Raw genomic sequence first — 63,732 nt, 5'->3', positions numbered from 1 at the left:
AGAATCAGAGAAAAAGTGATAGAACTTTTTAGATTATTTTCTGTTATGTAACCATTTGGACTTACAAAAACAAATCACGCTTACTAACTTACACTATTTGGGTATTTATATCAATTCTCTATCCTACACCTTAGTTACAGATGATAAATATCTCTTAACTAATTTTAGAACCACTTGCATGCTAGCTCTATTAACTCTATGCTTACACTAATAACTAATTACTAGTAACTAATTATACTGTTAACTATCTTTTATGTTATGTAATAATTATCCTAATGACTAATTATTTTGCTAAAAAATTATGTAAAAATAAGATATATAAATATATGGTGATTATTTTTACTATTTATAAAATATTTTTTATTCTCTGATATTTATTATTGAATAAGTCAATAAAATTGTGGTGATCATTAAGTAAGTGAATAAATTTTTAAAGTTGAAGTTCAAGTTGGATTTTGAATCAAAGACTTGAAAACAACCAAAGATTAGGACTTTTCATGAATCCAATATGTAAGTAACTATAAGGATAATAATTATCTATAAATGTAATAAAATATTATATATTTATCATCCTAAGAAATTGTAAAAAATGGGTTATATATCAGTATATATTAGTTTTAAGACATTTTTTTTCTTCTAAAATCTTATTTTCTTTCATTTGTTCTTTTCCTCTTTTATGGGATTCCAAATTCGCTGGATGTCTGAATCTTTTTGGAATGACCTTGTCAAAATTTTTTATGGAGAATGGGTATGACCCTCTTTCTTTTCATGTGAGATTTTTCAAGTGGTTCTACTAGACATTCAAGTGACGTCTGATTTGGTACAAAAATGTCCTAGGAGTTTATTTTAGGTTGTGTGGCGAGAATATTATTGCCTTTTAGCAATAGTCAATATTGTAAAAAATCACGGCTTTTTTCTCTTCTTTCTACACTGCCAACATTGCTTACTTTCTATTTTTCTACTATCCTTTGAGAGTTTTTGCTTAAATATCATTCGGCACTTTTAGAGGAAAGTGCGTGTGATGATGAGCTCTTCCAGCCAACAATCTTCTCTCTAGCTACCCTTTTATTGGATATTTTTTATACGAAATGTGTCTTTCTCTCATGCCTTATGTAATGTCTGATATTAGATTCTTAGGATTGTTAGTCATTGTGATGATTACGTGAAGTGAGTTGTCTCTGCAGATTTGCCAAGTGAAACTCTCCACAAATAGTATCAATGTTCAACAATAATTACCTAGGTTTAATCTTCTAAGAATTGAGACTTCTAGCAGTTTATAATAATCTTTTGAATCGAATGAAAGTGGTACTTATAAGGGATACTGACAATCAAGTCAGTCAAAATTCAAGAGGTTAAAAAAGAACAGAGTTAAACCCTAAAATGGTCCCTGAGATTGACGTTTTGCACTAAAATTGTCCTTGAGATTCTAATGCACCAAATTACGTCCCTGAGATTGAAAAAAATGCACCATATTAGTCTCTAACTATTTTTCATTAACGACGTTGATGACATGGGATGATGACATGGACTGTAAGTGACACGTGTTACTTCATGATTTGTCCACGTGTAATGGTATGATGATGTGGTGACCAGTGACACGTGGCATGCTGACGTGGATGTTGTGCCATGTGTCACAATGTTATTTGGCCACGTGTCCGGTTGTGTCACGGTGTCGCAACAGTATTCGTCCACGTGTCATCCATTATGCCATCGATGTATATGCACCAAATTAGTCCTTACTTTGCATTAAGTACTCATTTAGTCCCTAAAATTGAATGTCGGTGCACCAAATTAGTCCCTTCACCAGTTTTTTCTCATTTTTTTTATAAATTCAAAATTCTCAATATTTTTGAATGCATTAATCAATTCTATTTTTTCACAGTTTTTCAAATAAAAGTGTTTTTATAAAATATTTTTTTCTCTTGCGAATACTTCTAATCGCCGACTTGGAGTTGACGTGAAGGCTTTTCAAACACATTCACTACCATCTCTGACCTCTTTCAGTTACTTTTATAAAATATTTTTTTTTCTTACGATATCTCTAATAGCCGCCGTCTTGGAGTTGACGTGAAGCATTTCAAACTTTCCTCATTACCATCTCCGACCTCTTTCGTCTAGATTGCAAAGGTCAAAGGTGCTAGTGAGTGCTTGAAATTCCTTCAATCTATCCATTTATACATAACGAAAACGTGTATTTCATAAGAAAAATGTTTATTTTAATTATTAATTTCTTGTTAAAAACACATGTTTTTTATGAAAAAAATGTGTCTAATCAATCATATAATTATTTTTATAAAACATACTTATATATTCAAAATTTACCAATGTTAAATTATTAAAAAAATTATATAATTAAAACTAAAATCTTAAAAATTTATAAAAGCACTTGATTTAAACGATAATGAAAAAATAGAATTGAAATTAGTGTATCCAGGATATTAAAATTTAAATTTAAAAAATGAGAAAAATTGTGAATGACTAGTTGGGCACAACATTCAATTTCAGGGACTAAAATGAGCACTTAATGCAAAGTGAGGACTAATTGTGCATATAAAACGATGCATAATGGATGACACGTGAACGAATACTGTTGCGACACGTGGCACAACAGACAATGGCCAAATAAATTGCGACACGTGCACAACCATCCACCTCAGCATGCCACGTGTCATTAGCCACCACATCATCATACAATTATACGTGGCCAAATCATGAAGTGACACGTGTCACTTATAGTCCACGTCATTATGACATGTCATTACGTCGTTAATGAAAAATAGGCCAGGGACTAATATAGTGCATTTTTTTCAATCTTAGAGACGTAATTAGTATAATTAAAATCTCAGAGATGATTTTAGTGCAAAACGCCAATCTCAGAGACCATTTTTGGGTTTAACTAAAAAAAATAAGGTAAGATAACGTATCTCAAGATGGATGATAATTCACCTAGTATTTATATCCCTCGTGGATTTAAGAGGATTTATACTAGATTTTAGTCAAATTTAATAGAATATTATTTTAATTTAGGCATCTTGTGGCTTAGTTATGTTCTAAAAAAATATTTTGTATTGAACCGATAAAATATCTTAAGTCCAGTTGAAGATACTAAATTGTAATAAGGACCAATGAATTAAAAGAAAAATAATTTTTAGTGTTTTAAACTAGAATTTGACTAATTTTAAAATGACATAACAAAAAAAAAATAACACATGTCATTATATTAATATATATCATCTAAAGAAATATTATTAATTTTCATATCTGGTATACAAGAAACCACGTACAATTCTACTAAAGTTTTATTTATGCTTCGTGCATGGATACTTCAGAGGCATCCTACTAACAATATTTTAACGTGATGATGAGAAGTTTAGTATGAAGAATCATTGTATAAGAAGTCATTCTAATCAAAGAGGCTTAATTGGATATAATTAGGCAAAACATCAAAGAAAGCATTGTATTTGGCCCTTTAAATTAAAGAATATTTTTTCCTCGTATATTTCTTTTGAGAATCTTACTCAAGCATCTAACACAAATTAAACACTAGAAGAATCTCCTTTTCATTTTATATATTAAGGAAAAAAAAAAGGAAGGGGGAACTTTTTTCATGAAAAAAAATAATAATAAAAGCGCAAAGGAATCGCAGCAGCGCCTATATATTATTCAAGTTGCATTGAAAATAATGAATAATATGAATAATGATAAAGTGAATGACAAATGTACCAACTGTAACAGCTATCCTAGCAGCTATTTGGTAGTGTGTGTTCGTTTGTTCAATGATTGGTTGGTGGTTGATCACATTGTATATGCAGAACCCTTTTAACTAAATAAAAATAAATAAATAATGCTTCTTATAAAATTAGTTGAACTTGAAGTCTTGAACCATGTCTCCAGCACTTATTTCCTGGCTTAATTGCAAAATGACACCCTTTCATTTGTTATATACATGGATGAAGTGAGTACGCAATATTTCAGTTTAACAAGGATGAGATCGAATTAGAAATTAAAAATGACCAATAATAATGCTACGAGAGCGAGGGTTCTTAACCTTTTTTTTTTTAAATTCCACTACTTAAATTAAACCTATTTAATTTGTTCTTTGTTCAAATATATGTATTTAATCACATACTTTTGAGTGGTACAACTTGTTTTCCTTTTAAAAGTGTCAGGTTTTGTCTGTGTGCAGAGTAGATAAGAACGTGTTTTGACATTATCCAATTCTATTTTGTTCTATTTTAGTTTATCCTAACTTAAAACTTGTCTTATATACTTTTATTTGTGAATATTAAAAATTTGTATCACAATTTTATTCTTTGGGTAGGATTTACCCACTTATAAGATAATTGAACATATTATATATAATAATAATTTGTAAGAAACTGATGAAAACATAGATTAACATTATAACTAGATAAATAAAATAAAATAATTAAAGAAATGAACTTATAAAATATACAAATAAATTTATAAAATTAATTTAAAACTATAAATTTATAAACGAAAGAAATGAGTACCTAGAGCTATGTTTTAATTTCACAAATTCAGTATAAAATAGATACTGAGAGTAAAAGCTGCAAGAGATCACTTAGAAAAAAGATAACTCCAACCTTCAAATATGGGAAAAATAAACTTCCAAACCTCAATTTTTTTTCAAAAAAAAAAGTTGAAAAAGAAAGTCTTTTTTTTTCCCCAAAGTTGAAAAAGAAAGTCTTGGTGCATGGAACGATGGAAAACAATATCATGGAGGGCCGGGGCATTGTTAATTTTTGTTTTCTAGAAAGAAAAAAATCTTATTTAAAAAAAATATGTTAGAAGATTAATAAAATATATTTTTATTAGTAGTTAATTAATAATATTTAAAAATATAGACTAAAATATACTATTAAATTACTAAATTAAAAAAATTAAATTTATGACTAAATACTAACAAAATTTTTTTTCTTGTCTTTAAATTTATTTATTTATTTGCGGGTGGCCATTACTTCAAATCTAATAAAAACAATCCTCAGTTGATTGCATGTAAATACGCGCTTTTACCAATTCTTGAAAAGTGAAGGAAGTTTTGAAACTGAATTCGAAAAGAAATATGAGAAAATGAAATAAAAAGATGAAGAAGAAGAATTAGAGGAGGAGGAAGAAGATTAGTTTTGAATTAAGCAGAATTTATTAATACAAAAATATCAAAAATTCTTAAACAATACACATAAATATCTTAGTTTTATATTGAAATTGGCTGGAAATACACAAAAAATTTCTTAAATGCTGCATCTTTTTTTTTCTTCTTTTTTTTCTTATTTCTTTCTTTCTTTTAGTTGAATGAATATAAGTTCATCCTCTTCCAAATAATTTTACACTATTATGTGTTTTTCTTCCTTTTTGTTTGATTTTTTTGTTTTATTCTTGTTAAGAGAGTAAAACAAGAAGAAACTTGAGAAAGTAACACAAGAAAAAAAAGATGAATAAGAAAAAAAAAGAAGAAGGTGATGATGATGAAAAAAAGGAAGAAGAAGCAGCAGAAGATGAGAAAGAGGAAGAGTTTTGAATTATGCAGAACTTATTAGTATAAAAACATCGAAAATTTTTAAACGATACACATAATTATTTTAGTTTTACACTGAAATTTATTGCAAATACACAAAAATCTTTCATTTAATGCTGCATTTTTTCTTCTTCTTTTCCTTATTTTTTTTATTTCTTATTTTAGTTGAATGAATGTAATAAATTCATTCTCTTTCAAGTAATTTTGCAGCATTATGTGTTTTTTCTTCTTCTTTATTTGATTTTTTGTTTTTCTTCTTGTTAAAAGAGTTAAACAAGAAGAAACTTGAGAAGATAAAACAAGAAGAAAAAAATGAAGAAAAAGAAGGTGATGATGATAAAAAAAAAGAAACAGCAGAAGATGAGAAGGAGGAAGAAAAAGAGTTTTGAATTATGCAGAACTTATCAGTACAAAAATACCGAAATTCTTAAATAATACACATAAATATCTTAGTTTTACACCAAAATTTGCTGCAAATATACAAAAATATTTTCTTTAATGCTGCATTTTTCCTTCTTTTTTTCTTATTTCTTTCTTTCTTTTAGTTGAATAAATGTCGGTTCATCCTCTTTCAAGTAATTTTGTAGCATTATGTGTTTCTTCTTCTTCTTTATTTGATTTTTTGTTTTTATTCTTATTAAAAAAATGTAAAATAAGAAGAAACATGAGAACGTAGAACAAGAATGAAAAGATGAATAAGAAAAAAAGAAGAAGAAGATGGTGATGATGATAATGAAAAAAAAAGAAGCAGCAGAAGATGAGGAGGGAGAAGAAGAGTTTTGAATTATACAGAATTATCAGTAAACATACACCAAAAATTCTTAAACGATACACATAAATATCTTAGTTTTATACCGAAATTTATTGCAAATACACACAAATATTTTTTTAATGCAGAACTCCTACATTATATTCAATTCAAACCATCAACAATAAACAATAATTTTCACAAACAAAAACAACGTTATTCACCTACAAAATCATAAACTACTAATGAAAACATTAACTAGAATCGAATCGTACCTCAGCCACTTGATTGGATTCAAAACAATAATTCACTTCGCTCTAATTCAATTGACAATCTGAATTTGAATCATTCATTATATTCAACAATGAGATAACTGTTCAAAACTGATTTCAGAGCTTGCTTTCAAAAACGTAGAGAACGAAGGAAATCATAAAAAACGAAGAAAGAGAACGCAGAGAATGAATGAAGAGAAATGTAGAGAACGCAGAGATGGAAGAGAATGTAAATCGAAAATACTGAAAAAATTTGAAAACAGAAACGAAATTCTTTAGAAAAAGGCAGTTATATATTCGCACGTTGATTGAAAAATTAATTAGACAATGACACATAGGGTGAATTAGGTTAAAAAGACTCGTATGAACTTGTATCAAAAAATAATTTATATGTGGAGAATATTTGTTATTAAATATTTAGAATTATAAAAATTTTAGTGTTTATAAGTTTAAAAATTATATTTTTTTGTCTTTACAAATTATAAGTTTATTGCCATGTATGTGAATTATATATTCTTTTAATATTAATAATTAAAAAACAGAAAACAAAAATTGGCAGGCAATAACAAGATAGAGTAGAAATTTGGAATTTGTATGATGAACAAATTTATTAAAAGAAAATAATTTTATTGTAATATATATATATATATATATATATATATATATATATATATATATATATATATATATATATATATTCTTCTGTTAAATTTCTTTCGAAAATAATAAATTATCAAATTTAGAGAATTTAGTCATAAAAATTTATACATCCTAAATAGATAAAACACGTATAAATAACTATATATTTAATAGTTGAAGTTTGAAAGTTTTCGCTAATTATTTTTGATATGTTCGTTACAGTTGTGTAATACGTATAAATGAAGTTTTGGGTGTGTAATGCCTAATTATGGGACTCATAATTGGTTTTAAAAAAATCGTTAGTGTCGATTTGTTTAAAATCGTTACCAACGATTTGAGTGAAGAGGAACAATAATTAGAAAGTTTTGGATCAACAATCAATAGCTAGAATCAACTTAAAAAATGAGAGTAACGATTTTATGGTTGTAGAAATTCTGAAAAAAAAAATTTATCTTACTTAAAATCGTTAATTTTATTTTCACAATTTTTTTTGTCTCTTTCTAAAATCGTAAGTCACGATTTCTTATAACATTAAAAACTACCATATCAGTGCATTACATCAAATTAATGTAATATTAATGTATTACACTCTTTCGGTTGTAATATCCAAAAAAATTAGTCAAAAATTTTAAACTACTGCACTATTGTCTTATTTTCAAGGTTAAAAAATAAAATTATAAAAATAAAATAAAAATGAAATTATCCTTTTGAGGGCGGAATAACTTAATTGCAAGGTTAAAAAAAATACTCCCGTAAATAATGGTTTGTTTGTTGATTACAAAATTAATATGAAATTTCGTCACTGCTTACTGCTTATGGCCATTACTCTTCAGAATAGGCACATGCGAGAATGTTGATTGAGACCCAAGGAAAGCAATATTTCTTGGTGTATGAAGCTGTCCTGTGTTGTAATTTGTAGCATGCCAAAATCTAAGTCAAATTACGCTAACACAAATTTTTAAGATTATTTATTTATTTTTTTTCAATAATTTAATTTATCCTCATAAGTAAAGTAATAATAATATTTGTGCAGAGATTAATTAGAAGGTGGTTATTCTGGTAAAGCATGCCAATTAAATGCCACAGATATGGTGACTCGTGAATGTCAATGCTTCTAGAGGGTAGCAGACATCCACTATTTATAATAAACATATAATAAGGTAATTATTCAGAATTTTTAAATTAGAACTAAATTATTAGGATAAACATTCAAAATTGATTATGAAAGGATTTCGGATAACAACTTTGTTTTTTTTTTAAAAAAACTTTTATTTATATTTTAGAAGTACTCAAAATTTTCAATTTTTTGTACGTTATCTAACATAATTTTTATATCTCTTAAATTATTTAACCATATTTAATTATTTATTTATAAATATAAAATATTAAAATATAAACATAAAAACATAAAATTATATTTAGTTGATGAAACATAAATAAAAATATTATATACTAAATTAATAAATTTATGTAAAAAAAATAACATAAATTAAAATTTTTATTATTTATTCTATTTTATAGTTAATTTATCATAAAAATATAAAATATTAATTTTTATATTTTGTTTTATGTATTTTATTTTTAATATTGTGTCTCATTTCATTCAAAAAATTAAACACAGCCTATTAACTTGAGTATTAAAATCTCTTGCAGATATCTCTACCTCCATTTCAATGCTTTTTTCACCTTCGCTTTACTCTGAACAGGAGCGCTAGTGGGCAGTGGGCACGGGAAGGGAGCAGGCGTGCCATTCATAATGGAACACCATCCATTCAAAGTTCATCATCTTCCTCTCACGAGCTAACCTATCTCAAGATCCAAGTTACCTAATGTCAACAATTATTAATTTCTTTATTTTATAAAATAATATACATTTTCATAATTAACTCCGCCTATGTTACACTTGCGGTACATAGCCGGTCTTAAGCCCGGATAAAGGAGGAGGGTTGTATTAAGTCTTCGGCAACCAACATAAAAGTATAGCCGAACCCCCATGACATAAATCAAAGACATTATTGCGCTAAAGCTAGGTCGTTGCCCGGAAACAACGCGCCGTATGGCTCGAGTACAGTGTCAAAGCAAGAGCCGCTGCATCGGTGCCCGGATGTAGTGTTAAATGAGCAAGGGTTCTCATGTTTTCGTGAACGGACGAGGGTAAATAAGCTAGTTCACAAAGTAAAAGGTAAAGGTCAAAGCGACACAAGGTTGAGATTTGGGACATGGAACATAGGCACTCTAACAGGAAAGTCCATGGAGGTGGTGGACACCATGACAAGGAGGAAGATTAACATTGTGTTCCTACAAGAAACGAAATGGGTTGGTGCAAAGGCTAGAGAGTTGGATACTTCTGTTTTCAAACTTTGGTATACAGGAAAGGTGAAGAATAGGAATGGGGTTGGAATAATTGCGGATAAGCAGTGGAAGAAGGACGTAGTGGATGTCAAGAGGGTGGGAGATCGGATCATCTCTATCAAACTTGTGGTGGAGGGAGGTGCTTTCCATGTGATTAGCGCCTATGCACCACAAGTGGGTTCGGACGAACAACACAAGATAAGGTTTTGGGAGGATCTAGAGAGTTTGGTTCAAGGCATACCTTTGGGAGATAAGATTTTCTTAGGAGGAGATTTAAATGGCCATGTTGGAAGAGAAGTGACTAGATATGGGAGTATTCACGGAGGCCATGGTTTTGGGGTGATCAAAGCCGAGGGTAAAACTATTTTGGACTTTTCCCCAACCTTTGATCTTCTCATCGCAAATACATATTTTAAAAAGAGAGACGAGCATCTTATAACCTATAAGAGTGGCATGACAAGCTCTCAAATCGACTTCTTCTTGTTGAGGAGAGTCGACCGAAAATTTTGCATTAACTGTAAAATTATCCCGGGAGAGAGTTTGACAATGCAACATAGGGTGCTCGTCATGGATTTTCGCGTTGAGCAAAAGTTGAGGAAAAGACATCATACGAAGAACCCAAGGACGAGGTGGTGACGGATGAAAGGTGAGGAACAAAGAAGCTTCCTAAAATGGGTAGGAGAAGAGGCAAAGTGGGATGGGAATGGAAGCGCAGAAGAGATGTGGAGGGAGATGGCAAAAGTTATTAGAAGAACAGCAAAAGAAAGTTTTGGTGAATCTAAAGGAATAGGACCAAGAGACAAAGAGTCTTGGTGGTGGAATGCGAGTATACAAGAAAAGATAAAGATAAAAAGGGAATGCTTTAAAGAGTGGTCTTTATGCTGCAATGCAGATAACTGGGAAAAATATAAGGCGACTAAGAAAGAGACAAAAGTGGCTGTAAGTGAAGGAAGAACAAGAGCATATGAGGGTCTCTACCAGTCTTTGGGCACGAAAGAAGGAAAAAAAGGTATATATAGAATCGCAAAGAGCCGAGAAAAAAGAACGAGAGATTTGGATCATGTAAGTGCATAAAAGATAAGGATGGAGAGGTGTTGGCTCAAGAGGAGAAGATTAATGAAAGGTGGAAGAGCTACTTCTACGAGTTATTTAATGAGGGACAGAAGACTCTTCCGAGCCTTGGTCGATTATGCACAAGGAAAGAAGATCAAAACTTTGACTACTGTTGAATGATTCGAGACTTCGAGGTAAAAGAGGCTCTAAAGCAGATGAAAAATGGCAGGACAGTAGGACCTGATAATATCCCGATTGAGGTTTGGAAGGGTCTTGGAGAAAAATGTATCAACTGGTTAACCAAGTTTTTTAATGAGATTTTAAGGTCAACGAAGATGCCTGATGAGTGGAGAAAGAGCACCTTGGTACCTATCTACAAGAATAAGGGGGATATACAAAGTTGTGGAAACTATAGAGGGATTAAGCTTATGAGTCATACTATGAAGTTATGGGAAAGGGTGATAGAACGGAGGTTGAGAAAAGAGACACAAGTAACAGAGAACCAATTTGAATTTATGCCAAACATATCTACCACTGAAGCGATATACCTATTAAGAAGGATGATGGAGAGGTATCGTAGTAATAAAAGGGATCCACATATGGTGTTTATTGATTTGGAAAAAGCATATGATAGGGTACCAAGGGAGGTCTTATGGAAGGTTTTAGAAAAGAGGAGAGTAAGGATCGCATATATTCGGGCAATTAAAGACATGTATGATGGGGCTACAACTAGTGTGAAGATTCAAGGTGGTGTGACAGAGGAATCCCCTATTGGTATAGGATTCCACCAGGGATCATCCTTAAGTCCATACCTTTTCACATTAGTCTTGGAAGTACTCACAGAGCACATCCAAGAGCCTGTGCCATGGTGCATGCTTTTTGCTGATGATATCGTCCTTATGGGAGAGTCAAGGAAAAACCTAAATAAGAAGTTGAAGTTATGGAGATAAGCTTTAGAAGTGTATGGTCTGCGCATAAGCCGTAGCAAGACAGAATATATGGAATGTAAGTTCAGTCTGAGAAGGGAAAACCCCAATATAGAGGTGAAGATTGGAGAAAACATTCTACGAAAAGTTAAAAGTTTTAAGTATCTTGGGTGCATCATACAGGATAATGGAGAAATTGAACAGGATGTAAATCATAGGATCCAAGCAGGTTGGTCAAAATGGCGGAGTGCATCTGGTTTTATATGCGACAAAAAAGTGCCTCTAAAACTTAAAGGTAAATTATATCGCACCGCTATAAGATCGGCTATGCTGTATGGTACGGAGTGTTGGGTGGCTAAAGGGGAGTACGAACATAAGCTGAGTGTGGCAGAGATGAAGATGTTAAGATGGATGAGTGGTCATACGCGATTGGATAAAATAAGGAATGAATATATAAGGGAGAGAGTTGGAGTAGCACCCATTGTGGAAAAGATGGTTGAATCGCATCTCAGGTGGTTTGGACATGTGAGAAGAAGACCGATAGAACATCCAGTCAGGAGGGTGGATGAGATGGAAGATGGACAAAGGGCGAAAGGCAGAGGAAGACCTAAGAAGACCATCCATGAGGTGGTCAAACGAGATCTACATGTAAACGGTCTCTCTGTAGACATGATATATGACAGAGCACAATGGCGTCGTTTGATTCATGTAGCCGACCCCACTTAGTGGGACAAGGCTTTGTTGTTGTTGTTGTTGTTTGTATACATTTTGATAATTAAAATCTTTATTTTTTAAGTATCTCTATTATTTGAATAAATAAATATTTTTTACCATTAAAAATTAAAGCGTTGATAAAATTGACCATAAATAGTTTAAACAAAAATTATAATCTTCAATATTTATTACCGCCTAACATTTTTAACAAAACATTATTTTGGTGAGAAACGCCGTTAGTTCATAACTTCATATCCTATGTGATGATGAGCTCTCATAAGTGGCAAATAGTATTAGTAATGACATTTAAACTTTTTTTTTCTTTGAATATTTTCATTCTTCTTCTAATTTTATTCGTCAAATCTCTAAATTCCAATTGATGAAGGAGAAAATATAAATAGTTTCTAAGAGAGAATGTTAAGTTGCTTGCTTTAGTCCTCATCATCCTCTATTTTACTGGTGTCCATATTTTCTTCAAAAGGATGGTTTGTCATGTACAACAATTACTGGTCTAGAGAAAATCTACTCAAGAATTTATCAATAAAAATCAGAATTATTGACACAAGATTTAAATTCATTGTTACCTCTCATTTATTAATGACACAAGATTATTGATATCTTTAACAAGAGATCCAAACTGGGAAGCCAAAAAGAATAAAAAAAAATTTAGGGTATTACTATACATCCAAGTATTTTGTCATCCAAGTTTATCCAAGTAGGTCCAACACCAATAAAAATCACTCTCATTAAAAGAGCGTCGTTACACGCGCTTTTCTTCTTCTTCTCCCTCATGCTTCTTCTTCTTCTTCTTCTTCTTCTTCTTCTTCTTCTTCTAAATACACGCATACGTCCTCTTCTTCTTCTTCTTTCAAATTCACGCATACCTCCTCCTCCTCTTCTTTTTCTTCTTCTCCTCTTTTGTTATCGTCATTACCAACAACACCAACATTTTGCTAATAGATTATTTTTTTTTTCAATCAAATTGAATGGAATGCAATTGCTAAATTGAATTGAATTGAATGGGCACAGGTGTTCTGAATTGAATTGAATTGATAATCTTTAAATTGTAGACATGGGTGTTTTGAATTTGATTTTATATAATGGATAATGTTCTGTTCATTTAGTACTATACAATTGTTTCACCTTAATGACGTGTTCAGTTCATTATTCAGAAAGCTGTTTTGAATTTGATTTTATATAATAGATAATGTTCCGTTCATTTAGTACTATACAATTGTTTTATTTTAATAACATGTTCGGTTCATTATGCAGAAAGCTGTTTTGAATTTGATTTTATATAATGGATAATATTCTGTTCATATAGTACTATACAATTGTTTCACCTTAATAATGTGTTCGGTTCATTATGTAGAAAGCTGTTTTGAATTTGATTTTATATAATGAATAATGTTCCGTTCATTTAGTACTATACAATTGTTTCACCGTAATAACGTGTTCGATTCATTATGCAGAAAACTGTTATGAATTTTATTTTCTATAATGGATAATGTTCCATTCATTTAGTACTATATAATTGTTTCACCTTAATAACATGTTCGGTTTATTATGAATTGAATTGAATTGTTTTGAATTAAATGGACACAAGTGTTCTGAATTGAATTGAATTGATAATCTCTAAGAGGAAGAGAAGAAAAACCTGCGCGTGCAAATTTGAAAGAGAAGAAGAAGAAGAAGAAGAAGAAGAAGAAGAAGAAGAAGAAGAAGAAGGGAAAAAGAAGAATCTGCGCGAATTTGGAAGAAGAAGAAGAAATACGAGGAAGAGGAGAAGGAGAAAGAAATGGAGAATGAGAAAGAGAAGAACACGTAATTTGAAAAGTTGTTATAACAACTTGGATAGACTTGGATAAGAATTTTGCTTGGATATAGAGTTTTATTCAAAACTTTATTCAATTCAATAACGAAGAATAAGTTGTTACAAAGTCTATGACATACTCGCCGCATCGCATCGGCCTTTCTCCTTAAATTCCCCTCCTTCCTCACTCTCCGCTCCCTCTCAGAGCTCCATTTTCCAATGGAAGTTGAAGTGAAGTTTCGCCTCCCAACACCGACTCGCACAAAAAAATCATTGCCTTGCTCGCACCCTTCCATGCCGCAACCTACCGCCAGCATAACATCTTCTTTGACGGTGCCGACTTGGATCTCTTATCAAAGCGTGCAGTGCTCCGTGAGGATCAGTGCATTGGTTCATTGAAGGCGAAGACTGTTTTGATTGACAACGTGAGTAATGAGTCCATATTTGATGATAAATTTTGGCATAAATTAGACGGATTTCATCATATAAACTTACACTTAATCACTAAAATAGCATACTTTTGTGATTTCTCCCTAAATTGAACCTAAATGTGACAACATGTATTTTGTGTTTAAATTGATCATTTTAATTCTACTTTTATGCCATTTGATACCATGACATGTTTTGTTAAGTGATGTTAGCTCGATTAGGCAAGAATGGCTAAGCAAAAGTAGAAGGAAGCATGCAAAAAAGGAGAACATATGAAGAAAACAAAGGAGAAGCACACAGCCAAGTATGCATATGCACAACCTTCTGTGCGTACGCACAAGTGGAAAAATCAGTAAGTGTGCGTACGCACACCTCTGTGCGTACGCACAAGTCCCTACGCGTGACTTCATTAATGAAGCACGTGGCTCGCAATTTTTGGGCTCTTTGGCCCAATTTTGGAAGTGCTGAAGCCATTTTGGAGTGCTATATGGAAAAAATTTCATTCCATATCAAAGCATTAGCTTAGAGAGATCACTTTTAGGATAGAAAGCATAATTTAGGAGTAAGAGTAGTGTAGTGTAGAAAATTCTCCCTTAGGATTTATTTAAGTTTCATTGAAGCATTTTATAGTTTAAGCTTTGATCTTAAAGTTTGCTCATCTCTTTTGTAAGTACTCTTTAATTTCTTCTTTAATTACATTACTTTGTTACATTTTTTATGGTTCAAGTTACTTTGTTAATATATGCAATTTTGGTTTCTTGGATCTTTTGTTTATGAATTTGATGCTTTATGATTTTTCTATGCTTGATTGAGTTTCTATTGTTGATATTGTGAATAGTTTGGTGATATTTTCATTTTTCTTTGCTATTTCCTGTGTTTTGGTTTTATGCCCACCAAGTGTTTGTGAAAATGCCACTTGAAAATTTTGAGTAGATTTTCACACTTGGCTTGGGAAATGAGTTCCTAGGATACTAGAGTCATAATGTTCGACATTTAGTGGTAATTCTTGGGTAGTTAATTGACTCTTGTTTCCATTGACGCTAGCTTTTTACTAAGAAATTAGTAAGTTAGCTAGGACTTATAGATTAAAGTCAATTATGCTTGCTTGACTTACTCCTCGATGTTAGGGGTTGACGAAGCGAGATTGACTCATTATAGTTGTCATAGTTGTGGTTATGACGATGATAAGATTCCTTAATTCTCATTCCCAAGTCAAGGCTATTTTATGCATTTATAGCATTTTCACTAGTTTTGACCTTACTTACTTTTTACTCGCATTAATTTCAATTTTGATCTCTTCTTGTTTCTTTTATCCCTTAGTTCTTTTAATTTTCGTTTTATATTTCAAAACTTCCTTTATTTCACAACCAAGAACGTACACCTAATTTGCGTTGTCCGAGGAAAGACGACACGAGATTTAAAACTCCCGATTTTTATTGGTTTGTGTTGTGACAAATGAAATTAAACTTTGATTGAGAGTTAGTTGTTGGTTTGGACTATACTTGCAATGAAACTCTATTTTGTGAAATTTTAAACCAACATTAATTCTCATATCAGTGAGCTGCATGGAGGAAGACGAGGAAGATTTGAACGCTAGGGTTGGTCTTGATTATGTCGCGAAGCCTGGGAAGCTTGGGCAAGTGGAATCTAGGGTTTTGGAGAAGGTGAGGAATAAGTTTGGGGTGAAGAGGGAGAATGAATTCATGGGTTTCGGAAACATTATAAGTGTTTATGAGTGAAAATGTTTGAAATTAGAGGTGGATGAGATCAGACAAACTTTGACTTTAGAACTCTTTACAAGATTGAATATGAGAGTGTTGATCCTGAAGAGGCTAAGCGGGTATTGAAGGAGTTCTTGAAGTTGTATTGCATTATTAGAATATTATGTACATAGTTTGTTTAAAGTTACATACATACATAATACACCCCTTAACAGTTTTGCATATCTAGCTTCTTTATGTTACATAGCTTAATCTCATTTCAAATCAGCTTGTAGCCGAAGTTAGATAGAGTTTTTACTTTTTAGTCACACCCACAGTTTTGAATGACATTACTAACACTATTTGCCACTTATGAGAGCTTACCATTAGGTAGGATCACACGTAGGGTTTAGAGTTTGGTTAGAAATGTCGGATAAAAATAAACATTAAAGATTACAAGTCTTGTTTAAATTATTTGTAATAGATTTTGTTAACGCCTCAATCTTTTTAGTAAAAAATGGCTATTTATTATTTTTATTTTATATTATTTTTATACTATCAAACTAGTGTATGAACCCATGCTCAGTATCAAAAAAATTATAAAAGTAAAAAAAAGTTTTTATGTTTGGATATTTAAAAAAAACACACACACACAATAATTATTATTTTAAAAAATTTATAAAATTATTATTAAAATCAAAGTTTAACTTGAAAATAATGAATAATTATCATTTTACACTTTTTTTAAAGTAAAATAATTATACATCGATTTCAATATAGAATTTAAAATAAAATTTAAGTATTTACATTAGAATCCTATTTTTTCAAAGACTTATCTATAAATAACATTGATGGTTGAATTTGCAGACATTCCTACGTGATTTATAAGTAAAACTTTTAAACCTCTCTTGCTCTTAACTCTTGAAAGTGCCACATATAGTTGGTCATGTGTAAAAACTGGTTTGGGCAAGTACAATCTAACATGAGATAAAGTTTGTCCCTGAGACTTATTAATTGTCATGACAAATGATACTATTATGGGAAGCTGTCTTTGTTGAAATCTAACTGGGGTGGTTTCATTTGTTGGTACCATATTCATTCTTGGAATCAAAGCAATATGACCAATATTGTTACCTGTTAAGACTTCACATTCTATGATATGATTTCCAAGCTTCCTAACTTGTAGCCTTGTATCATTATAAAGACCACTGGATTGGTCAATATTCCCAGTAACATCACCAGAGCACCAACCTTAAGTGTTAATTTATGTGGAGGCAAACCAGAGCAATTTATGCTATTCAGTAATTCAGGACCATAGAGATCTAGTTGACTCTCCATATTCCCTTCATCCATACAAATTGAATCCGAGCTAAGATATAATTTTTCCCCTCCAGGAATGATAGCCATAAGATGGTTGTTGACCTCTTCAACGATGTCTAGTGTGGGAGCCAGTATAGTTCTTGCTTTGAAAAAAATCCTTTGAAGACATATTTTCCAAAATATTTAGATAAAAAAATGAACCAACTCATCAAATGCCTGGTCCAAAGAAGGAATAACAATATCTTCTGGAAGACATATCTCAGATTCACCATCCATATTGTCACCTATTAGACCATCACCAACTTTCAATAACCACTCACTAAATTCCTTTGTCTCATCTTGATATGAAGCAATTGTCCTTACAGAGAGTCTCATGTTTTTTGTTAGTTTGAGCACCTGACAAAACTTCCAAAGATAAATCAAATTCACGGTTGAATGAATGATATCTTGTCTCAATCCTCGTAGAATGACAGAAAGGATTTGTCTAAAGTCTCCACCTAGTACAATCACTTTTTCTCCAAAGGGTAAATCTTTGTTATATGTTGGATAAAACCTCATGATATCACCCAAGTATTTATCAAGTGCTTCATAGCAGTACTTACTAACCATTGAAGCCTCATCCCAAATTATAAGTTTGGCTTTCAACAACAGAATTGCTTGAAGGGAACCAGGTTTGATGTTACATACAGAATTCTCAGTTATATTCAGCAGTATTTTGAACCTTGAGTGTACCGTTCTTTCATTAGGAAGAAGTAAAGATGCAATACCACTTGAAGTAACATTTAACACAATATCACCCCTTGAGTGAATCTCAGCGGACATAAAGTTCTAGAAAAATATTTTTTCAGTACCCCCATGACCATACACAAAGAAAAAACCTCCCTTTCATCACAATACACAGCTGTAACAATTTTATTGAACACATATTTATGCTCAGGTGTTGCGATGGCTAACATGTCTGAGGCATTTTTCTTTAACTTATCCCTGTTAAAGTTTAGCTGTTCCCTGATAACCCTTTCGGTTAACAAAGAACTATCAACTTCAGTTGCTAAAGGCATAGGAGGATAGTCTTTCAAGATTTTACCATAGGAATGTAAGATCTTGTCTATATTCATTAAGCATAACTGCTTAATCTCATCATCTGACATGGTTAACTCTGCATATTATACGATACTGTAAAAATTCAATCAAACTAAAAATGATCAATAATAAAGGACTTTTATAATTGCAATTAATAATAACTCACCCCTCATGTTTATTACGGTTCTTTGTCGATACAAAATATCATCTGAGAGTTCATGCCAACATCTATCCCAGACATATTTTGGTCTTGAGATATTGTTGGATGTTAATACAATGACAAACAACCTCCTAACATATGATCCTGAGGCCCACGAACTTGCTTCCTTAATTGCATACATGAATTCTCTGTCATCTTGCAAGAGTCCAAGAGCAAAGCATGCATCTCTATAAGTAGCATGAATTGTTCCTCCTACTGTTCTTATATCTCAAAAATCCATACATCCTCTAAGTATTCAAGAGAACCCGTTGGTAATATTTTTCGGTATTTGCCACAAAAAATTTGGTTAAAATCCCACTTTTAAGTTGCTAAACGGATTAGGCTACGCGGTTTCAATTATTATGTAGCTACACATGCGTAAAAAAATTATTTTTTCTAAAAAATAGAGAACAATTCTAAAATTGTATAATCTATAGAACATTAGATTATAACTGTTGAAAGTTATTTGAACATTTATTTTCTAGTCTAGATAAATCGAATAAAATTGACGTGGGGTATATGCTGTTAAGATTTTAAATTTAAATCATCAAATAAAGAAGATCAAAATTGAATATAAACTCGTCATTACGTGCAGGTACATGAGTCAACCTTCCAATTGCAAAGCCTTACTTTCAAGGAAACCACTTTGAAGCATCGTCCTTCCAAACAAACTTGGTTGGAAACTCAGTATAAGTCAGACTTCAAGCATAGGGATATGACATGTTCACCACCATCCATCCCAAAAATATGGACTTATGAGATACTACTCTTTTTATGATATCATTCACATTAGAAGTTTCACTATAAACCACAAGTTGCTCATCCTCCAAAAAGAGTGAAAGTCTAATCACAAATGGTTCTTTCTCTTAGATTTCATATCCAAATAAATGTCAGACTGTCTCACATGCCAAAATTTACCTACAATCGTAGTAATTTCTAATTTCGTCAACAGCTTGTGTGGCTTCTGACAAATCACCAACTTTGTACAGGGTAGCTGTTACGCGATCATTGTCCTTGTGAGCATACTTAAACATATACTTAATAGAACTTGTTTGGCATTTGTATTCCATATATATGTGGCACCCGAACTTGAGCTACAATTCTGGATTATACGAAACAATGAACTTATTGTCCAGTACACATTTCCTTTTCTTCACTGTTCGACCATTATCAGTATGTCTATATTTGGGAAATCTGGCTTCATCAATGAGTGTTCGCTACCTAAAATCTTTCGGATAAAACTTTGAACAGGATCAATTATTCATACAAGGTGAATTCTTGTTGTACGGACCACATAGACCATGTACCATGTAATTTTAAACAGCTCCATGTAGATTTGGCCTTTCATTTTCATCAGGAATCTCAGCTATTATATGTTTGTCTATGTCATCTGGTGTTTGTGGCTTGAACTCGTTACTCATGAATAAAAGGATATGTGTATGCGGAAGCCTTCTCTTTTGAAACTCTATAGTGCAAACATCTAAAAATTGAAAAAGACAAATGAGTAAAACATTAAACCATAAGATTTTAATAAGATGTTGCATAAACACATACTTACATCCCAATATTTTGCCAAAGATTATTCCTTCTTTTAGGTCATCAATCAAACCATCAAGCTTGATATAGAAAACTCGACACAATATATCAGGGCGGGCGGTCTTCTGCCTTCAATCTAATGAAAGTCACTTCTCTTTTTATCTCAACACATTCAGGATTACAGGTCATAGTGATAAAATAGCTAAGATATCCTACATATCTGCAAATTGTAAATGCATCTTTGCAATTATTCATCATGTACCTAGGTCCACCGGTAAAAGTATCGAGAAGAATGATTCTTTTGCCAAGCCTTGCAGCATCTACACCCCCATTTATAAGACTTTCATGCAAACATTTGTATTTATCAACCCTCGACTATGGTTATTTACACCTAAAGAATTTTAACCTCTCTGATTTCACCATTGTGTAGGCATCTACCAGAAACTGTTGAAATAATCTATTTGATCTCAAAATTAGCGGAGATTCACCCGTCCTTTTCTGTAGTCGAAAAGTAAAGAATTGTCGCAAAGTGATTGTTTTGTTTTTCTTTGTAGGCCTAGCGGAGATAGAATCTGATGTTGCAATACCCAAACAAAATTCATCCTCCCCATACGGAAATAACAATGGATATTGCAAGGCTAAATAAGATGGGTGAAAAATATCAATCCGTTGGAGCTTTCTAGTTTGACTCTCTATAATAATATCTTTATCTTTGCTTAGTTGTTCGACATCGCCAAAAATTAATGCAGCCACTTCAGATGCAGATGGCAAGTTGTATGTCCTGCCATCTGTAGTTCTTTTACTAGCTAATCAACTTAAGCTTTATGTTTATGCAATTTTTCTATTAGTACCTATCTCTTGCTCAGCGAAAACTCTTCGCCAAACTATTATATTTGTCTAGCACATTTCTTAATATTGACATAATTTTTCTATCCCGCTCATTTATAGCTTCATTAGAACTGCACACAAAAAAATACAATAAAATTTATGTTATTCTCTCTCGCAGATAAAAAATAACTAAAATCTTTGACTGGTTGCATGAAAATTATTGAAGTCACTACAAAAAAAAGAGTTTAAAATGGCATTGATATTACGGCGGTTTTAAAGAACCGCCGTAATACCCGATTTTTATGGCATGTTTGGTTGCTGCCATAATTAACTTTGTGTATTGTGGCGGTTCTGGTGATTATGGCGGTTTTGAACCGCCGTTTTCACGCGTATATAAAACAATAGAATTGCAACCCTAGCCTCATTAAACAAAACACAGTAACAGCGCTCTCAATCTCCCTTCTCTCTCCTTCGTCTCCTTCGTCTCCTCCGTGCTCCGACAACGCCGTTCTTCCCTCTCAGGCTTCTCCTCTCTCCGCCGGTACCTTTCCCTCTCCGCCAGTTACTGATTTGTTTCTCTGCAGCTCCCTCTCAAGTTCTCTAGGTACCTCTCCCTCTCCGCCAGTTACTGATTTCTTCGTTTTTTGTTGCTGATTTTTGGGGGTTTTTGTTTCTCTGCAGCTCCGCGATCGTTTTCTTTGTGTTGAAGCATTCCAGTGACGTTGGTGTGAGGGTGATTGACGCTGATCAGGTCTTGTGTTCAACCAGTCAAAGATCTCAGATCTTGGAACAGCACTATATTGGACCTAAAAAACCAACCTCTCTTTTCATCTCCTCATTTCTCCTTACGGTAACTTCACTTTCTCTTTCCTTATGTATTTACTTCGATGCATGTGTCAATGGTTCAATTGCTGCCACTCTTATTATTGTTTTGGATTTTCTAGTTAATTCATCCTGCTATTTCTTAATATAGTGAATTGATGAATGAGTTCAGACTGAATAAGCTTAGTGAAGTAGGGCTCTGTTCTGTGATTCTGTTCATAATATCTATCACTTTAGTTAATCATTTCTGCTGTTAGTAAAGAATTGAGTCACTTTAATCACATGAGCTGATCCCTTGCCTTCTTTTCTTTGGATTTTGATTATAGTACATGTTATTAGTTGTAAGTTATTACCCTGTTAAATGAAAAATACTTTTATTTTTCTCCCACTGATAGTCTGATTTTGATTTCAGTTTCCATGATCTGAGATGGCTTGAATCGACTCTGACAGCCATATAATATACTATGTTTCTGTCTACATAACTATTGAAATTTTCCTGTAGCAAGTATGTCAAATACTCCCTATTGTTAAAATTTGATTCAAGTACAAGCACTGAGGCAATGAAATACCCAAGGGTATTCAAGGGGTATTATTTATCTTAGTGTTATGTTTACCATTTTGACACTGTATTTTAATTGGGTGCCCTGTTTGGACAATATTAATACAATTTTCAGGAGGTTGATATTGGACAATATAAACTTTAATTATAGTGTGCTCGTAGCTGCTATTGTCAATTTTCTTGAAACTCAATTCAGGACTTACCTGTTATGTATGCTTTACTAATGTTAATCATGCTTTTGCGTTTCAGCTCTTCACAACCATCACTGTTAATGAGCCTGCTCCTGGTCTCAAAACCATCTTTAACTTCAGAGTTCCTGATCAAAGGTCTGAAAAGGTAAGACATTCATTTGCAGTGTAAACCTTACATCTCCATAGACAAGAGTGGATTATAAAATTTAAGAAATGAACTCATTGAAACTATACTAAACCTTGAACTATATCTTTCATTGGCAATAAGTTGAGTTTTGTCTCTGTTGGTGAATAGGTGGAAGTTTAGTATGTGCATGCATAGTAGGGTATATAGATATCTCTTATTCACCACTTTTAATTTCTTGCTACAATAATAATACATCATCATCAATCAATATTCAATTGGATACTAACTATATATATATATATATATATATATAGCTGTTTACTTAAGCAGCAGCAGTCCACATGATCAAACCATCATTAACTAATTAATTTTTACCATTCACTATTCCTTCATTCCCTTTTGGATTAATTATAATTATCCGGTGATTATAAATTATACATTATTATTTCAAGTTTTTCCTTCTTGCTGAACTTTGTCCCCATTTACAATATCAGCCTGAAATGTAAAATAACTAGTACTAAATTAGAACAAATGTCCAGAATGTACACAAATAACTAGTTCAGTTTTGTCTCTGATGTTGTAGGGACTGACGTACTTGCAATTGGTTCTAAGCTCTCTTACGACATCAAAATTGGGGAGTTCACAAAATACAATGCTGGAGTGAACTTCACCAAAGCTGACTTGGTTGCCTCTTTGACTGTGTGAGTGATTGTTTCTTCATTATCCATGTTCTTTTTTGTTTCGTCCCAACCCCTACAGTTAGCCTTTTACATCTAAGTGCTTGGGAGTTTTGAAGCTAGTCTTTAATACAAATTGTTCTTAGCTTGCTTTTTCACATTATTTTTTAGAAAAATACTCTTATAACTTAATCCACAGCTGATTATTTAACATTGTGGGCTCAATCAAGGTCCCTGCTTTAGCATCTCCCATCCCCATTGTTCGAACTTATAATTATTGTGTTCTCCCATCTCCCATCTCCCATTCTGTTCTCTGAATTAGCTAGCTAGGTTAAGAGTAATAATCTAGTTTTATTGTGTATAACCACGTGTTGTTGCTTCTCTTTTGTTTGACCCCATAACACTTATTATTATTATACATCGAAAGTTTTCCTTTTCTACTATTTAATTTGATCTATTTTTATTAACTAATAATAAGCATTGAAAAGCTCATTTCATTAATGTATAATTTGGTTGCTCTGTGTAGCATTAAATCTCAACAACTATCAACATTAGGAACTTCAAATCTTTGTATTTTTAATTGCATGTATAGTTTTCCTTTTCGGTGTGAGCATGTGGTTCTTTTATTGCAATTTTGTTCAAACTTTTAGTTGCTTAATTAATCACCTGCTCTTGTTTCTTATTATATTAAAGGTACTATATTTTTGTTTCTTTTAAAATAAATGAATAACTGAAATTGGGACCAAAATAATAACATAGCATTTTGTCGGATGCACACATATTCTTGCTACTTACTCCTACTTAGCATGGAATTAGAACTCTGATTTTGTAATTTTAACTCATTTGGGTTAAATTGAGATATAGATAAATAATTTGAAAAAAAAATAGATGCTATTAATTTGAGTTTCAAAATTCAAATAAGTTGGAATATCATGTTTGGGCTTAATTAATTCTCAATCGTATCCAACCCATTATATATCTTTGGGCTTAATTAATCAATCCCAATAACATATAAAGTTGAATTTAATTACTGATCATTTCATCTAAATAATATATTTGTTTTATTTATTTTTTTGTTTCTTTTTATCTTGTAGAAAAAAATTAATTTACATATATACAACTACCTGAGAAGGAAAAGTTCATAAAGCCACAGTTACAGCCACAAAATTATCATTTGAAAGAGGTAATTATAATTTTTTTATAATTTTTTTTAGAATATTATTTAAGTATTTGTTTGATATCTAATTTGCATACAAGAATTTCTTTTTATAGTAGCGCCTGCTGATATATACTAGTTAGTTGCCTAGTTAATATGAGAGAGAGAGAGAGATTTTTAATGAATAGATTTTTTAATATTCCTATTTGTAGTCCCTCTTAGTCATGTCAATTGATAAGTCATGGATTGGAAAATCACGAAACACGCACGAGTATAAAGATGGTCTAAACAAGTTTTTGGATTTCGCCTTTGAGCATCGATCTCTCGGGGGTCATCTGATTAAATGCCCTTGTCCGGTGTGTGGTTTTGGCAAGTGGCAAACAAGAGAGAAAGTTTTTGAACATTTAATAGTCAAGCCGTTTCCAGAAAACTACAAAGTTTGGTATTGGCATGGTGAAGAAGCAGTTGGAGTTGGGTCACAAGCTCATCAAACTAGTCAAATTGTACAAGATGATTCGACATCTCAACATCCAATGGTAACAATGCTCAATGACGCGTTTGGAGTTGCTGGACCTGACTTGAATGAAGATGGAGATGGAGATGAAGACAACATAGAAGATGGAGATGGAGATGGAGATGAAGACAACATAGAAGATGCAAAAAATGAAGAGCACAATGGAGAAAATGTAGAATTTTACAAGTTGTTGGAAGATGGTAGTGAACAATTGTATGAAGGGTGCACAAAGTATTCAAAACTGTCTTTCTTGATTAGTCTGTATCACATAAAGTGCTTATACAGAATAAGCGACAAAGCCATGACCGAAATTCTCAAGTTAATAAAAGATGCTTTTGGAAATGCGAAGATTTCAAATACATTCTATGAGGCCAAGAAAACCATAAACAAACTAGGGCTTAATTATACCAAGATACCTGCTTGCCCTAATGACTGCATGTTATATTGGGGGGAGGATGAAGATTTGCAAGAATGCAAAAGATGCAAGACATCTAAATGGAGCGATGCTAAAAAGAAGAAACCGGCAAACATCTTGCGATACTTTCCACTAAAACCGAGACTTCAACGATTATTTATGTGTTCTAAGACTGCTCAATCAATGCGATGGCATGCTTCGGCAGAAAAGAAAGATTCGAAGATGAGGCATCCGCGGGATTCTGAAGCTTGGAAGACATTCGATTTACTTAATGATAGGTTTGCTGAAGATCCTCGAAATGTACGTCTTGGTCTTGCAGCTGATGGATTCAACCCCTTTGGAGCTATGCGTACAAACTATAGCGTTTGGCCAGTGGTGCTTATTCCATACAATCGACCTCCATGGGAGTGCATGAAGCCAACATCACTAATCTTGTCAATGATTATTCCTGGAGAGAAAATGCCAGGGAACAACATAGACATATACTTACAACCTCTTATCAAAGAGTTAAAAGAGTTGTGGCATGATGGTGTTCAAACATTAGATAGGTTCAAGAATGAAATGTTTACATTGCGAGCAGCATTAATGTGGACAATTAGTGATTTTCCAAGCCTTGGTAACTTATCTGGGTGGAACGTACACAGTAAATATGCTTGTCCTACATGTAACTTCAACACTGATTCATATAGATTAAAGCATGGTGGAAAATGATGTTTTTTGGGACATCGCCGTTTCTTAGAAAGGGGTCATAAGTTTAGGCTAAGTCGTGCACAATTTAATGGAAATATCGAGTTGAGGGATCCCCCAGCAGTACTAACAGGGTCAGAAATATTGGAACAACTTGAAGGCATCAATGTTTCATTTGGGAAGGAACTACAGGCAAGTAAAGGTAAGAGGACTCGACGAAAAGTTGTTGAAGAAGATGATGAATCGGGGATATGGAGGAAGAAAAGCATATTTTTTGATCTTCCTTATTGGAAGTCTAACTTATTGCGCCACAATCTAGATGTCATGCACATTGAAAAGAATGTTTGCGACAATGTGTTATACACTTTGCTCAATGAGACTGGAAGGTCAAAGGATAATCTCAAAGCTCGTAAGGATCTCAAAGAAATGGGTATAAGGAAAGATTTATGGCCAGATGAAAATGGGAGATATCATCCATCTTTGTTCACAATGTCAAATTCCATGAAAGATGTATTCTTGCGTACTATAAAGAATATTAGAGTACTAGATGGTCTCTCGAGTAATATTTCACGGTGTGTTGACCTGAAGCAAAGAAAGCTTTCTGGATTGAAGAGCCATGATTGCCACGTCCTTATGCAGCAACTATTACCCATTGCCATACGTAATGTGCTACCAGATAAAGTCACTGCAGTTCTAATAGAGTTGTCTTCATTCTTTCAACAGTTGTGCTCTAAAAGCTTAAGTCTTATAGAACTTGAGAAGCTCCAACCTCGAATAATCCTTACCCTTTGTCATTTAGAAATGTTGTTCCCTCCTTCTTTCTTTACAATCATGGTTCATTTAACCTGTCATCTAGTTGATGAAGCAAAACTTGGAGGACCAGTACACTATAGGTGGATGTATCCTATTGAGAGGTAAATATCTCTTTTCAATCATTGTTCATTTAACCTGTCACTTAGATATATCTTGCTTACTAAAGCCAATTATACAAACTAGGTATTTAGGACATTTGAAGTCCTATGTACGAAACAAAGCTAAATCAGAAGGTTCTATAGCTGAAGGATATGTGGCTGAAGAAGCTCTTACATTTTGCTCTCGATACTTAGAAGGGATTGAGACAAGATTTAATAGGCCACCACGTGTTGATGACCGTCCGGATGGTAATTACAATAAACATGTTGATTCGCTTTTTCCACAAATGGGTAACTCTAAGGGAGCTTTCACAGTATTTGAGTTGTTACCTATGGAAAAAAAACAAGCACATCGCTATGTGGTTCTAAATTGTCTATATGTCAAACCGTTCATTGAGTAAGTACTTAAGGATTTGCGTACATATTTTTTATTTACTTGAAAATAGTTGTTTAGTTAGAGTTAAACTTTCATATCTGACAGTGACTTCAAAGATTTTATACGAAGAAGATCTAAGGGTAGAAGGCCATCAAATGTAGAGATAGAAAAAAGAGTCAATAAAGATTTTTTTACTTGGTTTCCTACGCAGGTAAATAGAAAAGTGATCATTTTTTGCTAATATTGAGCAATATTTGTGGATATAATAACTAATATGTTGTTCTATCATAATAGCTTATGAACCCAGACGTTATGAATATTGTGCATGAGGATTTGAGATACTTAGCAAGGGGTCCATCACGATATGCCAAGAGGTTTTCTACAGTTAGTATCAATGGGTTCTCCTTTCGAACTACCAATCGATTTTTGCTCCAATCGCTTGGCAAAAAATGGAGGGAACATAGAATAAAGCTTTGGAATGATTTTGATGATCCGAGGTTGAGTAAAAACGAGATCATAAATAATGCACCAGAAGATATTGCTCCTGATCAATGGGCTTTATTCGTAGAATATCGTTTGAAGCCTGAAACTCAGGTAAGTACTTACTCTCCTAGTTAATGTTGTTGAATATATATAATTGAATATGAAGTAGTCAATGTTGTTGAAGAGTGATGTTGATTTCTGGCTGCGGGACAGTCTTAAATAGTGGTACATTCTCTGTTTATTTTAGTCCTAAATTGCTGTGGTTAGTGCACATTTTTATCCTATTTAAGTCAGTTTTGAAAGATGATGGTTCTTGCGGTTAACATGCAGAAGTGAATATTGCTATAAATTTACAGAATTTAGTAAGAGGAATATTGCTGTGGTTAGTGCACATTTTTACCCTATTCTTATGTGTGTCCAAATTCAACTTGCAGAAACTTTGTAAGAGGAATCAAGAAATTCGGCAAAAACAAATAATTCCTCATACTTCAGGTGCTAAATCAATTGCAAGAAGAAGGGCTGAATTGGTAATCAATTAATGCATGCATATCTAATCTATCTCAAATATAATGCATGCATCATCTCTTAATTTTCTGCATATCTAATCTAAGTTATTAGGCTGCTATTTGTTTATCAAGTCTTTCTACTTTTCTTAAATTTTAGACGGAAGAGACAGGAAAAGAAGTTAATAGAGTTCAAATGTGGGACATCACTCACAAGAAAATAAATGGAAGTTATGTTAATGAAAAGGCTAAAGAAATAGCGGTAAGACTAAAGTCCAATAAGTAACTTGTTTGTATTTCTTTTTCTTTCTTTTTTATAAGATAATACTATTTTCTATTCTTTCTCTTTCTTTTTATATATGTAGGAGAAGATTGAAGCACATAGCAGCCAACAACCGATGGAATTAACTGTTAATTCTCCTCTTGATGCTCTTGGAGTAGTTTTTGGGAAAGAGCACCCTGGCCGTGTTCGAGGTTTAGGTATGGGAGCTGTTCCAACAATTGCTTTCAAGAACAACACCACAAGGATTAGTCAAATGAATTTAGGTTCTTCAAATGATGTTGGCACATCATCTACTTGTGGTCCAAATGTGCAAGAGGAGTTGGATAGTGTTAAAGCGCAATTGCAAGCGCTAGTATCCTATATTGCTTCTAAGGAAGGAGGTAAAATTCCAATACAATTGGCTGGAATGTTCCCTACTCAACAAGTTTCACAGGTACATTCATATTCTGCCTATGATTCCTATTATTAATATAATTAGTAGTAGTGCTAGCTTATACTAGAGTGATAGTAATAATTAACACAAGTTTAACAAAAGGCATATAGCTTATGCTGGAATGTAATTTATAGTATAGCCTCAACCACACACATAAGATAGTTCAAGTAGTGGAACACAACACAACACTGCTTTGGGTAAAGGTGCAAATTAAAGTCTTACCTTCTAAGCTCAACATAACACAAAACAGCTTAGCTTAAATTGTCTAAGGACTTTGGCCCTGTGAATATCACAAAAACTGGTATTGGTTTCTCCATCCAGTTTCCATGAACTAAAGAATTTATGGTACATTTTATTCTTCAGATTGCCTCTGCCATATGTGTTGTTCAACTGGTATTTTATTTGTTGAATGTCAACTGGCAAATTTGTGGTGAGAAATTGATATGATTTTTTTACCCCCTAGATGATCTCTGCTAGGGATATATTATTGAAAAGTAAGCATAATGGATTGTTTTACAAATGTAACCTTACTTTATGTATTAGAGATTTATAGCATCAATTAAAGACTGAATTTCTGAATGATTGGACTGGCCTTGTATTTGAAATGTTTTCAAGTGGTTAGTTGGCTCTATAATTTTAAATTGGTTTCATTATTGTATCAATGCTATGTAATTAGACATGATAAATGTATATCAATATATGCCATTTCCTTGCATTTCTTGTGCTCATAATAGTTATATTTTTGTTGTAGGGATTGGATCAGGAGAGTGAGATTCCATCACCAAAAGAGTTAGGAAGTAGGTCTTCTAGAGCAAGCAATAAGGAAGCATGACCTTACTTGATATGTTAAGACGTATATTAAGAATTATATGTTAAGGCCTATTATTGAAAAATGTTACTTTGATACTTTGTTTTTGGATTATGACATTTCAATTATGACTTGGATTATGACTTTTGGATCATGTATGAATTAAAAATCATCTAATGATGTTTGATTTATGATTATGCCTTTTGGTTATTACGAGATTTTTAAGTGAGTTTCGAAAATATCACTTTAAATTGGTAGTTTCAATCTTATTTTAAAAAGCATAAAATTGTCATCATAATTAGGTACAAATGGCGATTAGAAACCCCCATTTTAAATGAAAACGATGCCATTATACGCTGGTAGAAACGGCAGTTAAAAACTGCCATTTTAAACACAAAAGATGCCATTATAACCTGGTAAAAACGGCGGCTAGAAACTGCCATTTTAAACACATAAGATGCCATTATAATCTGGTAAAAATGGCGGTTATAATAGTAAAAACGGCGGTTAAAAACCGCCATTTTAAACACAAATGATGCCACGACATCCTGGAAAAAACGGCGGTTATAGCCGCCATTTTAAACAATTCAGAAACCGCCATTTTATACGGAAATAATGGCGGTTACAAACCGCCATTTTAACCCTCAGAGAACCACCATATTATCCTAAGGTAATTGTGGCAGTTTTCTGAAAACCGCCGTAATAACCAGAATGGCGCCTAGAATAACGGCGTTTCTTGGGGGCGCCATTTTCGGTAATAATGGCGGTTTTAACCGCCGTAATTCCCCAAAATAACCGCTGTTTTAACCCCCTTTTTTGTAGTGAGTGTGCCTATCCGATTATCAATTTCATTTTCTATGTCATAGATATATAGTTGGGCAAATGTTGGTCGCAAACTATCCAGAGGAAGTAGGCTACCAATGGTATGATAGATTTGGATCCATTAAAGTGAGTAAATTGCAAAAGTGATAAATTGAAGAGTTAATCACAATTGATTTTGCCACTTTCATGAAATGTGTGTCCTACTATATTAATTTAAGAATAATTAACTCCTCACTTTACTACTTTACCAACTTCCTCACTTTAGAAGATCTTGATCCAAAAAGAGAAAAGGTTCACGAACTACCATCTCAAATAAATAAGATACAAAATATTTAATAATTAACTAAATTATAGAGAAATAAGAGATAATTCGACTCTGCTGCTACTTATTATGAGACTACGGGATCCCTTTCATAGAAATTCACCATAAATTAATAGAACTTGTCTAACAGCACGTTATTATGATGACAATCATGCATGAGCGTTAAGTGTTATGTAGAAGAGGGTTAAAATTAATGAAGAATCAAATTTTCTTTTGATAGGTGTTAGGAATAGTATTTCTCCTCCTTTATCCCTATCCAAACTTTCAATGCTATCACAATCCCAATATTTGTTGTCATCTCCCCCTCACTATCGAATCAAGCTTTCCTTTATATCTTTCAACCTCTCTGGGGGTTGTTACTTGTTAACCAAAAAATCAAACAGAGAAGATGGCTTCTAGAGTTTGAAATTCAAGAGTTTAAATAGCTTTGAATGTTACTTATTTAGGCACTAAGGTATTATGGTGTTTTGTTTTTGTAAAATCAGAACCTAAACAAATATGGTTAATTTTTTTAACTGATTAACCTTTTTTTGGTTTTTAAATAAATAATCTCAAGAAAAGCAAAGATTGCTGAAGTTGAAATTGTGGCAATTAGGAGGGTGAGGATCATACAAGTGTGGGATCATGAGGAACAAAGATGTTTCTAACCAACTCTAACCTTTTTAAGAGACAAATTGATCCTATCAAATATTAATCCTCCACTAACATAATACTTAACATTATTGTCATCGAAATAACGTGCTAGCTAAACAAATTTCACTAACCATTCATGGTAAGTTTTTCTGAGGAGTTAGGTTGTCTCATGACGAACATAATCAAAGTTTTATATAAACTTTAAATATAGATTAAGTATATAAAAGTAGTGAAGTAATAATTTATGCATCAGATATTGTATATTTTATGAGCTTCAATCACCTTATCAATATTATCAGAAAATATAGATTAAGTGTATGAAATCAGAGAAATAATTGTGTGTGTGGATAAAATTAGAGGTACCTGCTCATCCATCAACACCATTTCAATGGAGCTAATGGTTTTGGGGTCTTTGAAACTCGGTAGAGACCAAAATCTGATCACTCTAACATGAAACTTCCAACATTCTTTTGGCAGTGCAATCATCTCCAACAAATCATATCGCTTAATCTTTTTTTTCTGATGACAAAAATAAGAACAAACGTAAATTCTAGCAAGACACGCACAATAAAATTGTAGGATCACGCTTCTTAGACTTTTATAGCATATAAAAAGAGGTATACTTTTGGGTAAATCATTTCAAAATTAGAGTGCATACGAAATCACAGATACTCCATAATCCAAAAGAAAAAAAAAATATGTCTTGATGATTTAAAAAACAAAAAAAGATTTGAGTTAAAAATAAACCACTCATTCTATATCATAAATATTGACAAATCAAAACGTACAGAGTAAAAAGGGTATGAAAATAAGACATGGATCTATGTCTTTCTTGCAGCAACTCACCTTCATCAGTTACATGATCGGAAGCGTCCAAGTGCAACGCCGATCTGAAGGACGATGGCATCAGTAAAAATCCCCTCTTACCGGTCTGCTATCTACCTCTTCTGGTCACATAAGCATCCCCGATTATTCTCGACCTCCTCGTCGGCACAACTCCGTCGGTATAGGAGCAACCAGTCTTCTCGTCTTCGCCAGTCTGAAGTCGTTGTTCTTCATTGCTAACGTCTCTGTTTGCTTGCTAAGAGAGAAAAGACCCAAAAAGAAGGCTTTGGGTCGGCATGTTAGAATTAATTATATGGGATATAGGTAGGTTTTTTTTCTGTCCAAACTCACCGTTAAGTTCGGATCTTAGCCATCACTAATCATAAGAATTGATCATTTTAAACAATTTACTATAAAAACATGGATTATTTTAGTTCTTTAATTCTTTACTACACGACAAACAACTAATGAGTAACTTATTCGTACACGAAATACACTATTTCACTAAGAGTGATTATCATAAAAAATAATTTTGTAATACTCTATAATAATTTTAAAAAATTTATATAATACTATATAATATATAATATTTCGTTAATATATATAATATAAAGTGATAGGACATTACTTGAATAAGTTAATATATATATATATATATATATATATATATATATATATATATATATATATATATATATATATATAGATATATAACTCCATCAAAGTGATTTATAAATTATTATTAATTTATATATAATATATAATTAAATTTAATGAATTCAATTAGAATAAATAATAAATTATTTATTTTATTTTAAATTTATAAATAAATAAACTAATTAACTAATATAATGAATTATAATTAACATAGTATAATTAATCAAGTAATATAAATTATAATAGATTACAATAATATTTAAATATTAAATCAAATCAATTAATTAATATAATTAAGTTATTGTAATAAATTATATTGAATGAATTAAAATAATTAAATCCAAAAATACTGTTCGGAACATATTACATCAACTCCATCATTAAATATAGAAACTCAATTTTTATATAATAGAATAAATAAATATAATTATTTACTTGTGTTTAACGTTTGTAAAAACTAAAAAGATATATTAAATAAATACAAATATAAAATTAATTGAATCTAACCTATTTATTCTGGTGGGTTAGCACACTTTTTTAAGAGGATTACAAAAATTGTCATTTTAAGACGATTTATTCATATAATATACTTAAAACATAATCTATCAGGAGTTCAGGACCTATAATTTAATACGTATTCAATTTAATTTGATCTGATTTATTATAAAATAGTTCAAGATTTAATTTAAGTTGGTTTAAAATATAAATAATATATAAATAGTTTTTTAATAATTAAAAATTATTTAAATTTTTATGTTTTATTATAAATATTTTTTATATTTTAAATATTTTAAAAGTTTAAATATTATTATAAATATTAAATTAAGTATATTGTATATAAATAATTTTTTAAATATTTTTATTTTTTCTTTCAATAAAAAATATATATTAAACCTTTAATTTTAACAGACTTTAAGTTAGGATAAATTTAATATTTAAAAAAAAACTATAATAAATCACAGATCAAGTTCAAACCAACTAATTATATGCATGATAGTATCTTCTGCTATATATTTTCACCTCTATAGGCTCTATTCATGTTTAACAGACCTATTTATTGATTTATTGTTATCATATTATGTGTGCCGAATAATAAATAATTAAGCTTTTTTCATCCAAAATAAACATATACTTTTAATTTGTACATTCATTTTATTTAATGATATAATAATATAAAATCATTTTAAATGGACACATTTAAGTTTAATTGTGCGTGTATGATAATTGATATAATTAGAAAGATTTGACTTTCAAAATTGTAACGAAGTTCACCTTCTATCTCTTACAAACTTCATTTTTGTCATCCTTTTACCAAACATTAAGTTAAACAAGGCTCCTCTCCAGAACCAAAAGTTGCAAGAGTTTACTCTTTACTGAGTATTGGGTTGACTTAAACTAAAGTAAACTTATACATCAATTTTACAATGACAGGAGGAGTGTATATTTTTTTTGGTGATTATACGAGGGGTGTATACGAGTCGAGTCGAGTAAAATCGGATTTGTCCTAATTTAGATTCGTTCTTAAATATATACGGGTTTATTTTTAGATTCTATTTCGACTTTAAACTCGATAAAATCTAAAAATATTTTCGAGTTACAATTATATCAGATCCAAACCAAGTGAAAATCGGGCATTTAAAGTTTTAACAATAATTTATAAAAAAAAATTATTCATAAAGAAACTTATTTATGATGCACTTATTTATAAAGAAGAAATTTGCTACCAAAAAATTGATATTCATATTTGAACTTGAATTTGTCTATAAATTCTAATTTGATGCTTTTTTTGATCTATTTTTTAATACAATAAGTGTGATTAAAAATAAAACAATAAGCTTATAATTAATATAACAATATTAAAATTAATTTAAAAGATATATACTTTTTTTAATTTTCTTTGGATGCACATGGGTCAGGTGAAGTCGAGTTCACCTTGACTCAGACTCAGTCCTATATAAATAATGATTAAATTTATTTTTGAGATCTATACTTAATCCTAAATTTGATGAAATCATATCAAATTAGCTTCTAAAATATTTGGGTCCGAACTAAATTTTCAAATCGGATTGGACCATATACAACCTAGAAACCACAAACACATTAAATAATGATAATAATAAATGTCAAAGCAAGAATATAAATATTCACGGTAAAATAACGTTGACACTTATGAATAAAACCTTTATCCACTTGTCCGAGTTATGTCTTTGAAATCCCAATATACGCACGTCATGCACGTTATTATTCTACGTAGTTTTCTTAAGAGATATTTTTTCCTTTGAAGACACTATCAAAATACGTCATACTCATACACATTATAAATAATTTCAAATATACATATCTTAATATAATAAGATAATATTTTAATAACGTGACAACGCATCGAAGATAATATTATAATCACAGAGTATGCTGAAACATCTTTCTAGTTCTAGCTAGCTAGGCTAGTTAGCTCAAACTAAACCTAACTTCATTATTTTAAAATAAGACAGACAAAAAGTTTAACCAAAAGCAGCTCAATACAAACACATATCGTCATATTCTTCCCTAAATCTGATTGCTATCCGAAAGTTTTTTAATCCTGTGTCACACCCACTTTAATTTGGCGATTCATCGTTCGTTACACTTACAAACCTTAATGGAATCAGCTTCAACAACCACACACGACACATTTATTATGATTCTTTTCCCTAATTTTAATTTGATGAAAAGGTTTAGTGTGACTACTCATCAATTATTTTTCTCTTATATATAACTTTAGTTAATTATTATTAAGGAAAGTACGAGGAGCCAATGGAATATTTGTAATGAAAATTTATGGAGTATTAGAGATATAATTATTAGTATTATTTTTTTCCATCAACTTAAGTTTTTGAGATGAGTGGTATCATGACATTGTATTAGAGTGCTAGATCCATAAGGTCAAGAGTTCAAACCTTGGAGAACTCCAAAATCAGTTTAAGTTTTTGGGAAGATGTTTATTATCCCTAGTACTCGGATGATTGGAGGATGTTCATTTTATAACTTAATAGCCCTTCATTTTATAACTCAATAACCCATTGTACACATTGGACAAATAGCCCATTTTTATAACTCAATAGCCCATTGTACACATTGTACAAATAGTCCATTGTCTCCCTAGCGGGATCCTTATTATTATTAGGATAATTTACGTCAATACAGAAAATTAACTCCACTGTAAGTCAACTTGAACAACTTTTCGAAAATTAGAATTTTGAACAGACTAAACCACCAAAAGTAACCATGAAAGATTGATTCGCCGACAAAAGTAACAATAGAAGATCATAACTCCTCATATGTCCACAATTGATTAGCTCTCTTTGACAAAAATAACCACAAACATAAGCCATACTCTCATAGCTTTGATTTCACCTTTAATCTTCTTCTCAACCTTCATGGCCATGTTAACATTCCTCACCCTATGGTCTATTGGAGCAATCGTCACATTTTGATTAGCAACACCACATTCATGCTCATTGAGTATTCTAATCAAACACCTTGGTAAACTTTACTATCTCTCATCAATTTCATCAATCCAAACAAAATAATTGCAATTTCGACTCTAGAGAAGCCAAAAAATCGAAATATCAGAGATGCAAAGGAACCCTATATTTGTCTAACTATCATAAATAATGTTCCATACCTTCGAAGAGGGGGCAATGAATAAACCATCTTCCAGGATTAGTAACCGTCAAAGATTCCAACAAGACAACATACTCACCTAGTGACATCTTCCATCCAAAATTTTCTTCTTCTTCATCTTCAAATGTGAAGCTCCTGAAAATTTGCTTCCTTCACTTGTAGTTACTTCTCTCTTTAACTTTGCTCGAATTCTATGAGAATAAATTAATTCAAGGTTCTCCTGTGGAGTAGCTCGGAATGATGGATGATTGTGCTCAGGTATGATTTTACCTTGCAAAAATTGGGTTCCAACTAAGAAGAATGAAGAAAACAGTCCACGTATGCCACTCTGTTAAGGCTACATCAGGTTTGGCTATTTTTGACAAACGGAGCTAATCAATTATGCGCATGTAAGGAGTTATCATCTTCCATGGTTAATTTTCTTAGCAAATCAATCTTTCATGGTTACTTTTGGTGATTTAGTCTTTTAAACAAATAAGATTAGAATATAAAAAACGTGTTATATAAACCTAACGCGAAACACCTTCCACGTACTATCCTCGCATAGCCGTTTCTTGAAGCTTTAGCATCCGTTGGGTCGTCACCTCATCTACCATAACTAATTGCATCATAGCACCAGTTCCCTCTGCATCGAAACTTCTTTGTTGCATGCGCCGATCTCCATGTAACTTATTTTCTTGTGGCGAGATTAGACTGTCGACGTTGTGCTCTGGTTGCCGTTAGTTTTGTCTGTCGAAATTCACCGCCAATCGCTACTGAGCATCCTATAGATGGTGTTGCCATTCTTCCCTGTTAGCTTTTAATTCTCTTGGCCGCGACGTACGACTATGCATGCAAGACCTCATGAAATCCCATCAAACATTCAACATGGGAAAATTTCTTTTTGTTTAATTTGGAATTTTTTTTATGAATTTGGAATTTTTTTTGTTACATTTAAAATGTTTCTTTTATAAAACTTAGAATATATTTTTTTTATTAAACTAACCGTAGGATATTTTTTCTGTTTAACTTAGGATGTTTCTTTTATTAAATTTGGAATTTTTTTGTTACACTTGTGATGTTTTTTATGTAAAATTTGAAATGTTTTGTTTTATTAAACTAATTAACTGTGGGATGTTTATTTTATTAAATTTGAGATTTTTTTGTTACACTTGAGATGTTTCTTTTATAAAACTTAAAATATTTTTACTATTTAGTTGGGATGTTTCTTTTGTCAAAATTTGGATATTTTTTTCTTAAACTTGAGAATTTTGATGCAGGTTGGCTCCGCACGACACAGAGACATTGTGGCAGAGGTTACAATACAGCAACAGCGCAACAGATGGTTGAAGACGAGATACTAGCGACGCAATGGGAGGGGATGAGATGGAGCTTCACGTTGACGAAACAGTTACAAATTTAAAAGTATACTTTTTAAGAGCGATTACAAGTTTAAAATCTTATTTTTAAAAATTGAAAATTTTATTATTTTAATAATTTTAAAAAATTCTTCGAATTGACTGATACTTAGTTGGTTACCTTACGATGTTGTAAAATGAATAGATATCAAAATTACACAAATATCCTGAATAGAAGCTGGTTACACCCCTATCCTAAACAAATTTATATAAATTGAATTAGATTTACGCAAATACACATAAATCAAATTAATGTAATTCAATTTATTAACAAAGTAAAGTATTCAAGTAAATCAAATTAAATCAATTTGATTTATTAATACAATTGACGCATTGTATCTAGGGTAACTCCCTTGATAAATCTAATTAGCTTAATTCGATTTACTATTATATGATAAATCGAATCACCTCAATTTATTGCAGTAAAAATAATTAATTTTTAACTTCTTGTTTTAAAATTATTTAAAAGTATAAATATAATTAAATAATCTTATAAAATTATGTATACTTTTAAAATATTAAAATAAAATTTACATTTATAGTTCATGTATCATTTTATATTTTAGTAATAATTTTACTAAATATTATTTTTGCAGTTTATGCTCATTAAAACTAATTTTCGTTGTGTTACTAAAATAAATATAATGGTTATAACATTTAAAAAGTAACAATTCTACTAAATTTACCTAAGTTATTTTATTTATGTTGGTGAATATTTTGTTTTTATATAATAGTAGTTATGGTAAAGTTCTGTTATATTCAGTTATTCACAAAAAAATATAGTCCCATATTGACATCTTAAAATCATTTGGTCTTTAGAAATTGGGATGTAATTGAATTTATTCTTAAGTGAAATGTCTATAATAAGTAGTTGATGATGAGGGAAAGTATTATACTAGTTTAAGATAAGATTATACATTTGAATTAATCAGATACTTATAATAAAAAATAGTGAATACATTAAAAATTCTATTATAATGCAAATCTATTTCAAATTAGTTTTAAATTGGTCATTTAAAATTTTAAATTAATAATTTGGTCATCAAATACTTATACATTGATACCTATTTACATTACATACCGTAGTAAATTGGGTTGAACTTGTTCGATTTATCATATTATTTTGTCGATTTTTAATAAATCGATGGTAGTTCGATATCTAGTGGTCTGAGAACAAAATTTACTAATCTTTACAGGTACCAGATTTGTAAAAGTGCATCAAAATGTCTTCGATTAAACGAGAATTTTGGGAATAAAAATATACTAAAATTTATAATTCAAGAAAAGGAATGAAAAAGTAAAGTTTTCGAAAAGAAAATATGCTGAAAATGGAAAGGTTTGCGTTGTTGAAAGAAAGCAGTAAAGTGCCTTTGACTGGGTCGAAAGGGCTTTGATATGAAAATCTAAAATGCAGGAATGTAAATTAGACAATGAAGATTAAAAGTACTTGAAAGATAAATTTACTTGAAAGAATAAAGTTTACAGAAAGATAAATTGAAAGAATGAAAATATGGAAGGAACCCTACAGAAAAGTTACTCCGTCGCAGACTCAGGAATTCTCTGAAATATGAGTGTGCCTGAGTGTTTTTCTAAATTAAAGTTCCAACCTTTATTCCATAAAATTTCTTAGTATTTATAATCTACTTCTGGTAAGTGTCAATTAATTATAATTAATTACAAAATCACAGTCTTGAATGCATAATCCTTGGTAATTGTTCCCGCCTTTTGGCTGTACACATTTTCCATGATTTCCTCGAGTGATGAAAGCCTTTAACTTCTCCATTACTATAACTGCTCGATTTGTTTATTCGAACATCATGTTCGATTACTTGTCTAGAAAGTCTTGTTCGATTTGACCTATTCGATTTAATGAAGTAAATGTAATCGAATCCATGTCGATTACCTCCAACCCACGCTTAAGCGTGTATCTTTTTTGAAAAACGTTTATGTTCTTCGATTTCTTCATCACTTCAAATTACTTCGCCTTGATCGAAAAATATATTTTTCTTGATCAACAAATTGCCCCCTTTGATTAACGTGTTTTTTTATAACTATTAGAAGATGAAACACTTAATCTAAATTCAAATTTCAACTTCGTAAATTAGCAATAATTACCTTTTAACTCCCCATTAATACTGATTCACTCAACACGTTTTCCGAGACTTACGCTTTCTCTCTCCACCTTCTCACCTTCTTGGGGAAGTTTCCTCTTTTTGCATTCCTTCTGTAATAACGGCTATAGTACTACCTTAAATTCATCATTCTCACCCTTTTTCAGTCTTTCCTGAATCCTTGTTCTATGAATCAAGTTTTCTTGCGTTACCCTTAATCACCTCAAAACTCCTTTTTCTCTGTTCTACAATGGCTGCTTCCTCTTCTCACGCTACTGCCCAAGACTAGAGTAAAGGTCATGCGGTAGCACCGCCAGCTCCACCAGCTCTTTGTATACTGAACCAAGTCAATGATGAAGTCATTGACGATCCCCAACTTCAAATTAATGATACTCGAATCTTAATCCTTTTTACAGTGGGCGTAGACACTCATTGTTTCCTCGGACCAGTAAAATCCCTAGAAAGAGCAAACAAGAGACTTCCTTTCTTTCCTAGCGCTGAAGAGAAAGATTTGTTGATTAACCAAGCTATCAACATCTCCTTCTTCATTAATCAAAAATCCTTCAGGAATAATCCAAAGATTAACCCTCGGGGATTTACCTTCACAGCCTGTTATTTATGCCTTGAACCCACAAAAAATGGTAGCTGAGGAACTTTAGGAATACAGAAATTACTAAGGCTTTCCCATTTCTCACTTACAGCACTCCCTTGGATGATTGGCGCCGTGACTTGTTTCTGGAACAGGACAACTAACAACTTCCACCTTCCTTGTGGAATGATCGGAATGTCTCTTCTGGACGTAGCTGCTATCATAGAGCTTCCAATAAATCCTCCATACTGTACTCCTAATATGCAGCCTGAATGACAATACAGAGTTACTCTGACAAATTCTTATAGTGACTTCATTGCTCACAACATGGTGCAGAAAACACTGATGTTACATATAATGAACATGTAGTCTTTTTATTTTATTGGCTGAATACAATCCTCTTCTGTTCTCGAAGCGTTCAAATGTCAAAACTTTTCCTTTCCTTAGCTGCTCTACTTCACGAAGGGAAAGTTCTTAATTTGGCCAAACTTCTTCTTGGGCACATTTTCGAAGAACTTAGTCAATTTGTTCATTGTCTTCGAGACAATAGTATTATCAGTACAGGGGGCCCTCTTTGGCTTCTCCAACTATGGCTTAATGCCATTTTCGAAAAATTTATGATAAAACCTGGAAGCGATGGTACTGATAAACAGCATATCGAAGGTTTTCGATTGGCTGATTATAAACCTAATTTTCCTAACACACAATCGAATGAAGACCGATTTTGTGTTGTTTTCTCCCTCTTTCATTCTTGTAAAAACTTTGACAATGACAACCTCAATTTCGCTCCTTTTATACGTCGAAATTATAGTCTAGCATGGCTCGACCGCTTGCTCTTCCGCAACGGCAACGAGAAAAACGAACTTGCAACTCGGAATTGGGCAAACTTGTTAGCTGTCCAAGTAATTCCTATAGAGCTGCCCCAACACAAAAAGGAAAGATTCAAAGTAACCCCATATGCTCTTCATTTATCAGCCAGGCAACTGGGATTTTCTCAAGCGATTCAAATGCCACTGCCTCGAAATGGTGATCCATTCTGCCACATCACTTTAACTACTCAAGAAGAGTTCAACTCTTGTCTCTTAAAGAATCAGCAACTCAAAGAACGTTTCAATTTTCTGGTCTATGATAGCAGTTCTTTTATTACCAAATCCTGCTTTGAATTGTGGGCTACTTACTACTCAAAGTATACTCGTACCTTAGAGGAGATTCAGTAATCTGCTATTCGAACAGTCCCCACTGTGAAAAGTTCCCCAAAAAGAACTCACAAAAGAAAGGCTGACACATCTCGACAACCATCACACAAAAGTCGAAGAACTCCTACTAGGACCTCTAGAAGGGTAACCATTTCTGTTTATCTTTATGCTCTTTAACTTGAAATATTCTGAAAATTACATTTACTTATTCACTCTTAATTTTGAGCTTTTATTAATTACGGCTACAAACATCAAGTGAAAGCTTTGAAGAGAGTGAACAAGCCGTTAAAGATACCCTTGCAGCTTCCTCCCAATCAAAGGATACAGCCAATTCATATCCTGGTCATAAGCTAATTCAGAGACCAAGACTTATTATGGTAACACCATAATTTTCATTTATATTTCTTTTGAATAAAGATAAGCCTTAAATTATAATCATGTACCTTTCATATTAGCCTACCACTGCTGCTCATTCAATTAGGTCTCCTGCGGTACCTGATCAACCAATTCTACAACAACATCATGACCAAGGACACTCCACATCCCATGGCTCACTTCAAGTTATAGAATTCAATCAGCCACTTCAGATTGTTTTTCCATCTTCCCATGCGACACCAGTAGTTGATCTGACAAAAGATCCCTCACAGCATTCTCCAACACAAACTCAGATACTTGAATCAAATTCTCGAAACAATCAAGCTATAGTCTCCGTTGAGAACCAGGTGGCTCCGGATTCGGATTCTTCTCGATCTAGGGTTTTAGAAACTCCCAAGGGTTCTCTAGCCCTCCTCAACAGGCTGAATTTCAAACTCTTCCTGGACAAGGGACTGAAAACTTGGGTACCTCTACTACTCCCACAATTGCTACATTGGCCAGCCTGATCTCCATTTTAGACCAAGTTATCCAAGAAGATAAAGTACCTGTACCATTGCCAACACTCCCAAGACCTGCTACATCAAAACCTTTATTCGAATTGAGTGCTGATACTCGAGAACAGCTTCGGTCACTCATATAGCTTTTGGATCATCCACCTGCCACATGGGTTAATGATACAATTCTTAACCAACTCTTGTCTGATCTTTTAAATTCCTCCTTTGAACTCCCAGCTACCTTACCACATTTTGCCTCGATTCAAGAATTCAAACAACTTCTCAACGAGAGCGTAACTTTTCAATTTCAACTCCAGGAAATGGAAACTGAGGAAGCTAAGGTCAAATCTAATATAGAAAGCTATATTGCAGCCCTTTGACCAGTTCAAGCTTTCCGTGAGGAATTCGATTTGAGGATTGCTCATGCTATTTCCATTCAAGCTTTTTATGACAAAGAAGAAGCGAAACTCATATTAATGAAAAACTTGCCAAAATACGTCAGAGACGAGCTACCATAGCCAAACCTCTAGCCACTACCCAACAAGAACAACAACACCTTATCCAAGAGCTTGTTTCAATTGAAACTAAACGAGAAGAATATGAAAAACAACTATAAAAAGTTCAATTTGACAAATTTAAACAAACTGAGGCGCTTTCAACTCTGGACAGTAGAAGGGCAAAGCTACGCTCCGATTTAGCACAACTATTGGCACCTTGAATTTCTTTTCATTTAAAATTTCTCTTTGTATGAGAGTTTTTTTTATCTTTCCTGGACTTGTGCATGTTGAACTCTAATTCTGCCAATAATAGTATTGCTTCAAGTATTTTCCATTAATCGAGTTAATTACTCGTCCTGACTCAATATCTTTAATCTGATAGGCATTTCCGGAATATGTCCCTATCACTTGAAAAGGGCCTTCCCAAGCATGGGACCATTTACCAATAAATTTTGATTTCTTTTCCATTGGCAAAATAACTTTCAAAACCAATTCGCCTATATCAAAAGATTTTTCCTTGATTCGACGATTATAACTTCGAGCAATACTTGCTTTCTGTCGAATCATATTATCAAGTGCCAAGATTCACTCTGAATCTAACTCATTCAACTCATCGAACATTGCATTCCAGTAATCATCAACTGGTAAATCATTCTGCTTCGATATTCTTAAAGTATTTAGATTTATTTCTAATGGCAACATTGCATCATGACCATACACCAATTTGTATGGCGAAGTCTTTGTTGAACCTCTTGGTGAGTTTCGATAAGCCCACAGTACTTGGCTTAAAGTCTCATGCCACGTTTGAGACTTATTCCCGATATGCTTTTTGATTAAACTTATCAGAATTTTATTTGCTACCTCTACTTGCCCATTAGCCTGCGTATAATAAGGGGTTGAGGTAATGATGCGGTATTTTACAATCTACAAACTAACTGGCAAGTACACCGGGTCGTACCAAGTAATACCTTACGTGAGTAAGGGTCGATCCCACAAGGATTGATGGATTAATCAACAGTTATTGAGTGATAAGTTTAGTTAGGCAAGCAGAAAAGGGTTTTGAGATATTCAAAAGGTTTAAATTCGAACTCAGAATATCAAAAGGATAGACAAATAAATAAGTTGGGAATAAAATATGGAGAAAACTGTTAAGGTTTCAGAGTTATCTATTTTTCCGGATTAACTTTTCTTACTAACTATTTTAATCATGTAGGATTTTAATTTATGGAAAACTATATGTGGCTAGACCCTAATTCCTTAGACCTTTCTAGCCTCCTCTAAAATTCATTAACTGCCAATTCCTTGGTCAATTAATTCCAATTAGAAGGTGAAGTTCAAATTCCAGTTTATATGCCACAAAAATTCTAATTACCCAAAAATAAGAGGATTATATGTCACGTATCCTGTTAAATCCAAATAATTAAAATTTAGGAGAAATTGTTTTCAAGCTGTTGTTCGAGTAAAGAGCTTTTCCAAGTTTTACAAGAACTCAAATAGAAAGAGGGTCATACTTCCGTTCCACCCAAATTCATAAGATAAAGAGCGAAAATAATTCTTAAATTATAAATCCACACATGAATTAAAATAGAAAAAGCAATAAAATCAATCCATACAAATAGGCAGAGCTTCTAACCTTAACAATGGAGGATTAGTTGCTCATGGAATGCGGAATGTAAATTTGTATAGAATTCCCTAATGGAATCATCCTAATGGAATGTACCTAATAGAAGAGAAGTCTCCCCCTTTTATAACTAATCTTAATTAATTTAAAATCTAATATTTAAAATTAAGATAATATCTTTTCCTAAAAAATAAGATTTGAATTTAAATTCGAATTAATTAACAAGTCTTCAACTGATGGGTGGGGACCACTTGTTTTGTCTATTCTGCAGCTTCTAATCTGTGTTTTCTGGGCAGAAAACTGGGTCAAAACAACCCAGAAATTGCCCCCAGCATTTTTCAGCATTTTCTTCACGTGGCGCATGTCACGCGTACGCTTCAGTCACGCGTACGCGTCACTGGTCTTCTTCGCAAGTCACGCGGACGTGTCGATCACGCGGACGCGTCGCTGAACAAATCTTCAATTCACGCGTGCGCGTCAGTCACGTGCACGCGTCGCCATGGATACCTCCAATTAACACGCACGCGTCAGGCACGCGTGCGCATCGCTCCTCACAGCCATCTCCTTTGATTCTTGTGCTACAGAAACTCCATTAAATCCAGCCAAATGCTACCTAAAATAAATACTATTGCACAAAAATCAAAATAGCATCCATAGTGGCTAAAATATAATTAATTCTTGATTAAACTCAACAAAATCTATGTAAATTCACTAGGAAAAGATATGAAAGATGCTCACGCATCAGGTAACCGTATTGATATTCCTCGAGGCTGCAAAATTCTTAATTCATTGACCAGTGAACATAGTACCTTGATCAGTACTCAATGTTTGAGGAATTCCAAATCGATGGATAATATGTTCCTCGATAAAGTCTATTATTTCACTTTGACTCACTTCTATCAGGGGAATTACTTCAACCCATTTTCTGAAATAATCAATTGCTACCAAGATAAACTTGTGATGTTTTGATGAAGGAGGGTGAATTAACCCAATTAAATCTAAAGCCCAATTCCTAAATGGCCATGGTTTTATTATCGAATGTAATTCTGATGCTGGAATTTGTTGTATCGAGCCATGTTTTTGGCATTCTTGACATGCCTTTGCATAATCGATGCAATCTTTTATCATGGATGGCCAGTATACATGATTGCAATATAACACCCATCTCATTTTCTTTCCAGCCTGATGGGCACTGCATATCCCATTGTGGACTTCACCCAAAGCAATATTCTGGTCATTTTGGCCTAAACATCTCAATAAACTCCCATCAATCCCTTTCTTATACAACTCATCAGCCATTAAGACAAAATTTATTGCTTGCGATTTCATCTTTCTATCGACTGGAATATTAGGATCCTTTAAATACTGAGCAATAGGCTTCCTCCAATCAGAATCTTCCCATTCGTCCATTCACAAAATGTCTCTTTCATTTGCAGGTACTAAAATATGATGAATACTGGCCAATTTATTAAAAGTTCTTAGACCGATTTTATATCTCAAAGAAATTTGGGCTAATTCGTTAGCAATCTGACGAACGGATTTTCTATCGGTAAAGAAATATAAAAATATGATCGCGTTGTAAGTATAGTTTCTAAACCAACAGAGAATCCTTTCGTATAAAAGTTTTGTTTGTCACTTAAGTAAACCCAATAAAAATAAATAACCAAATTATTCAAACCTCGGTTCGTCTTCTCAAGGAATTGCAGGGAAGTATGATTTATTATTGGTTATGGAAAAAGATATATTTTTGGGTTTTTGAAATAGAGAATAAGTAATTTAAATAGCAAGAAAAATAAATTAATAATTAAGAAAACTCTTGGCGAGGTATGAGAATTAGAATTCCTATCCTGGTTATCCTTATCAATGGTGATGAGAATTATATTTTGCTCCCACTAAGTCAAGTGGTTAAATTAAATCAACACCTAAAGTCCTAGTCAACTCCTAAGGAAAGACTAGAGTTATAGGAATCTAAATCAATCAGCAAAGATATTATTATCAATCACAATGTGTCTGACAACTCAAGAGTTACTAATTAATCAACCAAAGTCAAGAATGTAAAAAGCTAAATAAAAATCATATATCTGAAAATACCTCAAATTGCATTAATTAAGAAAATCCTAACATGAAAAGTTCATAAGCCAATTTGGCAACATAAATCAAATAAAAGCATTAGAGTATCTAAGAATGGAAGAGAAACATAAATTAAAGTGAAATTGAACCTGTAATTGAAGAGGTCATAGCTTAAACATAATAGAAATCCTAAATCCTAATCCTAAGAGAGAGGAGAGAACCTCTCTCTCTCTCTCTAAAACTACATCTAAAAACTAGAATTATGTGAATGAGAAGTTGTATCAGTTCTTTCTTTATGAATGGATGTATTCCCCCACTTTATAGCCTCTAATATGTGTTTTCTGGGTTTGGATTTAGACCAAAAAGGGTCCAGAAATCACTGGGGACGATTTCTGCAATTTTCTGCACGTGGGGTCCGTCATGCGTTTGCGTGGGTCATGCGTCCGCGTCAGTCACACGTTCGCGTCAATTGCGTTCTGCTCAAGGCAAGCGTCCGCGTCATCCATGCGTTCGCGTTGATGCTTTTTGCGCTAAGCACGCGTCCGCGTCATCCACGCGTTCGCGTCGCTGCTTTTCTTCAAAAACTCCATTTTGTGCGTTCCTTCCATTTTTGTATGTTTCCTTTCTATCCTCTAAGTCACTCCTGCCCTATAAAGCCTGAAAGTACTCAACACACAGATCACGGCATCGAATGGTAATAAAGGATAATTAAATTTAATATTTCTAAAGCATAGGAAACATGTTTTCACATATGTCATATCATAAGGAAGGAATTGTAAAACCATGCAAATTCATATGAATAAGTGGGTGAAGAATTGATAAAATCATTCAATTGAGCACAAGATAAATCATAAAATAGTGGTTTATCACAATCTCATTATGAATCCTTGGAATGTAAACCAAAGAAACTTTTCGAAAAGAAGTTAACAACTCCCAAGCAGTTGTCAAATACTTCTACAACCTCTTATTATTGCACTTAAATCCCTTCGATAACTACTTCAAAACCAACTAAGAATCCCCTAATATCTGGACTTCTAAAACTCCTTTATTAATTAATATTTTGAGGTCCAAAATCAAAGCTTCGTACTCTACCTCATTATTCAAACAAGGATATTTTAATTCGAATAGAAATTTCAATGGAATCCCCTCTGGTGAAACAATTAGAATTCCAACTCTTGCGCCATCTTTATGCTTCAACCCATCAAATTACAACTTCCAATAATCGATTTTCACCTCTATTACATTTGCCCCCTTGGTCATTCAGATCTTTCGAATTATGCACAAGAAAATCTTCAATGACCTGTCCTTTTACAGCCTTGGCTAGGACATACTGTAGATCAAACTCCGTTAATGCTAGCATCCACTTACCTAATCGTCCGCGTAACATTGGGAAGCTTAACATATATTTGATTAAGTCAGTTTGCGCAATGACTATTACCAATTTAGCCACCATATAACACTTTAATTTCATACAAGCATGATATAAAGACAAACACAATTTCTCAATCGGGGAATACCTTGTTTTAATGTCAGTTAGAACTCGACTAAGGTAATAAACAGCCCGTTCATGCCCATTTTCATTATCCTGGCTAACATACACCCAATTGTTCTATCAGATGCTGCAATATATAATTTCAAAGGCTCATGTGGACGAACATTCGCCATAATCAGAGCCTTAGCCAAATAAGCTTTAATCGAATCAAACGCTAATTGATACTCTTTTGTCCACTCGAATTGTGAGTCATTCTTTAACCTTATCAAATGAGCAAACACCCGAGTTTGATCAGAAAGATTTGAAATGAATCTTCGAAGATAATTTACCTTGTCCAAAAAAGACCGCACTTCTTTCTTCGATTTGGGTGCAGATAATGCCAATATTGCATCTGCCTTATTTTTATCAATTGCAATTCCTTTTTTATGAACAACGAAGCCTAAAAAATTTTCAGCTGATACACCAAAAGCACATTTTAAAGGATTCATTTTTAATCCCTTCTTTCTCATGGTAACAAATGCCTTTCTCAAATGATCGATGTGTTGACTCACTGAAATCGATTTAACCATGACATCATCAATATAAACTTCCATAAATTTTCCAATACACTCATGAAAAATAGCATTCGTTGCCCGCTAATATGTTGCACCAGCATTTTTCAAACCAAATGGCATAACCACCCACTCATAGGTGCCTAATGTCCCAGGACAACGAAAAGCAGTTTTGGACACGTCATCTTCCGCAATGAAGATCTGGTTATACCCTGAATAACTGTCCATAAAACTAAGTATTTCATTTCTTGCTACAGAATCAATTAACATATCTGCAATTGGCATAAAGTATTCATCTTTTGGAGTAGCATTATTCAAATCTCAAAAATCAATGCTAATCGATGTTTCACAAGTGAACGATCGAGACCAGGCATCTCATGATAATCCCAAGCAAAACAATCTTTAAACTTATGTAAAAGATTAAAGAGTTTAGTTCGAAAAGGATCAACAAGATCTTTACATATATATGTAATTCAAACATCATCAAGAGTCCCCAAATTTACTTCCTCTAAAGGATCTTGAGATTCGAACCCTTTATAATGATCATCATCCTTTACCGAATATTTCTCAAAACCCAATGGTTCTAGATCATAGATGCAATCAAAAGTGAAATCAATAATATCATGAGAAATAGAATATACTGAATTATTTATTTCATTAACATTACTTCGATTCTCAATGCAATGAGTTTCTGCTATCAACTCAGCCATTGGATTCGAAGCATTACTTTCATTACATATATTTGAAATATCAGAACAAGACTCGACTGAAGAAATCGAGTTAATACAATGATAATTAGAACAACTAACAAACCTATGTGATTTAACTTCATCAGAAGAACCATCTTTCTTTTCTACAAGATGAGAATTACTTAAATAATTACGTAAAGTTACTAGGTAGTCAAAAATTCCCTCAACCTGGTCCATAGGTCAATCTTCAAAAGATCTTCAAGACTAACAGTTCCAACCAGTTGGTTCAAAGCCCAACTCTGGGTAACACAACTTTACCGAGAGGCCTTCTGAGGATAAGTAGCAACCTTCATAATTATAAGAATTCAGTGTCCAATCAACATTCAAAGGTTTCAATTTAGGATTGTACATCCTGAAATTAACGTGCAGTTGTTCGACATAAAGGTTCGAATCTGCCTTGATGACTTCAGGTTTGCCATCCTTTGTCCACAGAAGAACACTTTGATGCACAGTGGAAGGGACTGCACCTACACCATGGATCCAATCTCTCCCCAGTAAAGCATTATAGCTTGCTCTCGATGGAACCACCACAAATACAGTATTGCGCTCGAATGAGCCAACCTTCACAGTCAAAGTAACCAGCCTTTTTGCCGGAGTCGAAGTCCCACTAAAATTTGTCACAACAATATTTGTGGGGACCAAATCATCAGGATGCTTACCCACTTTAATTAACATCCTTTCAGGCAACAAACTAATTGCAACACCGCCATCGATCAAGATTTTGTTTACTTTTATCCCACTCAAAGTAGTAGTTATATGGAGTGGGCGGAGATGAGACATTTATTTTTCAGTAGGCCAAAGAAAATGCCCCGGCTCATCTTCGATTCGAATGAAGGAAAAGGCTTCCTCATCCTCTACATCATAATTTTCATCTAAGTCACCTTCATACTACCCCAGATATTCAGTTGGAACGACCGAAATCGTCCCAATCATGTCATGATCCCCTTCATGAAAATACTATTCATCAACATCAACTTCTTTATTCTTATCGATTCTTGAGGTTTGAGCAATGGCCTTGCCTTTTTCCATCTTCACGGGAGATAGAATTCCTTTCGGACAAGTCTCTCCATCATACAGAAAGACAATTTGAGAATGCACAGAGGGCATTGCCCCCTTGCTCACTTCCACCTAAGGCTTCTTATGCTGATTGGAATTTCTCCTGCCTCCTCTGCCTCTCGGATACCCTCTAGCCCGACCACGATAATAGGGGTACTGATTTCGAGGAGGACCCCGATGACCCCATTATGGGTTGCGTCGATACAGATGATCTCTTTTCTGAAATTCCTGACAGTTTCGAATCCACTGAACACCTATGGCCTAAGATCGGCTTAAAGGTGCAGCAGAACTTTGTTGAGGGGTCTTGGAACACTGACCCTCAATGTGCCAAATTGGTTGCCTCTGGCGCGCCTACTCTTCTCTATAAGCTAATTCTTTCTTCACTCTCTCCTTCTCAAAGATTGCCGTTGCTGCAGCATCAAACACAGCATTACACCATGGACACAAGGATACATGACGGTCTTTAATTTTTTGTTGAACCAGAAAGTCCAACAAGTCATCCTTTGTCCTAGGATACACAGACCTCACTTGTGACTCAAAATCATCAAGAGCCACATCAAAGTCATATGACATGCCAACCATGTTTACTCCAAAGCATGGCTCGATAAAGCTGGCATCAACATCAAAGGGATCGACATCAACCTTCATTTTTTCTTGCCGTCATCAAATTTCAACCGTCCTTCCATTATCGCTTCCTGAATTAAATCCCTGAAACGAACACAACTGTTAGTCGAATGACTTGTTGTTTGGTGAAACTTGCAATAAGGTTTTTCTTTTAAATTTTTCACCGAAAGTAAGATTCTACCCTCAGGCAGAATTAACTGTTTATCTTTAAGCAGCACATCAAAAATCTGATCAGATTTTGAGATATCAAAACTATATTTCTTTCTGCTTTTTAGTTTTGAATCATTTGACTTTTCATTACTAGGAAGCTTTTTAAGTAGAGAACAAACATAAGGAGGGCCTTTCTTAAGCTCGGCCAAATTGACCTCTGTTTTGAAATCGATTTCTTCCTCTGAGGACTCCATAGTCACATAAGCAACTTTTTCTTTTCGAGAAAAATATTACTCTTCAATCGTTGCTCACTCCTATACTTTTTTTCTCCTTTTTCATAAGTTTTGTCTGACAAACCTTTTCAGCCAAATGGGCCAAATCAGGGATATGCACATTAAGCAACTTCCTGCGCATATAGAAACCTAACCCCATGGTTGCTATTTTCACCACTTCATTCTCAGGTAATGAAATGTAGCATCTGCTCCTAGCATTCTTGAAACTTATCATGTAATCATCAATAGTTTTACCATCTTCACGTTTCAAGGCTACTAAATCAGTAACTACTACATTCATTTTCCCTCGATAGAACTGAGCATGAAAAGCAGTCTCTAACTGATTCCATGTTGTCACCAAATTTACTCTAAGATTCAAAAATCAAGTAAATGCATTCTTCATTAACGAAAAAAGAAAAAACTTCATTTTTAAATTTTTATCATTGGCTTAGTTTCCGATCTCAACCAAGTATCGAGCAACATGTTCAGTAGTTGATTCTCCAACTTCCCCAACAAACTTTGTGATTATCTTTGGATTTTTCACCCCTTTTGACACTTCAGCCATTTGAACAACTTGGGAAAAAGTAGACACAAAGTGGATTTGATTCATAAAACTAACATTCAGACCAACTCGATTAAGAACTTCTTCTACAATTTTGGTGACTTGATAACGTTTGCCGCCATGATTAGCACGTAATCTGGCTAAAAAGTCATCAGCATTTTGCCCATGAGGAACTATATGAGGATTTTCTCTATTAAAAACATTATTTTCATTTTGGAATTCATTCCTGAATCCTTCATTGTTTCCTCTGGCATTATGCCCTTCACCCTCATCATAATCAACAATTCGAGCAATTCGTTCGACTTGTCTAGCAAGACGTTCAAATTTTGATTTGTGATCAGCCATCACAGGGTTCAGAATTGTAGTCATTTGTTGAGTCAATAAATTGACTAAGTCATGATGACTTTCCTCTACTTGTTGTCGATATACTGCCATTGAATTTGTAGCATTCGAAGTAGAGCCCACATTATAATCGCGAGAATACTCAAAATATTATTGTGGGTTTTGAGAGTTACTCCCTCCACTTATATTCCCAAAATGAATAAGTGGAACGAAACCACCCACTGGTGGGGTATAACCAAGAGGAAGACTATATGGAGGCCAACCAACGGTCAATGGAGGCTGGAATGGTGGCAAGCTACAACGTGAACGAGTATTACGTCCAGCATTTTCAGTTTGAACAGTCGTAACTGCTATACTCTTTGTTCCGATTGCACCTTCCGAACGTGAAGTTACGTCCTCTTGTTGCACGAACACTGGTATACTATCATTGGTGGATGAACCACCATTCACATTTGACATTTCATCAGTCATGTGAATGATCTTTCCATTTCGTAATTGCACACACGGAATGACACCACAAAATACTTATTTGACACACTTCAAAATTTTAAGCTGTCCCACCGGGCATGCCAATTTGTTTTGTTGATTTTTAGCAAATCGATGGTGGTTTGATATCTAGTGGTCTGGAAGTGAAACCTACTCCTCTTTGCAGGTACCAGTTTTCTAAAAGTGCATCAAAGTGTCTTCGATTAGACGAGGATTGGGAATAAAAATAGACTAAAATTTATAATTCAAGAAAAAGAATGAAAAGGTAAAGTTTTCAAAAAGGAAATATGCTGAAAACGAAAAGGTTTATGTTGAAATTGAAAGAAAGCAGTAAAGTGCCTTTGACTGGGTCGAAAGGGCATTGAGATGAAAATCTAAAATGCAGGAATGTAAATAAGACAATGAAGATTAAAAGTACTTGAAAGATAAATTTACTTGAAAGAATAAAGTTTACAGGAAGATAAATTGAAAGAATGAAAATATGGAAGGAACCCTACAGAAAAGTTACTTGGTCGCAGACTCAGGAATTCTCTGGGATATGAGTGTGCTTGAGTGTTTTTCTGAATTAAAATTCAAACTTTTATTCCCTAAAACTTCTTAGTATTTATAATCTACTTCTAGTAACTGTCAATTAATTATAATTAATTACAAAATCACAGTCTTAAATGCATAATCCTTGGTAACTGTTCTCGCCTTTTGGTTGTACACATTTTCCATGATTTCCTCGCGTGATGGAAGCCTCTAACTTCTCCATTACTATTACTGTTCGATTACTTGTCTAAAAAGTCTTGTTCGATTTTACCCATTCGATTTAATGAAGTAAATGTAATCAAATTCATGTCGATTACCTCCAACCCACGTTTAAACGTGTATCTTTTCAAAAAACGTTTAAGTTCTCCGATTTCTTCATCACTTCGAATTATTTTACTTTAATCAAAAAATATATTTTTCTTGATCAACACATATATTTTTATAATAATAAATTAAATTAGACTAATTAAATTTATTAAAAAATTAGCATACCATAGGTACAATTTTTTACCTGTTTTAGTAAATTAAATTGGTTTAATTTAATTTATTTAAATACTTTATTTTGTTGATAAATCAAATCGAATTAATTCTATTTACGTATATTTACATAAATCGAGTTTGTTTGAATCAATTTATATAAATTTGTTTAAAATAAATATATAGTTATCTTTTATTCAGAGCATTTGTATAATTTAATTTGGATCTATATTTATTTTATTATCGTCAATAATCCTAATTATTAGGAAGAAGAAGTTTAAAGGTTCCTATGACGTTTGATGTTGGGATATTAGATTGAAAAGATTAGTGTAGATATAAAGCTAACGAAATGGATAACAATTAACATCATGAGATCGATCGTCGATTCATGTCTTTGCATATACGAATGCCTTCTTTATTGCAATTCCACGAAAATTATCACTTTCGGTCACTGATGGGAGAGAGATTTTATTTTGCCCCCTTAAGAATTTCCACGTATAATGCTATTGATGATGATATGGACATAAATAATGGCTAAATTTCATCCATTATTTAAAAGCAATTTTTTGAACATATAAGAAAAATTATGTAAGATTAATTAGGGTACTTTTTATATTAATATGACTAACACTATTTGTATAATTTTTAAGAAATGAAAAAATGTAATTAATTAGAATGAACTTTTTAATTATTAAAATAATTAACATAATTTTTTATATTAACCATTATATAAATTAGAGGCTTGGATTTTTTCTAAAAAAAATAGTGCTCTTCGTTTTTTGTGAAGAAGAAGAATAATTAAATGAAATTCATATGCTAAATTAAATATGTGTCAAATTTAAATTTAACAAATAATAAGTTAATATGTATTTTTAAGACATTTATAAAAAAAATAAAATTATTAATTTTTGTATGCATTTAATATTTTAAAAGTATAAAAAACTTAAAGAATAAAATTTTTCCTTTTTACTTCTTCAATATGTTCTTTGTCTAGTACATGTCCAAGATTTGTTGGCTAGGACAATTTTTTATGGATATGATGACAAATAACTACACACAAAATATATGTCTTTCCTATTTGTTTTCTGACCAGTTAAGACTTGAGACATAGATTTAGAAGATGAGATATTTTTTTACTATATACCTCATTTCTTGTTTATATTTTCTTTTTTGTTCTCGTATATCTCGCTTCTCCACCTCCTCTATGGCACCCGCACCACTGCATTTCTTGTATATGTTTGATTTTTTATTTATTTTGATTTTGATTAATATTTGTTAGAATGTTTTGTGTTGTTTTATTGGATTGATTTTCATATTAGGTTAAGAGTTATTAATAGTAGTGGTTCAATTACATTGTGATGACAATGAAGAAATGGTGATTGTGGGTAGTTTGTTATAAGATAATATTAATATTTTGACAAGGTTGTGATTTATATATAGTTTGTCCTTTCCACTTAATTACTAAACAAGTTAACAAATTTATTTTTTGTCATGTGTATGTTTAATCTTTAGTATTTTTTTCTATCTCTGTCTCTATGTGTAGGAAAAATAACAGATAAAACACAATTTTAACGAACATCTCAATCAAACTCTAATAAATAATTCCATCGAGTATTTTTACGGCAAATTTTTTTTATATGAAAAATTATTAATATTTTTATTAAAAATAAAATTATTTAACGTAATTATAAGTGGTTGAATTTTATAAGTAAAAAGTCAATACGTGTCATTATTCTGACAACATGTATGATATGTATTAGACATCTGTCATTATTTTATCAAAATACGTACATATTGAACACTTATCAATATTCTAGCTAACACGTTTTTTATACATCTATAATATTATAATACGTTTCAAATATTAATATTCAACTAATCCAGAAATACATCATCTTCAACTCCATATATTAAAAATAATTTCTCTATTTCTACACTTAATCACTTCACTTCTATACCCAATTGAATAATGTTTGACAATGTAAATCATTTAGAATGAGAAAATCAGTAGCAAAATATTTGAACAATTTCGAAGAAAATCGTATAAAAAAAAAAGGAATCTTCACCAACGCACAATCAACAATGGCTACACCACAAGTGGAAGATCAGAATAGGCTTTACTACTTGCAATGCTTTACGTGAGTGTCCCACACAAAAAATACTCTCTACTTTCTATCTATTCTGACAGTTGATTTAACTACCCTTATCCCTTTGCAAATAATTATAGTGTGTGACAAAGGCAAAAGTCACAAAAACAAAACAGTGAACAAAACATAAACCATCGTTAAAGTCCCACAGGTTTTTCTTTCTTTACGAATTAAGAGTGCTATTGATTTGTATTTTTATTTTTTTTTACTTTTTTTTCTTTTTCTTTTATAAAATTTAAAAACAGAAAAATTAAAAATAAAAAACAGAAAAACAGACTTAACGTTCTTTAATATTTTCGAAAATGTCTAGTTTGAGAGATAGACAGGGAAAATTAGAATTAAAAAATTGAGACAATTTCTTTTTAATCAACAAGCGTAACAATCCTAGAATACTACATCTTCCCCAATAATCAACTTACAAATGGATAAGCCTTTCTTGCTTCAATTATTTTCATGAAAAACGAATGAAATCTAGGGTAGGGATTTTGTATTTAAATAAAAAAATTTATTATTGAAATTACTAATTTGTGCATTTAATGTTTTTTTTTTTAGTTAAAAATGGAGAAAACAAGGTTTGTATAATTTTGGGTGACTATATCAGCGAAAATATAGTATATTTTTTCTCTCTATTTTTGCAGGCAGATATAGTGAAAATAAACATTTTTTTATTCGTTTTCATTTTTTCTGCCTGTGAAGACAGAATAAAAAATACACCATATTTTTTCTGACACAACAATAAAAAAATCGTACAAATTTTGTTTTTTTGTAAAAAATAACACTAAATATACAAATGAATAAGTTTCCTTGTCCTAATTTAATTTTGTAAATAATGAATTTTTTATTTAAATAAAAAAAATCCCAATCTAGGGTTGGAGTATAGAAAAAGGAAAAATTATTAAAAATTAATGTAACATCATAGATCATTATAGCTAGGCCCGCGGGACAAAGATTAAACCATATCTTTCATGTCAATTTTTTTTCGCATAGAACAACTATGTACTAACACTTGTTGATCATACTGTGTGCTTTAACAATTGTGGTGGTGATATCACAAAAGTTACAATCACCTACCGACTAAATTAACAAGAATCTACGACTTTCATTGTCATTATTCAAGTAATTCTAATGCATATTCAAAGGTCACGTCAAAAAATAAATAGTTATCTATATTGCTATATAAAAATATCTAATTTTATAACGTCACCTCAATAAAAAATGTTTAATTTAATTATTTATTATTTAAAATAAATAGTCCTGCAAAAACACGCATCTAATTAGATTATAGAAGTATTAGTACATAGTAACTGAAATTCAAAGGTGTATATACAAATATTTAAATTGCACGCAAACCACAAAAAATGTTAAACTTAACTAAAACGAGTAAATATTAATTAGGTTCCAAGTACTAACTACATTTTAGGCAACGTCAAATTCAGGTGAATCAAGCAGAGAAGCAATAAAAAAACGGGGATCAAATTAGAAATTTTGTGCCAAAAACAATTGATGTTACTAATACATAACTTAATAAGCTGATGAGGTGTTACGTTTTAATCAAGTATGATGAGAATCTTTAATGGTGAAAAATATCCGTATGACTGTGATATGCATGCAATGAGGTTTAGGCCACGTAATCTAATAATATGAATGTTTGTGAAAACGGACACAAAACGAAGGTTCACCAAAAATAGTGTGACTTTGCTTCCTAGAGTTGAACCATTTTGTGTTTGTGGCCCCTCTTAATTTTTCGTATTAACCAAGGGACAAAACATAAGGGCACGTACTAACGTGATTTACACACGCACTCTACGCGGATAAGTTAGGGATCAGAATAATTAGGGTAGGCATAAGCATGATTTTTAATTTATTATTATTACTAATTATTAATTATTATATTTTAAATGAGAATTATTTTGGTAGTATTTGGTGGAGAGACAGAGGCGAAAAAATGAGGCTGAGAGACAGAGACTAAGAAACAGAAATAAATTTTAGTATTCTGTTTGGTGTAAAGTAGGAGACAAAAATTGAAATAAGAATAAAATTCTAATTTAATTTGTACAAAGAGTAAAATTGGAATTAATTAATTAAAATGAAAGTATTTTAGGTATAAAATATTAATAAAATTTCAGTCTCCATTTTTAAAAATTGTAGTTTCTATGTCTTAATTTTTAAAAGTATTGAAATACTAAAATTTTGATAACAGACAAAAATTTTAGTATCAATTTTTAAATTAACAAATATAATACTAAATATTAATCTTTTAATTTCTGTCTTAATACCTCAAAACAAATACTACTTTTTATTTCTAGAAAGGGATTGTTGTATAAGGCTTGATAAGTTCTTTATACTAATAGCTAGATTTATATTAATTTATTGGATAATGATTTCTAGAAAACAATTTGAATAAATAAAAATTAAATATCAGTTGCTTGGCGATCCCTTCAACATTTTAAAGCATAGTTTATTAGGGAAGAGTAACTTTTTTACTTTTTGTAATTAGAATAAATGATTTTAGGGATATTTAGCTTTTATAAGCATGAAACTAGAAGGAATAAGAAATACAATTTTTTATATCGCTATTTTTTTCGTTGATATTTTTTAGAAATGAGTTAACTACTAAATCAACCTAAATTGATTTTATATAGCTATTTTGCTTTTTTTTTGGTCACTATTAATGGTTCATCTACTGTGCCTAGTGAAACTTGAACCAAGATACAGCATTTTAAACGCATGACGATGGATCACTAAACTAAAGGCTCAGCTGTTTGGGCTCACTATAAGAAAGTATAAGGAACCATCCCTGGGTTTGAAAAAATTAAAAAGTGCCGGGGTTCAGCGTTCAGGGGTTGACAATAAGCTCACTATAAAATAGAGTTGTATTTTGTCCAAAAATGAAAACTGGCTCAGTAAATTTGGATTACTCTTGTTTCCCTTATAACCATTTCCTGGGAATTTTGGGCCTTTTGAAGTCCAAGAGGAAGGTAGCCCCCAGCTAAAGTTATAATACTTTTTAACAAAAACACACAGTGATAATATTTGGGCTCTATGATATGGACCGTTACTGGATCAACACACCATTCGGCCCATAACATTTCAAATTCTAGAGCCAGAAATGAAAGCTTTCTATTTCAGGACCAAAAAAAGAGATTCTATTTGTTCATGGGTTGCTGCAGCATCGTGGGTTCGGGTTCGTCTCATGGGCCTATTGGCCCTAACATAAAAAAGAGAAAATGCAAGCATTCTTCTTCCAGATTCTATGGCCATATTCTATGGTATTTTTTTTTATGAAAACCAAAAAAAAAAGAAATATTTAAGTATATTATATATTTTTTATCAAAAGTAAAAATTTTATTTATGTAATAAAATAAAATATGTGGTCCTAAATAGGTCATCAAAAACTAATGAATTATAACTCAAATAACATAATATTTCTATACTCAACTAAAAAGTTGCGAGTTCGAATCTCTCTATTTTCGATAAAAAAAAAGGCCACCAAAATAGAAAGTATATTATTTTTTGTGATGAAAGTATATTATTTTGTGTCGTCCTAGCAATTTCCGCCATTTCTAATTATGTGAGTAATGAATAACCACCACCGCCAAGTTGCATCCAGAGCATATGCTTTGTACTTGGTTGGCTTTTGAGTGAGACCAAATTGACCGCCACGCCATATAATCTTATGTTGAAAGAGCCAAAGCATAGTTATTAAAATTAGAACAAGATGCGTCCGATAAGCAAAGCGGTAAATTAATGATAATATATAATAAATATTAAAAATTGTTATGTTTTGTAGAATTAATTAAATTAAATATATAAATTAAAGTTAATTTAAAAGATATTTTATTTAAAATAATTTATAATACAAAAAATTTAGATATTAGAGTTGTACGTATAAAATGATATTTTTATTTGGTGATTTGAGTTTTACATTTGTTTTAGTTGATAAACAGTTTTTTTGTGTGGCGCTCGTCTTCTTTTTTTTTATTGGTTGTTGTTAGAATTGTTATTTTCTTCTTTCTGTGTAAGTTCTTGTAAAGGCATGTTCTATGAATTATTGAGTTATATGCACTTTCTATTGTGTTGTTTGTTTCATCTTTGCAAGTATGTCCTTCTTCCGAATATGTGTTTTGAATTTGTATAGTTTTCTTTCTCCTTAATCTCTTGATGGGTATGTGATCTTCGTCTGATGATATTAGTGTTGGCGAAGTTGGTTTATATAATCAATAAATAATTTAAATTAGAAATAAAAATGATGTCTAAAATAACTAAAATAAGTGATTTTTTTTAGTATTACCTGTTTTATTTGTTGTAATGGGTATTGAAATTTAGTGTTTTTTGTTAGAACAAATATCTTGGTAACAAATGGGTGTTGAAATTTAGTGTTTTTTACTAGAACAAATATCTTAGTAACAATGTATTGTTGAGAACTTTCTTTAAGATTAAAATCATTTACATTGACTTCAAATATAAGTGAGGTTACACAAATTTTTCAATTGGAGTGGTGCTTCAATGTCATTACTTTTCTCGAGTGCCATTAGATTTGAAGCAGTTGTACCCAATAATTCTTTTGCTTTGCCAACAAATAGTACAAAAGTTATTGTACCACTTTGATATGAAACCTTTAATTGAATTTTGAACCTAAAATAAGTATTGGGTTAGTAACTAATAATTTGATAAATGGAATTATGAAAAGTATATAGAGTTACCTTATTGTTGGATATTGTGGTATTTGATTACATGTGCCACAAATGTAATTATCTCCTTTTTCATATGCTTTTTTTTGTACACTTTTCACATTCAACATAGTTATCTCCATTGAGTAAGTTTGAGATATTGTGTAGTTTAGAAATAATTCTTTTTTGTGCTAAATTTGATGTAATGTGAAGGAATAGTGATAAGAGGCTTAAATAAGTAGTTCAAATAATATGAAATTTGAATATTTATAACGTAAAATTTATCATGATTAATAATATTATTATGACATTTGTAATATGAATGTTTATTACATTGAATGATAATAAATTATTTATTGGAGTTATAAATTTGTTGTATTATTTACAACGGTAAGATATAATAAATATAGGAATATGAATTTAATGCCTTTGTAAGTTACAAATTTAGTTAGACACTATTAATTTTTAATTATTGTCGTTGATAATTATTGTATTATTTTTTGTATATTTTTTGCTAATTTAGAAATAATAGATGATTTGACAAAGATTGAGTGGTTAATTCTAAAATTTTACCAAGTAAGCGATATTGCTGACATGGCGTTAGTAGAAGAAAAGAAATAACTTAAAAGTAATGTGTGGATAAATTTATGTATCTACTTTTATATATTAAGAATAGATTGGAATGAATTGACCGGTTCAATGAAAAAATCAATAAATCGGATTTAACATCGATCTGGTTCAAATTTAGGCCCGCTATTTTTCAAAATAGTTAACATGGGTTTTGAACTCCTTAACTCTAAAATGTAACAAGTATGATTGTATCACCAAGCTATAATGCTTCTTGCTAATATATATACAAATTATAATACATATAACAATTTTTTATTTTATTTATATTCAATTTAATTTAATTTTAAAGTCATTCATTTTTAAATTAATTATATTTTATTTAACTATAAATTTTATTAAATATATACAAATTAAAAAGATAAACAAAAAATTTTATTAATTACAATTTATTTATTTTTTTCATGATTATATGATATTTATTAATATTATTTTTTCAATAAATACTTGCAGTATATAATAATAAGTAAAGACTCACATGCAGTTGTCTTCATATGAAGTTGATAGTTGAAAATTATTAGATAATATTTAGTCAAACTTGTCAAATCATCTAACGGTTCTTAAACATCAACTTCACATGAAAACAACTGTATGCAAATTTTCACCTAAAATAACATAATAATAAAATAAATATAAACTAATTAATAAAGTATTAAAAATTAAAAAATGATAATTATGTTTTAAAAAACAAAATAAAAGTACTTATAATAAAAAATAAATAAATTTTATATAATTATTTAATTACACCGGATTAATCGGTTTGACCAGTGATCCACCGATTGAATCAGCAACTCAGTGACCCAGTAATTTGATCGGTTCGATTTTAATAACTATGCATGAAAAAAATTTTTTGGTGAACATGATAGAAGTGGAAGGCTATGGGGTATCCTAAGTTCACACCGTTACTCTCCTTTTCCCATATCATTCTGCCATTACCTTGTTGAATGGAAGTCTGAATAATAAGTTGTGCAATAGGCGCAGTAAAGCAGTTTCTGATTAGAGGTTTATTCCATCTTCTTTCTAGCAATAGGAGTTGGTTAACCCATGTTAGGTTATGATCAAAAGTAAGATGTTCTCTAGATATTTGGTTTTATTAAGATCCCAATAATTTTCAAAGATATGAATCTGTGCACCATTATTCACCTGCCATTTTATGTTATTTTCAATTACTTTTCTACTTTCTAGTAGGCTTCTCTAAGCCCAGGAAGGATTACTTCCTGATTGAGCGTTCATAAAGGAAGAAAAGGGAAAATATCTGCTCTTTAGAACCTTGTGAGCTAGGGACTCTGATCTGGTTAGGATTCTTCAACACTATTTTCCTAACATTGTGAGATTAAATGTTGTTAAGTTTTTAAAACCCAAACCTCCATTATCTTTAGTTTTATAAACTGTGTTTCATTTGATCTATTGTATTTTTCTTTTGTTGTTTTTTTGGTCCCACCAAAACCTCATCATATTCTTCTGTATATTGTCAATAAGTGTCTTTGGAAGCTTAGAGCATCTTAGGGTGAAAATAGGCACTGCTAATTGATAAACCGTTATTTTACGGTTTATTTTGTATTGAATTGAGCGGATTTTATCAATTATTCTCACACTTATGCATATAACTCGCATGCTTTACATTTTTCTTC

The 63,732-nt window shown here is 32.0% G+C and overlaps 2 protein-coding genes and 1 pseudogene across 2 annotated transcripts; all 3 read left to right on the top strand.

Moving 5' to 3' along the window:
• Positions 1-14,275: 14,275 nt before the first annotated feature.
• LOC112717425 (triphosphate tunnel metalloenzyme 3-like) lies at positions 14,276-16,379 on the top strand (annotated as a pseudogene).
• An 8,525-nt stretch (positions 16,380-24,904) lies between these two features.
• On the top strand, positions 24,905-26,320 carry LOC112717423 (uncharacterized). Its single transcript, XM_025769458.1, has one exon. It carries the CDS (start codon positions 24,905-24,907, stop codon positions 26,318-26,320), a length of 1,416 nt encoding a protein of 471 aa, XP_025625243.1.
• Positions 25,133-30,290, top strand: LOC112715401 (uncharacterized). The gene is made up of 8 exons (XM_025767163.2): positions 25,133-27,210; positions 27,293-27,604; positions 27,689-27,794; positions 27,878-28,177; positions 28,501-28,593; positions 28,730-28,831; positions 28,935-29,285; positions 30,037-30,290. The coding sequence occupies exons 1-8, from the start codon at positions 26,621-26,623 to the stop codon at positions 30,115-30,117; spliced, it is 1,935 nt and encodes a 644-aa protein (XP_025622948.1). The 5' UTR covers positions 25,133-26,620; the 3' UTR covers positions 30,118-30,290.
• Positions 30,291-63,732: the final 33,442 nt, after the last annotated feature.

This window comes from Arachis hypogaea, chromosome 10 (genome assembly GCF_003086295.3).
Source record: "Arachis hypogaea cultivar Tifrunner chromosome 10, arahy.Tifrunner.gnm2.J5K5, whole genome shotgun sequence".
NCBI classification, from domain to species: Eukaryota; Viridiplantae; Streptophyta; class Magnoliopsida; order Fabales; family Fabaceae; genus Arachis; species Arachis hypogaea.
Note: the sequence above shows the minus strand (reverse complement) of the source record. Positions and strands in the feature narration are given on the sequence as shown.

Bases quoted from the DNA above. Each gene is read 5' to 3' on its own strand.
- LOC112717423 (XM_025769458.1), top strand. From the start codon at position 24,905: ATGTCAATTGATAAGTCATGGATTGGAAAATCACGAAACACGCACGAG.
- LOC112715401 (XM_025767163.2), top strand. From the start codon at position 26,621: ATGCACATTGAAAAGAATGTTTGCGACAATGTGTTATACACTTTGCTC. The intron at 27,795-27,877 runs GTAAATAGAAAA...CTATCATAATAG, and splicing joins TTACTTGGTTTCCTACGCAG to CTTATGAACCCAGACGTTAT. The intron at 28,178-28,500 runs GTAAGTACTTAC...TTCAACTTGCAG, and splicing joins GTTTGAAGCCTGAAACTCAG to AAACTTTGTAAGAGGAATCA.